The 66,488-nt window shown below is 44.6% G+C and overlaps 4 protein-coding genes across 5 annotated transcripts in view; 2 read left to right on the top strand and 2 right to left on the bottom strand.

Annotated features, from left to right (window-relative positions):
* LOC308159696 (uncharacterized protein) overlaps positions 1-3,914 on the top strand; it is a 17,330-nt gene extending 13,416 nt beyond the window's left edge. The window contains exons 10-12 of the mRNA XM_080533511.1: positions 301-350; positions 702-2,226; positions 2,914-3,914. Of these exons, the coding sequence (XP_080389637.1) occupies positions 301-350; positions 702-2,226; positions 2,914-3,090 (1,752 nt within the window). The 3' untranslated portion in view covers positions 3,091-3,914. The remainder of the gene's footprint in view (positions 1-300; positions 351-701; positions 2,227-2,913) is intronic.
* Positions 3,915-5,764: 1,850 nt separating this feature from the next.
* LOC308161291 (uncharacterized protein) lies at positions 5,765-6,998 on the top strand. The gene is made up of 2 exons (XM_080535284.1): positions 5,765-5,922; positions 6,419-6,998. The coding sequence occupies exons 1-2, from the start codon at positions 5,792-5,794 to the stop codon at positions 6,963-6,965; spliced, it is 678 nt and encodes a 225-aa protein (XP_080391410.1). The 5' UTR covers positions 5,765-5,791; the 3' UTR covers positions 6,966-6,998.
* A 774-nt stretch (positions 6,999-7,772) lies between these two features.
* LOC308159695 (WD repeat-containing protein on Y chromosome-like) lies at positions 7,773-31,566 on the bottom strand (the record flags this gene model as incomplete). The annotated part of the gene is made up of 24 exons (XM_080533510.1): positions 31,518-31,566; positions 28,881-28,999; positions 28,592-28,695; positions 27,875-28,085; positions 25,257-25,362; positions 23,558-23,642; positions 22,205-22,323; positions 21,827-21,897; positions 21,338-21,468; positions 20,928-20,995; positions 19,579-19,727; positions 19,055-19,192; positions 18,628-18,756; positions 17,622-17,849; positions 16,904-16,974; positions 16,382-16,586; positions 16,154-16,282; positions 15,095-15,310; positions 14,581-14,733; positions 13,564-13,732; positions 11,287-11,419; positions 10,389-10,545; positions 8,476-8,574; positions 7,773-7,991 (listed from the first exon to the last, which is right to left on the bottom strand). The coding sequence occupies exons 1-24, from the start codon at positions 31,549-31,551 to the stop codon at positions 7,773-7,775; spliced, it is 3,243 nt and encodes a 1,080-aa protein (XP_080389636.1). The 5' UTR covers positions 31,552-31,566.
* A 2,835-nt stretch (positions 31,567-34,401) lies between these two features.
* Positions 34,402-40,296, bottom strand: LOC308159992 (microtubule-associated protein RP/EB family member 1-like). Of its 2 annotated transcripts, none has more exons than XM_080533833.1 (7): positions 40,139-40,296; positions 39,702-39,828; positions 38,424-38,569; positions 37,988-38,174; positions 36,228-36,340; positions 35,214-35,369; positions 34,402-35,101 (listed from the first exon to the last, which is right to left on the bottom strand). In XM_080533833.1, the coding sequence occupies exons 2-7, from the start codon at positions 39,820-39,822 to the stop codon at positions 35,021-35,023; spliced, it is 804 nt and encodes a 267-aa protein (XP_080389959.1). In that variant the 5' UTR covers positions 39,823-39,828; positions 40,139-40,296; the 3' UTR covers positions 34,402-35,020. The 2 variants fall into 2 exon arrangements, with proteins under 2 accessions (XP_080389959.1, XP_080389958.1); XM_080533832.1 differs by having other exon boundaries at positions 39,702-39,825.
* Between the last annotated feature and the right edge of the window lie 26,192 nt (positions 40,297-66,488).

Genomic DNA, 66,488 nt, shown 5'->3' with positions numbered 1-66,488 from the left:
GTTAAGTGCCTTGCTCAAGGGCACAACGGCAGTGGGAGGACACCTTAGATATGATGCCAGCAACCCTCCAGTCACCAGCTCACATGCAGCTCCCTCCTGAGGAGGGGAATCGAACCAGAAACCTTCTGATTGCTAGCCGACCTCGCTAACCTCTACTTGGTTACAGTAGTTATCTAGTCCTATATATAGTTTAACTAGTCCTTTATCCTGTGTAGATTACTAATATAATACTACTAATGTATAGTATGAATTTGAATTATGAATGACGGAAATAACTGGAATTGTGTTTTACTCCACCAGTGTCCTGATCACCATGTGTTCGGAGAGGGAGGACACTCGGAAACCCAACGGTCAGTCCCCTTTGAGACTCAGTTACACACACACACACACACACACACACACACACACACACACACACACACACATGTTTGCTGAATGCCGAGATGTGAAATAAAGGAGTTGCCAAAAAAGAAACAGACATAGAGTCTTGATGGACCTATGTGGTCCTCTGTGGTAGAGCATTGTCCTAACAATGCGTAGGTTGTGGGTTCGATTCCCACTGGGACCATACTGACAAATGTACGCACTCACTGCAATGTAAGTCGCTTTGCATGAAAGCATCAGCTAAATGGCATATAATATATTCTTCTTATTATTATTATTATTATTATTATTATTTTATTGATACTATGTGTTCACAGGACATGTAACCCCAGCGGGACGACGAGGCCCACAGCAGACATGTTTGGGCCCAACCAGAAGAGCTGGTGTTACCTGAGCAGAGAGGCCGCCCAGCTGGACCGAGGGGACCCGTTCAAGACCTGGGACCACCCCGTCATGGCCCCCGGCTTCCCCGACCTGCACCTAGACCGGACCGCCGGGGAGAGGAGGAGCCACACGGCTCCCGAGAAGACCGCCCTCCGCATCTACTACCGCCCCGCCTCGGCACGCCGGGTCCAGGCGGCCCGGCTGCCACACAGCCCCCCCTCCCCCACCTCCACCCCGGAGAGACACTCTATCACCGCATTCTCCCCCGGGGTCACAACCTCAACCCCCCCCGCAAGGTCCGTCTCCTCACCTCTCTGCCTGCGCCTCTCTGCTGCCAACCTGAGTGACGACATGAAGGAGATGACAGCGTGGGGGGCGGGGGTGGAGGCGGGGGTCCAGCCCGGTCCGGTGGAGGAGAGGAGGAGGGGGGCGGGGGGGAGGAGGGTCAGCAGCGAGGGCGGGGGCGGTGGGTGGGCGGTGGATATGGTCACCTCCGCCACCCAGACCACCGAGACCCAGCTGCGGCAGCCGCGGACGGTGAGCGTGGGTCTGCAGACGGATGACTGGCGGGTGGGGGTGGGGGGGGTGAAGGGTGGCCTTCCCCGGGGGGTCCTCTCCTCCTCCCTGGTCAAATTCCGCACCAATCACCTCTCCACCTCCCTGGAGAGGGTAGCAACCCGGCCCAAACCCGGCTCGCCGAAACTGTACCGCAGACACTCTGCCTCGGGTTCCTCCTCCACCACCTCCTCCTCTTCCTCCTCCTTCTCCTCCTTCTCCTCCTCCTCCGCAATCCCTTCCCCCTCCTCCTCCTCCCCCTTCTCCTCCTCCGCCATGCTGGCCAGAGAGCAGCATACTTTATGGAGTTCCCCCGGGTCGACATGGGCCCGCCCCATCACCAGAACCCAGCAGAACCCAGGACCGGGACCAGGCCTTAACCACAGAACCCTAAACAACAACAGCAGTGATGTCAGCAGCGCCGCAGCAGCAGCAGCAGCAGGTCGCAGCAGCAGCAACACCGCGACGAAACCCGTAGTCAAACCCGCCGGGACCGCCAACAACGCCAACAACACCAACACCAACCGCTACGGCCTGGTCTCAGAGTTCCTGCGCAGGGTGAGCGGGCGGGCCGACAAGCCGCCCCCTACAGGTGGGAGTCAGAAGACTAAAAGCGGAGGAGGAGGGCTGAAAAACCTGGAGCGAGTGCCCCCCACCTCCTCCTCCTCCTCGAGACCCCCGCCTGCTTCCTCCTCCACCTCCTCCTCCCCCTCCTCCTCCGCTCCTCTGCACAGGAACGACAACGTGACCAAGATCGTCAACCAGAGGTTCATGAAGCACAGAGGAGGAGGGGAGGAGGCGGGGCCTCGCGCCCAGAGGGAGGAGAAAGGGGCGGGGCAGAACCAGGCGGTCACCACCAGAGCGCTCGGCCGGGACCAGAGCCTGGGTGCCATGTCAACGGAGGTGAGTGACACACACATGCAGTCAGGCGACACTGTTTCTCAACCCTCTCCTCGGGGCGCCCCAGCCGTTCCACATATTTGATCTGTTCCACCACCAGCACACCTGATTCAACTAATCAAGTACAAAGCAATTATGGTTTGTACTTGATTAGTAGAATCAGGTGAGCTGGTGGTGGAACAGATCAAATACTGTATGTGGAACGGCTGGGGCGCCCCGAGGAGAGGGTTGAGAAACATAGTACTCATACGCTCATATTAATGAGTTGACTCAGTGACAAAAACAATAAATTAAATATTTAAATATTTAAAAGTCAGTTAAATGTATTTTAAAAGTCAGTTAAATTTATTTTTAGTCCACAAAATGTAGAAAGAGTCCAGAGGGAGGGTGAATACTGGCAAACTTACTACTGATGGCACTATATCTAAAACCTCTCTCTCTCTCCCTCCCTCTCTCTCTCCCTCTCTTTCCCTTCCCCCCTTCCTCCCTCCCTCCCTCCCTCCCCCTCTCTCTCTCTCTCTCTCCCTCTCTTCCTTCCTCCCTCCCTCCCTCTCTCTCTCTCTTCCTTCCTCCCTCCCTCCCTCTCTCTCTCTCTCTCCCTCTCTTCCTTCCTCCCTCCCTCTCCCTCCCTCCCTCCCTCCCTCCCTCCCTCTCCCCCCTCCCTCCCTCCCTCATCCCCTGCCTCCTCAGGATGGTAACTATGACTGCAGCTCCTCCAAGTCCCTGACCTCCTGTTTCTCCCGCTCCTTGCGCTCCTCGCCCCGCCACGCCCCCAGCCAGAGCAAGCTGCTCCGTAATGGACACCCCTCCTCAGGGGTCAAGGGTCAGGACACCCCAGCACTGAACAAAGGAGCAGAGGAGCTGTGACACATCGACACCACTGACTGGACAGCTGAGGGGATTCCAAGGGACATGGAGAGCTCATGACATGGGAGAATTCTGACATGGGGCTGCTGGGCTCGTTAAATTCGCTCTGGAAATCTGATCAGCACTCATGGAATGGCCTCTTGTCCAATCAAATTACTTGGTCCCACCTTTTATGACGTTGAACCCAGTGTGCGCTCCGGCGCTCTCAGAGCGAATTTTACTAACGCAGCCATGGAGAATTCTGACATGGGTTGCTGGGTTCGTTAAATTCGCTCGGGAAATCTGATCAGCACTCATGGAATGGCCTCTTGTCCAATTAAATTACTTGGGCCCCCAGTGTGCGCGCACTCCGGTGCTCTCAGAGCGAATTTACGAACGCAGCCATGGAGAATTCTGACATGGAGAATTCGAACACTGACGGATGGGTAGATAGAATGGGCGTGCTTTAGTAACCATGGTGATGATTGTGACAGTACAGGAATTTGGGATGAGTTCATGCCCGTTGTATTAATAGCATGTCCTTGTGAAATGTGGTGGAATATTGTGCAGTGCTGTGTTAGAATTTAGTTTTTCTTTCTTACGTTTTCTTTCAATTCAACCCACAGCACTGGATAACACTTCTGTTTACAAATGTCTGCCTGCCTGATCCTCATTATAACTGATAAAAGAAGTAAAAGAAGATTTAAAAGAAGAAGTTGTACTGTATTTTGGAATGTTTTTACAATAATGTTACTAACAACCTTTTTTTGATATGGCACTTATAGTCAATACCAATAACTTTTATATAATCTTGAATAACTATGATATTGTGTTGACCTGTTTGAGTAACCTCATAATTGGATAAATAAAATTGGTGAAATATGAAAAGGGTCGCCAGCCCCTGCAATGTCGTTGATTGTTAAGAACAGGATCTTCAAATACACACTTCCGAATACACACTTCCAAATACACACTAAAGGCGTTTGTCTTTCTCACAGTTCATCTAAACAGTATCGCTGAGAGGTTACCTGGCTACTGAGGTCAAAGGTCAAAGGGTCATGAGGTGAAAGTTGACAGATTTCACCTTTACATTTACATTTTTGCCATTTAGCAAACACCTTTTCCAAAGCGACTTACAACAAGTACATTAGACTAAGTAAGTGAATCATCTATACATCGGTCATCATAAGAAAATAAATCTATGCTAGGACCAGGGGTCATTGGCAGTGACATGTGTTGACGCTAGACATGTGTTTATTTAGTTACAGTAGAGAGACACTGTACAGGGGGGTAGTGGGGATGAAGAGGCCTTTAGGAGGGACAGATTAACCTTGAAAGCTAACTGGACCAGGAGACACGTGGGTGTTCAGAGACTCCAGAGAGGGGCAGCTGGTCTTAAGTCACATGCTAACAAACCCAGGGGAAAACACTAAGTAGGTAATGAGATAACATTCCCCCTCCCCTGTTCAGCATGACTTTAGACCTCCCTTTCTCTTCATCCCTTTCTCTTCATCCCTTTCTCTTCATCCCTCTCTCTCTCTCTCGCTCTCTCTGTGACTTTCACTTCTCTATGTCAGAGGGGTATTACCTTGGAATTGTTTTATAGACTGAATGCTTGTTAGGCTATGTTGGGTTCTAGTACTGTAGTGTGTATTTGATTTGATTAGATGTATTGACAAAAATACAAATACATAGGCCAAGCAATGATCCTGCTTGTGATTGTCAGGGATAGAGCGATAAAGTCTGTGACTTGTTTCCGTCGCTGTCCCTGGTGTTAAAAAGGTCCACGAGGGGGAAAGGGCCGTACCAGAAGCCACTCCCATACAGTACAACAGAACAGACAGACAAACAGGTCCTTGATGTGCGAAGACGAAGCACATAAAAAACAACAAACAATTGTTTGTACACACCTAAAAACAGGCAAACAAAAATCTGTTTACTTCTACAAAAACAGGAATATGTTTACATTGTAGGTGCATCCGACTCCAACTCCAACTTAGCAACACATTGCATGCAAACCCATGGGGGTGGTGGTAGGCATTTATAGGCTGAGTGGTGACCAAGGGGAAAGGGAGGCCAAAGCGCTGATACCTTCACTATCCTAACAGGATGTTGGCTATGGCGGAGTAGACTATGGCTCAAGCACAGCGCCATTTGAAGGTGTGGCAGACAGCTGGCCTTGGTCAAATGTAGGGCAGAGTGTAGGGTTTACATTCCCGCCGGGACCATATACTATAACTCGCTGCAATGTAAGCCGCTTTGGATAAAAGTGTCAGCTAAATGGCATATATATTATTATTATTATTATTATTATTATTATTATTATTATTATTACATTTCTGCTTACCAGGAACTTCCCCTTCTAAAGTGAACTTCTCTGTATTGCTCGATGACTTCACATCTCACAAACGCTCCATAATAATTCTCGAATATTCAACCTGACCTTGCCCTCTCATTGACACAAGCCCAGAGAAATGTTTACTAACGTTTATACCTCGACTGTCCACACGGGGCGCCACCTTTCAATCTTTCAACCTACTGGAACTACTCCTCGCATTTTTGTTGACTACTGTTTACTTTAAGCAAAGATGGCCGTCACGTTTTCTGCACTTGGGCGATTTTGACAGCCAAGATGCATACAACTGGAATGCTTTATTATTATTATTATTATTCTAGATAGATGAGACATATCAATAAATGTCTCCCAGCTACATAGAGGGGGATGGAGTCTGTCTACTGCAGATTTGATTCATATGACTTCGACAATGATCAGACATTCCAGAAAGGTTTGAAAAGTCTCCCTGCGTCCAACGACGGCGCTGTTTTGGGGATGAAATTATTCTTTTACAATCGGTACGTACGGTCAGTGATATGACATGATATTTGTGCACTGACTTGAAAAACCACGTGTGATTTTTCTATCCACATACAAGTATTGCAGTGTATGGGACGTAGGCATTTGTATTCTACTGTATATCTTACTGTACTGACCTCGACCCTGCCTGTACATACATACATGGCTTACATTCAGTGACTTACAATGGCGGGAGTTGGCAAATTTCTGATTTCTGATTTACCACAGCAAGTAATAATCATGTTTTTAAAAGATGACAAATATTTCGTCTAGAAGCTTTTCACCATCAGATATTAGCGAGTTGTTTGTCCGAGTTTTCTGCCTGTCTTGACTTTTGCTGTGATATGATTGGACAATTTCTATTTCGGGGCGTGACTTGGCGATAGGTCCATTGCCCTATGGCTGGATGCCAAATGCATTTCGTTGTCACTGTACTTGCTATGCCAATGACAATTAAATTCTGAATTTGTATTCTTATTCTTTCCATGTTGACAGGTTTGTGGAGCCCATTGACTTGGATGGGTATAAACAACGTGGAGGAGGCGCCTCCAATGCTCAGTCCTCGATAGCGTCCACGGGTGACAGCGTTGGACAGTTGGACAACTTAGGCCGCTTGACTATTAGAGACTCAGAAGCGTGTGGTGGTGAGAGAAGCGCAGTGGGCGGCGCGTCAGAGAACACAGACGCTCCGTCAGAGAACACAGACGCTCCGTCAGAGAGCACGGACGCTCCGTCAGAGAGCACGGACGCTCCGTCAGAGAACACAGACGCTCCGTCAGAGAGCACAGACGCTCCGTCAGAGAACACGGACGCTCCGTCAGAGAACACAGACGCTCCGTCAGAGAGCACAGACGCTCCGTCAGAGAACACAGACGCTCCGTCAGAGAACACAGACACGCCCCTCTCGTTCGGGGAGGTGATGCGACTGGTGCAGGCAGGCGAGGAGGTCCCTGGACTATCAACGCTTGACATAAAACCTAGTAACCAATCTCCTACTCCCTCTCAGATGAAAAGGAGGCTGAAACCCTGGGAGGAGTCATAAACTACTATGTGATTTTTCTTTTTGCTGTGCAAATTCCCTTTTTAATAAAACATGCTCATCTCACACCCGTGTTTGATCACATGACTACGTTTAGCCAATCAATGTAATACTGTACATCCCAGTATCCCAGTACTGATAACAGACATAAGACAGTGCACATACATGTACAGTACAGTTGTCTTGAGTATAAAGATGGCACTAGTAGCCTAGAGGTTAGAGAGGCCGGCTAGCAATCGGAAGGTCGCTGGTTCGATCCCCGCCTCAGGAGGGAGCTGCGTGTGCCCTTGAGCAAGGCACTTAACCCCTAATTGCTCCAGGGGTGCAGACTATGGCTGACCCTGTACCTAGAGCAAACAATACCAAATTCAACAACAATTGACTGACAAGTTGATTGCATGGCAAATCAAACATTCTTCTTCTTCTAAAGTGCATGAGGGCCAAAGTGCTTTTATTTCACTGGATGGTGTCTTTAGTGAGGTTAAGATCACCACCAGGGGGAGGGGGGGTTACTGTTCAGTCTGTGGTGAGCTGAATACATCACAACATTACGTAGCCCCTCCCAGTAAGATCCTGTGATGGTATTTGCTGAATTGATTAGTTTGGTCTGATTCTTTGACCTTTACTAGAAGTTTATTAACATGGATGTCATGTGACATCTGAACATTTAAGATGAAAGTATTCGTTTTGTTAGAACTAGGAAATAAACACACTGGAGTCTAGGTGTCCCACATTATCTGGATTCAGCCTATATTGATTAGTTCAGTCTGAGTTCTCTCTGGGGTGTGTGATGATCTGTGATCGTCCCTCTCAGGTCCCTCTGCTGGTGGGAGAGAGTTTTTCTCCTGATCGCGGAGACGCAGCCAGGAAGCGTGTGTGAGGCCAGCAGCGCTTGGGGGATCTCTTCTGCTTGGCGGAGGTCTCCGTGCCCAAGAGAGTCCTCTGCTGGTTGCCCTTCAGGAGCTCTGGGACGGGGGGCTGGAGGATGGGCAGCAGACTGGTGTAGGGCATGGCCTTGTACACCCTCAACTACAGAGAGACAACAGGAGAAGCTTAACCTTATACACCCTCAACTACAGAGAGACAACAGGAGAAGCTTAACCTTATACACCCTCAACTACAGAGAGACAACAGGAGAAGCTTAACCTTATACACCCTCAACTACAGAGAGACAACAGGAGACGCTTAACCTTATACACCCTCAACTACAGAGAGACAACAGCAGAAGCTTAACCTTATACACCCTCAACTACAGAGAGACAACAGCAGAAGCTTAACCTTATACACCCTCAACTACAGAGAGACAACAGGAGACGCTTAACCTTATACACCCTCAACTACAGAGAGACAACAGGAGACGCTTAACCTTATACACCCTCAACTACAGAGAGACAACAGGAGAAGCTTAACCTTATACACCCTCAACTACAGAGAGACAACAGGAGAAGCTTAACCCACCATGACGCAGGGCACACCTACATCAATAGGTGTGTCAGGTGTAGTCAGAGCTTACCTGCTCTTGACTGCTGAAGGTCATCTGCAGGGCAGGGGCGCAGGAGGGGAGGTGATGTCTCACCCTCTGTTTGTACGCCCGTCCTAAGATGTGGCTGGTCTGAGGGAACAAAAGTCAAAGCAAACCGATTTACAACTAGAGATTACAGGGACATTCTCCCTGGAGTAACTGAGGGCTAAGTGCCTTACTTAAGGGCTCACGAGTGGTGGTGTTCCAGGCGGGATTCAAACTCATGACCTTCCGATCATCACCAGTCCAAGTGATTTACAATGAGAGTTTACAGGGACATTCTCCGTGGAGTAATTTAGAGCTAAGCGATTACTCAAAGGCACACTAACGGTGGTGTTCCAGGCGGGATTCAAACTCATGACCTTCCGATCACCAGTCCAAGTCACTATCCCCTAAACCACCACTACCTCCAGTCTTATTACAGCCTTATTACAGCCTTATTGCAGTCTTAGGGCCAATCCCAATTCACCCCTAGCCCTTCGTTTTCACCCCTATGGCTCGATTTGCGCGTTCACGTTTAGGGGGAGGGCTGTCCCAATTCATATTTCATCGAGGGCTAGGGGTAAGGGGGAGGGCTAACTATTACTTCGTTTCGAGGGATTTCAGGACCAGACTAGCTTCGAAGGGCTAGAGGTACGCTACCCCTTGATACCAGGATGCATTGCGAATCATCTACAAATATAAAATCCTCAATTTTGGCCGCCATTGGCTACAATCTGTAATTTGGCTCTACAAGTGTTAATATGTCATTTTATGAAGTTTTTATATGTTTTCAGGCGAGAAAGTAACCATATATATTCACAAAATGTGTCCAGTTTATCAAAATAACCCGTTTATCCTAGATACTACGGAGGATGTTATCATAGTGTTGTTAGCATAGTGTTCGCGAATGCTATGCTATGTTGTGCTATCATGTACTAGTTTTCACTGAATAAATCGCGATTTCTTTCAAAGAAGGTAGCAGGTGTTTATGTCCATGTCAAGGAGAAGGTACGACTTGTATGACAGTAGTGTGTTTAGGACATAAGTTAAGGATATCAGTGTTGTACTTTAGCCTGTGGAGACGCGATAGCATTAGCTCCACACGGATTTAACATTAACAGTAGTCATAGACACTTGTAGTAGTAGTTGTTGTATAACAAGGTGAATAGTGAGTTAACATGTTTATTAGTTGTATCCCTTCCTTGTTGTAAAACGAGTTGTTGTTGAACATGTCTGTGACTGAAATAGACTAGATACTACGGAGGATGTTATCATAGTGTTTGATGCTAACGGCCGCCATCTTTGCTATCTCCTCCGGTCACAGGAGAGAGAATTCGCGGCAACACAACGCGTCACCCGTACCGCGTCTAAACCACTGTTGATGACGTAGGCGCCGTGAAGGGCTGTCCCAATTCATAGGGCTTAGATTTCAAGGGGTAGGGCTTGTGACGTATTCGAAGACCTTGCCTTCGAATCGAGTGACACTCGAAAACGAGCCATAGGGGTAGAAAAGGGAATTGGGATTGGCCCTTAGTGTCATTAGTGTTATTACAGTCTTATTAGTGTTATTACAGTCTTATTAGTGTTATTACAGTGTTATTACAGTCTTATTAGTGTTATTACAGTCTTATTACAGTCTTATTAGTGTTATTACAGTGTTATTACAGTCTTATTAGTGTTATTACAGTCTTATTACAGTCTTATTAGTGTTATTACAGTGTTATTACAGTCTTATTAGTGTTATTACAGTGTTATTACAGTCTTATTAGTGTTATTACAGTCTTATTAGTGTTATTACAGTGTTATTACAGTCTTATTAGTGTTATTACAGTCTTATTAGTGTTATTACAGTCTTATTAGTGTTATTACAGTCTTATTAGTGTTATTACAGTCTTATTACAGTCTTACTACAGTCTTATTACCTGCTTGCCCTTCTCCTGCCACAGCCTCCAGGTGTGCTCCACCTGCTCGTCGCTGTACTGGGCGATGCGCGGGTCGGTGGGGACCAGCTGGCTCAGCGGCGGGGCGGCCTCCCCAGACACGGTGGAGGCGCAGGACTGCTGCCTCTTCTGGGGACAGCTGGGGACAGAACAGCAGCTGGGTTTAGCTTAGTAGTTTAGAGTTTCGTGGACAGTCACCATTAATTAACAGCAGCAACCTTTTTATCTGCCATCAGGAGAGAGAGAGAGGGAGAGAGAGAGGGAGAAAGAGGGAGGGAGATGGAGAGAGAGGGAGGGAGATGGAGAGAGAGAGAGATAGAGAGAGATGGAGAGAGAGAGAGAGATGGAGAGAGAGATAGAGAGAGAGAAAGAGAGAGAGATGGAGAGAGAGAGAGATGGAGAGAGAGAGAGAGGGAGAGATGGAGAGAGAGAGAGGGAGAGATGGAGAGAGAGAGAGAGACAGAGAAATAGAGATAGAGAGAGAGAGAGACAGAGAGAGAGAGAGACTGAAAGAGAGAGAGAGAGATGGAGAGAGGGAGAGATAGAGAGAGAGATGGAGAGAGAGATAGAGAGATGGAGAGAGAAAGAGAGATAGAGAGAGAGATAGAGAGAGAGAGACAGAGATAGAGAGAGGTAGAGAGAGAGAGAGAGGTAGAGAGAGAGAGAGGTAGAGAGAGAGAGGTAGAGAGGTAGGTAGAGAGAGAGAGAGAGATATATATATATATATATATATATATATAGAGAGAGAGATAGAGATAGAGAGAGAGATAGAGAGAGAGAGAGATAGAGAGAGAGATAGAGAGAGAGGGAGATAGATAGAGAGAGAGAGAGAGAGAGAGAGAGAGAGAGGGGTTTCTTGCCCTTCCTCGTTCCCCCTCACCTCCAGAGAGGGTACTCCCCCTGGTTGAGGACCTTCAGGGTCTGTCGGGAGCCCACCACCTTCACGTCCCCCGGGAGCTGCCTGGGCCCGGCGCCGGGGTCCCCCACGCTCCACAGACCCTGCCCAAACGTGCCTGGGACACGGGCGAGAAAACACGACAAGTTTCAAGTTTCAGGTTTATTGTTACGTCACGTTACACTTAACATTATTAAGGCCAATGCATGCGGCGTGCGATGCGATATTGTCGCACGACAACATTCGATTCTCAATTCACACCACCGAAGTCAACAACACGGCCCATCTCATATGGGATTACAAGACACCTATATTACATAATAATAACGATCGAGCATGTAGGCACAATATGCCCAGTTGTATCTTGTAGAAATTGTGGAAGCAAGGCAAGCAATATTGGTAGAGCCTATATAGTAATCAGCCTGCCTGGTCCGACATCGGTGGTGTGAATTGAGAATCGTATGTTGTCGTGCGACAAAATCGCACGCCATGTGCATTGGCCTTTAGGCTTCGGTTCCTGACATTGCAGCACAAGACATAAATAGGCAATAGGCATAATTCAGAACAACAAAAAATGACAGTAGTACAGGGCATAAGTGACAAAACAAATGATAAGACAGGATATGGTTAGCAGTATCCGGACAATTTGCAGACAACAAGGCAATAGGCATAGTACAAGATAAAGGTGACAATAGTACAGGTTAGACAGGATACACTAATGGTGCAACTAGCAATAATAGATAGTTCAGTAGTAAAGTGGCTGTGAGCTTAAGACCCAGGCTTCAGGCTAGTCCCAGACTAAAAAGCATCAGTGTGTTTTAGTCCAGGGTTAGGGTTTGTCTGTGAAACAAAGAGTACAAATACTGGAACTATATTTAAAGGAAACATATTTTGGCATCTAACCAGTGCAAATAGTGTTAGAGTGCAAAAGACATGATATGCAGACAGTGCATTATCTGACACCGAAGCCAATGATTGTAAGATTGCTCATGATGGATGGTTAGCCGGGAGCAAATGTAATCTGTGGGAGTCAACACTTCTGACTTCTGAGAATAACTAAGCAAATCAACACTGTCCCCTGGTGGTGGATGACAGCATTCCTATGATTAGATCAGATTAGATTAGATTTGATTAGATTCAACTTTATTGTCATTGCACACAGTACAAGCACTGAGACAACGAAATGTAGTTTGGCATCTAACCAGATAAATAGTGTTCATGGTGCAAAAGACATGATAATGTACCGGTAGACAGTGCATGATATTACAGGTATAGGTGTTGGTGGTGTTGGTGATGGTGATGGTGATGGTGTTGGTGATGGTGGTGGTGTTGGTGTTGGTGATGGTGTTGGTGTCGGTGCCGGTGTCAGTGTCAGTGTCAGTGTCAGTGTCGGTGGTGTCAGTGTCAGTGTCGGTGGTGTTGGTGTTGGTGTTGGTGTTGGTGGTGTTGGTGTTGGTGTTGGTGATGGTGTTGGTGATGGTGTTGGTGTCGGTGCCGGTGTCAGTGTCAGTGTCAGTGTCAGTGTCGGTGGTGTTGGTGATGGTGATGGTGTTGGTGTCAGTGTCAGTGTCAGTGTCGGTGGTGTTGGTGATGGTGTTGGTGATGGTGATTGTGTTGGTGTCGGTGCCGGTGTCAGTGTCAGTGTCAGTGTCAGTGTCAGTGTCAGTGTCAGTGTCAGTGTCAGTGTCAGTGTCGGTGGTGTTGATGTTGGTGTTGTTGGAGGTGTAGGTGGTGTAGGTGGTGTAGGTGTTTGTGGTGTTGGTGTCTGTGTCTGTGTTGGTGTTGGTGATGGTGATGGTGATGGTGATGGTGTTGGTGTCGGTGTTGGTGTCTGTGTCTGTGTTGGTGTTGGTGATGGTGATGGTGATGGTGATGGTGTTGGTGTCGGTGCCGGTGTCAGTGTCAGTGTCAGTGTCAGTGTCGGTGGTGTTGCTGTGGGTGTGGGTGTTGGTGTTGTTGGAGGTGTAGGTGGTGTAGGTGTTTGTGGTGTAGGTGTCAGTGTCAGTGTCAGTGTCAGTGTCAGTGTCAGTGTCAGTGTCAGTGTCAGTGTCAGTGTCAGTGTCAGTGTCAGTGTCAGTGTCGGTGGTGTTGGTGGTGGTGTTGGTGTTGGTGTTGGTGTTGGTGTTGGTGTTGCTGTGGGTGTGGGTGTGGGTGTTGGTGTTGGTGTTGCTGTGGGTGTTGGTGTTGATGTTGATGTTGGTGTTGTTGGAGGTGTAGGTGTTGGTGTCTGTGTCTGTGTTGGTGTTGGTGGCGCTCGCCTACCGATGTATCTGCCAGTGATGGTCCACAGACGCACGTTGCAGTCCAGGCTGGCCGTGACGATGAGGTGGAAGCGCTCCACGTACTCCAGGTGGACGACCCTCTTCAGGTGGCAGCGCCAGGAGCTCAGCAGCTTGGGGGGGGTGAGGGACACCGTGGAGCCCTGGAGCATCTGAGAGGAGAGAGGAGCAGGAGGGGGAATATCACTCACTGGGAAGTCAGATCCATTATGTGAACCCTCTTCACTAGGTGTCAAATAATAAGTACTGTAAAGCCTTTTATTAAAGTTATTTTGTTAGGGGCATTCCCACTCATATTATTCGTTTTATTGGACAGATCTAGTGAAGACAGACAGGAAAGTAAGGAGAAGAAGGGAGAGAGGGCATTTGAGCTGCAACGTTTGCAGGAAAAGCGCTATACAAATAAAGTTATTATTATTATTATTATTATTATTATTATTATTATTATTATTATTATTATTATTATTATTATTATGTCACTCAGCAGGGCATGGGCTGGATTCAAACCCATGCCAACATGGGCATAATATAATGTGTGCACTGTAGACTGCGGTGCTAGACCACTGGACCACCCCAGGCCACTAAAAAGCCTTTTCTAAGAGAGTATACAGTATCTACCTGTTTATTTTTAATAAATGCTATGTTCATAATTGTATGCTCTCGAAAAATCCAATAAACAAAGTTTTAAAAAAGTACTGTATGTTTCGGTTGAAACCATGAAGAAGGCAGCTTGCTATGTCAGTTAACGCACCAACTGCCAAATAATTCTGGAACACTCACCACCACCTAGAGTGCCGAGTGTTTTACCTAGCAACAACACTTTGATTGGCTACCCCCCCCCAAAAAAAAAACACGTTATTTCTTCTTCTAGCACGACGACAGCCAATGGCCCCTGGCCTGAGCTGGATTACTCTTCCTACTTTGCTACGACTGGTGGATTGATGATTCACTTGCTTATTATTATTATTTTGTAAATATTTGCATGAATAGGGTCCGGTACCTCTGTCTCCCCGTCCAACACCTGTTTCTGCGGCCCCTCCACTTTACAGTAGCGCGGTATGAGTTTAGGCAGCCGCCGGACGTCCTGATTGGACGCCTCCTCCTCGCTGGCCCCGCCCTTCATACGGTAGCAGTACCTCTCGATGTCCCACAGCTTCCAGAGGGACACAGGATGAAGAGAGAGATATACACTCATCAGACACTTTATTAGGAACACCTGGTCACCTTCTCATTCACTTCTGAGGTGGTGTAATGGGGAATGTTTTCTTGGCACACTTTGGGCCACCCCCCTCCTATACCATGATGTACCCCCCCTGTCACACACACACACACACACACACACACACACACACACACACACACACACACACACACCCCTCCTGTACCATGATGTAGCCCACCTGCCACACACACACACACACACACACACACACACAAACACACCCCTCCTATAACATGATGTACCCCCTCCCCCACACACACACATACCCCCCCCCGGCCCCCCCCTCCTGTACCATGACGTATCCGTTGCTGTCTCCCGTCAGCAGGATCTGGTCCTGGCTGTCTGTGGACATGGCGCAGATGACCGGACCCTCCTGGCGCACGGCGCAGAATTTACCCAGAAGCCCCCCGTCGTGGCTGATGGACCAGGCGTACACAAAGCCGTCCGCCGAGCTGCTGAGCAGGACCGCCGTGTCGGGGCTGCGCTCCCGGGTGTCCAGGAACAACACCTGACCACCACACACGCACGCACGCACACACGCACACACACACACACACACACACACACACACACACACACACACAGATAGACTGTCAGGGCTGCACAGTTGGGTGCCCTGGAACAAGACCTGATCAGGCGTAGCACACTAATGCACATACCATATCACCGCATGGTTCCTTGTTCGATTCTGACCTTCGACATCATAACATATCCTGCATGTCACCTCTCTCTCACCCATCCTTCCTGTCAGTCTCTACTGTCTCTATCCTCCGCTCTCTCTCTCACTCATCCTTCCTGTCAATCTCTACTGTCTCTATCCTCCTCTCTCTCTCACCCATCCTTCCTGTCAATCTCTACTGTCTCTATCCTCCTCTTTCTCTCACCCATCCTTCCTGTCAATCTCTACTGTCTCTATCCTCCTCTTTCTCTCACCCATCCTTCCTGTCAATCTCTACTGTCTCTATCCTCCTCTTTCTCTCACCCATCCTTCCTGTCAATCTCTACTGTCTCTATCCTCCTCTCTCTCTCACCCATCCTTCCTGTCAATCTCTACTGTCTCTATCCTCCTCTCTCTCTCTCTCTCATCCATCCTTCCTGTCAATCTCTACTGTCTCTATCCTCCTCTCTCTCTCTCACCCATCTTTCCTGTCAATCTCTACTGTCTCTATCCCAGTACATAAAAATAAAAAAAATCAGAAATGCCCTAAAAATATATATAATAAAATAAAAAGAAGAGATAGATAAACTGTCATGGTTATTACCAGGTATCATTACTTGCGTGTGGTCGCGTTTGGTTGTGTGTGTGTTTGTGTGCATGTGTGTGTGTGTGTGTGTGTGTCAGTAAGCCAACCTTCTCCACAGCAAAGCGAGGTTTCTCCAGCTCCTGCAGGTTGAGGCCGTGGTCCCTCTGGTCCCTCTGACTGTTTGTCTGACTGTTTTTTGTTTTTTCTTGTATTCCTGTAAAGCGACCCTGGGTCCCCTGAAAGGCGGTATATAAATAAAGTTATTATTATTATTATTATTATTATTAATAATAATAAACGTGGACATTGTCGACAGGTCAGTCAGTTGTTCTCACCCTCACAGGCATCAGGGGCAGGGGGCTCTCGCTGGCGTTGAGGCGGCAGAAGGCGTGGCCGGAGTGCGTGTTCCACACGATGATGTCCCCGCTGTAGGAGGCGGTGGCCAGCATTTTGTTGCCGTGCGCGGTCATGGAGTAGACGTCCTCCGAGTGGTACTGGTTCCACACACGGTGCTCCACCCCCTCCTGACGCTTATTGTCCCTGGGAGGACAGTTACTCAGGGTTACTTATTTTACTTTATTGTATTACTGTTGATTTTCAGGGTTCCCACACCTTCTGAAACATCAAATTCAAGCACCTTTCAAGCACCTTTCAAGGACTTTCAAGACTCAATTTCCTCAAATTCAAGGACCCAACACAGCATAGTTTGAGACAGAACTAGTTGACGAGCTAAGTAAAACATTTTTGATTATTTTTATTTTTTTCTCACCCATCCTTCCTGTCAATCTCTGCTGTCTCCCTCCCAATAAAGCAGAAATGGGCTAAAAATATATTTTAAATAATAATAAAGCACTCACAGATACCACATGACCCGCTTGCTCCAGCCTGACGCGTAGATCCTCTCGTTGATGTACAGGATCCCTGTCACCTGTCAACAAACACACCTGTCACCTGTCACCAAGAAACATATAAATAATCTATACTAGGGCCAGGGGCTATTAAGATTATTATTTGTTGTTGTTGTAGTATTACAGTTGTCAAGAATTCCTGACAGAAGAAGCTTTAGTGCACAGGGCTTTGTTTTCACTTTGTTGTTTATCTGAGTCAAGGCACCAGAGTGTTCCCTCATCAGGTCAAGTAGTTCAGGAAAAACTCCAGGCCCTGGCCTGATGTACAGTCAGGGTTCGACAGTAACGCTTGCCCGGAGCAAGTAAAAAAGTCGCCGGGTTTGTTTGCACGAGCCCGACGACGCTGCTAGATCCTGGATATTTTTACCTGTGTGCAGGAAGAACAACAGACGGCGCAGGCGCGTGACCTGACTAGATGGTTGTGGAGTGAAGATATTATTAAAGAGTACGCGATGCAACGGGTGATCGACAGGCGTGTACGCTTTGATAATATCTTCACTCCACGATCATCTAGTCTGGTCTGGCGCCTGCGCCGTCTGTTGTTCTTCCTGCACACAGGTAAACAGATCCAGGATCTAGCAGCGTCGTCGGGCACACGCAAACAAACCCGCCGAATGTTTTACTTGGCAAGTAAAAAAGCGTTACTGTCGAACCCTGACAGTGTTACCTCATTTTTGTCCACCATAGGCAGCTTCAAGAGAAGAGCTCCGTTGTTGAAGTTCCAGAGACGCAGGGCGCCATCTTTGGACCCTGTGATGAGGCGCCGCTTGGGCCCGTCGAAGGCCATGGCGGTGACCTCCACTGGGCGCTCAGGGTTGGTCTGGAACTGCATGACCTTTAACCCCGTCAGGATGTCCCACACGCTCACCACGCCTGCATGACACCCACTCACCACCTAGGGAGAGGAGAGAGAGAGAGAGGAGAGAGAGAGGTAGAGGAGAGAGAGAGAGAGAGGTAGAGGAGAGAGAGAGGGAGAGGAGAGAGGGAGAGGAGAGAGAGGAGAGAGAGAGGTAGAAGAGAGAGATAGAGAGAGAGAGAGGTAGAGGAGAGAGAGAGAGAGAGAGAGGTAGAGGAGGGGTTAGGTAGATGCTGTGGACGACCCTACCCTAACCCTTACCTTAACACTTACCTAACCCTACCTCTCAATCCTTAACCCTGACCATAACCATAACCTAACCCTAACACTCAACCCTAACCATAACCATAACCATAACCTAACCATCTTCAATCTCAACTTCATTGGGTGGGTGACTTCATCCCACTTAGCATTCCTGGAGGGAAATGGAGTTTACCTTAAATGCCTCCATAATATTATTTAATATATATTAATAGGGATGATCTTGATTAGGTTATGGTTCATTATAACTGTCACTACAGTTAAATGGACTGACTTATATAGCGCCTTATTCCAAAGCACTTTACAACGGCCTCTCATTCACCCATTCACATACACATTCACACACCAGTGGCAGCAGGCTACCATGCACGGCGCCGGCCCGCTCATTGGGAGCAGTGTGGGGTTCAGTGTCTTGCCCAAGGACACTTCGACATGTGGCCAGCCGGGGCTCGAACCGCCGATCTGCCAACCTTGCGATCAATAGACAGCAGCTCTACCTCCTGCGCCACAGCCGCCCCTTAAGGATCATGCCTTGTCTTGTCCCTGACCGACCGACCTGTTTGAAGTTGGGGTTGTACAGGGCCGTGCAGAGCGGCTGCTCGTGGGAGGTCTGTGTGGAGCGGGAGAGGGGCTGGTCAGGCTGAGCCACGTCCAGGTACTCCATCGCCCCGCGAAACACCCCGATCTGACACACACAGGAACACAGAAACATGCACAACGTTGGTTTTACATACACAGTAATAGCACATAACTTAATAATCCATGTGTGTGCGTGTGTGTGTGCGTGTGCGTGTGCGTGTGTGTGTGTGTGTGTGCGTGTGTCAGTGTGTGAGTGTGTGTGTGTGCGTGCGTGCGCGTGTGTGTGTATGTGTGTATGTGTGCGTGTGTGTGCGTGCGTGCATGCATGTGTATGCATGTGTGTGTGTGTGTGTGTGTGTGTGTGTGTGTGTGTGTGTGTGTGTGTGTGCGTGTGTAACACATACTATGTAGGTGGCCAGCACCATGGAGTTACTGGTGCGGTGGTAGTAGGTGCAGGACACGGGGCAGCGCCCCAGGTTGACGTTCTTGGCCTGGATGTTCTGCAGGCAGGCGTAGTGCTGCAGGTCCCAGACCCGCATGTTCTGGAGAGGAGAGAGACACTGGTCACAGGATCTCAAACACACCCACAACCTCCATCAGAGAGAGGAGAGACACTGGTCACACCTCACACACACCCTCTCCCTCAGGTCACATCTCACACACACCCTCTCCATCAGAGAGAGGTACAGAGGTAGTGTCACTACTAGATCAAATGACCAAATGTTCTCTCAATCTCTCATACAGTGTAGAGTGCATGAAAAGCATATTGTGTGTGTGAGCGAGTGAGTGAATGAGTGTGTGTGTGTGTGTGTGTGTGAGTGTGTGAGTGTGTGAGTGTGTTGTGTCCCTTGTCACCTGAAGGGACTAGTGGTGGCTCAGATGTTGTCATGGTGATGTTGTCATGGTGACGTCAGGGTGAGTTGCGTACCTTGTCCTTGGACACGCTGATGATCTTGTTGTCTCTGCCGTTGACGGCGATGTGCGTGACCACGGCGGAGTGACCCTTCAGCTGACAGGTCGGCTGGTTGGTCACGTAGGGGTTCCACACCTGGACCATCATATCAATACCCCCCGTCACTGTGGGGTGGAGAGATATCCCCATGACAACCCTGTCATACATGTGTTTAACCATGTGTTTAACCCTGTCATACATATCCCTGTGTTTAACCCTGTCATACATGACCCTGTGTTTAACCCTGTCATACATATCCCTGTGTTTAACCCTGTCATACATGTCCCTGTGTTTAACCCTGTCATACATATCCCTGTGTTTAACCCTGTCATACATATCCCTGTGTTTAACCCTGTCATACATGTCCCTGTGTTTAACCCTGTCATACATATCCCTGTGTTTAACCCTGTCATACATATCCCTGTGTTTAACCCTGTCATACATGTCCCTGTGTTTAACCCTGTCATACATGTCCCTGTGTTTAACCCTGTCATACATATCCCTGTGTTTAACCCTGTCATACATGTCCCTGTGTTTAACCCTGTCATACATATCCCTGTGTTTAACCCTGTCATACATGTCCCTGTGTTTACCCTGTCATACATGTCCCTGTGTTTAACCCTGTCATACATGTCCCTGTGTTTAACCCTGTCATACATGTCCCTGTGTTTAAGCCTGTCATATATTTTCTGAATACTGGGTCTGTAGTCACTTTGAAAGAATGTGTTTTAGGTTGATAGCTAAGCCTATATATGTACTATATCCCATATTATACAACAGTTAGTTCCGACCAAGTAATTTGATTGGACAAGAGGCATTCCATGAGTTACGATATACAGTATAACAGCACTGGGACTTTTAACTATATGCATCACTCCGCCGCACAGATGTTCTACTAAATGACCGTTAATTAGACTACATGTTTGTGTTCAGGTTACTAGGCAACAGTCCATTTGAAGTTCAGTTGCGGAACTATTTTTTGTTTATTTTTATGATTAAATAAACAAACAAATCATAATCTGTTGTCGCTTATTACTGTTAACTAATAAATCGCGCTGTAGAACTGTTGTATAAAAGCAATATCACACTCCCTCTCGTGTGATATTGCTTAATTGGTCCTAGGCAAGGCAAGGCAAGGCAAGTTTATTTGTATAGCACATTTCATACAACAGGGGCAAATTCAACAGTCCTAAGATTAGGTCCTAAACAGTACAACATACATGTATATAGTGTTTTACTCGCTCACACACACATAAGCAAGCATACATGCACGCACGCACGCACGCACGCACGCACACACACACGCACACACACAAAGGCCATACCCAGAATGTGCAGCTCAGGTGAGTAGTCAAAGCACAGGATGCCCGTCTGCAGGTGGAAGTGTGTGGTCCTGAGGAAGGAAGAGAAAAGCAAAACATTTACCCACGGAGAGACAACAGAGAAGATAGTTTCTGTGTGTGTGTGTGTGCGTGTGTGTGCGTGTGTGTGTGTGTGTGTGTATGCGTGTGTGTGTGTGTCTGTGTGTGAGTGTGAGTGTGCGTGCGTGTGTGTATGCGTGTGTGTGTGCGTCTGTGTGTGTGACTGTGCGTGTGTGTGCGTCAGTGCGTGCGTGTGTCTGTGTGCGTGTGTGTGTGTGTGCGTGCATGTGTGTGTGTCTGTGTGTGTTTGTTTGTGTGCGTCAGTGTGCGTACGTGTGTGTGTGCGTCTGTGTGACAATAAAAAATGTGCGTACTGGGTTTTCGACTTGTGAGAGTGGGGCATGGTGGTCAGCACCATGGCAGTCTGTTCTGCCGCACAGCAGGAGGCGATGGCGTTCAACGCTGGGATGAAGCGGATCTGACGAATCCAGTCGTTATGGATGGACTGGACCAGGAATGAAGAAGAAGATTACAGAAGATTATTTTTCTTGTGTGTGTGTGTTTTGTAGTGATCTTTACATCAGTCATCATAAGCTAAAATCTATGCTACAACCAGGTAGCACTGGCAGTCACAATGCTAGAAGGAAGGAAAGATTACTTTCTTTCTTTTTTAACAGTAGAGGAACTGCACAGAGGGGGGATAGTGGGGGTGAAGAGGTCTTTAGGAGGGACTGCACAGAGGGGGGGTAGTGGGGGTGAAGAGGTCTTTAGGAGGAACTGTACAGAGGGGTAGAGGGGGTGACAACTAAAGAAAGGGAGAAGGGAAGAACACTCAAAGGAAACAAACAAAAAAATCTACTTACAACTCTAAAACAGAGGAAAGAGGTTGACGTGTTCTTGAGCAAGGCTGTGACTGGGAGGCGGTAGTTTCCCCCTGAAAACAGGAAATAGGGACACAGTGATTATGGTCGTAGGTTGCAAGAACACGTGTGTCATCTTCATGTGTGTGTGTGTGTGTGTTGTTTTCAGTACCTTCAGTGTGTATTGTTTTCAGTACCAGTACCTTCAGAACTATTTTCTTTTTTGATATGTTTTAATTTCTGCTTTATTGGGATAGAGACAGTAGAGATTGAAAAAAAAAAAAACAGCGACAGCAACAGATACATTTTGAGGGCTGATGTGAAGGTGTCCAGGGCAGATAGACAGTACCTGTCTTGAACAGTACCTGTCTTGAACAGTACCTGTCTTGAAGGCGGAGCTGCTATTGAACAGCCCGTTCAGGACCACGTCTAACGACACAAAGACGAACATGGTGCCGCTGGTGTCACCGATGGAGTAAACCCCCTTCCTGCCGTTAGTCCTGACAGCACACCACGGAACACAGAACACAGAACACAGAACACAGAACACGGAACACAGAACACAGAACACAGAACACAGAACACGGAACACAGAACACAGAACACAGAACACAGGATCAGCCATCTCTATACTACAACCCTTTACATTCATATCACATGATGGTGGTGGTGGTCCACTGGGGCTCAGTGGGTAGAGCATGGCACTAACAACACTTAGGTTGTGGGTTCAATTCCCACAGGGATCATATATCTACCGACAAATGTATGCACTCACTGCAATGTAAGTTGCTTTGGATGAAAGCGTCAGCCAAATGGCGTATATATATATATATATATCAGCTAAATGGCGATTATATAACAGCTAAATCGTGACGTTAGAATTATACGGTTCTATTTTTGTCAAAAATGTGTTTTTTATATAATCTGATCCATTAGGTGTTTATTAATGCCTGTGAGGTGTTATTTTTTAAATGTTGACATTTTTGAGTTAGTAATTCGTAAAATACAAAGGTTCCATCTCACAAAACATAATGGAATGTAAAAAAACTTTGACGCTCAATATCTCTGAACTACCCTAAACGGAGATAGAACCTTATAATTCTAAGCTCACGAAATGGCGTATATATATCAGCTAAATGGCATATATACATGATTCATTTGTCATTATCTCATTATAGCACTGCCAGGTTAATGAGGCGTTGTCATGACGACCTCATTAACGACCCATAATATTATACGCCATTTAGCTGACGCTATTATCCAAAGCGACTGACATTGCAGTGAGTGCATACACTTTTCAGGATACACGGTCCCAGCGGGAATCGAACCCATAACCTAAGCCTTGTTAAGCTATCCTTGCTAACCTTGTTAGCGCAATGCTCTACCAACTGAGCCACAGAGGACCACATAATAGTCCACATAAGGCAAATATATTTGTATAGCACTAGCACATATCCATACAACTTAACGTACTCATAGTGCTCAGCTTTAGATAAAACATGAGATAAAATAACAATTAATAAGTAAAAAATAAAAAGGAGTCATCATAAATCAAATCAAAATCAAATCAAATGTTATTTGTATAGCGCATTTCTAACAAGATGCACCTCAATGCGCTTCATATAAAATTCTGTCAAATTAAAAGCCGAACAAACGAAGTAAGACACAGTAACAATTTAAAATGTTCAGGTTTAAAAAACAATAAAAACAAACTGCCAACTGCCACGGCCCTACCAGTAGTCCATCACCGTCACGTTGGCCTCCAGCTCAGACAGGGAGAACACCACGTCACACTTACTGGCACTGATGTCATAGAACTCTGCTCACAGACAGAAACACACACGTACAGACAGACAGACAGATGTCCTATGGTCAACAATGCACAGTGATGTTAACCGATCTGAAACCTAGAAGTAGTGTCACCCTCACCCAACCAGTGCCTACACTGAATAAAGTCAGCTCTCAAAACAAGGAAAAAAAATAATAAAAATATATTATTATAAATTATTATAAAATTATACAATTTATAAATTATAAAATTTTATTAAAAGATTTTCTTAAAACAAGTAAAAGATATCTTAAAACTAGTGCAGCCAGACAAAAAAAAAACAAGCATATATTGCCTTGATTTAAGATATTACTTAGATTTACTTTTTGCAGTGTAGGTTTTGGCAGGTTAATGGTCATGACACTGTTTCATGAGCATGTTGTGATCATATGACTTGGTAGGGAGTCCAGTCTTGGGCAGACAGATGCCAGTTACACACAAAACACACACCAAACACACACCAGACACACACCAAACACACACCAAACACACACCAGACACACACCAAACACACACCAAACACACACCAGACACACACCAAACACACACCAAACACACACCAAACACACACCAGACACACACCAGACACACACCAGACACACACCAAACACACACCAAACACACACCAAACACACACCAGACACACACCAGACACACACCAGACACACACCAAACACACACCAGACACACACCAAACACACACCAGACACACACCAGACACACACCAGACACACACCAGACACACACCAAACACACACCAGACACACACCAGACACACACCAAACACACACCAGACACACACCAGACACACACCAGACACACACCAGACACACACCAAACAGACACCAAACACACACCAGACACACACCAAACACACACCAGACACACACCAAACACACACCAGACACACACCAAACACACACCAAACACACACCAAACACACACCAGACACACACCAGACACACACCAAACACACACCAAACACACACCAGACACACACCAAACACACACCAGACACACACCAGACACACACCAGACACACACCAGACACACACCAGACACACACCAAACACACACCAAACACACACCAAACACACACCAAACACACACCAGACACACACCAAACACACACCAAACACACACCAGACACACACCAAACACACACCAAACACACACCAGACACACACCAAACACACACCAAACACACACCAAACACACACCAGACACACACCAGACACACACCAGACACACACCAAACACACACCAGACACACACCAAACACACACCAGACACACACCAGACACACACCAGACACACACCAGACACACACCAAACACACACCAAACACACACCAGACACACACCAAACACACACCAGACACACACCAGACACACACCAAACACACACCAAACACACACCAGACACACACCAAACACACACCAGACACACACCAGACACACACCAGACACACACCAGACACACACCAGACACACACCAGACACACACCAAACACACACCAAACACACACCAGACACACACCAAACAGACACCAAACACACACCAAACACACACCAGACACACACCAGACACACACCAGACACACACCTACGTCTCGACCGGTAGAGGAGATGGCGAGCAGGTTGAGGTGGCTCAGACAGACCATGGCTGTCACCCAGACGGGCTGGCCAATCGTGTGCGGCATCTGGCTGATCTGCAACAGACACAACAACAACACGCAGCACAGACAGTATGTACAGTATGTACAGTATGTACAGTACGTCTTCAACACTGAGACAATAACACAACATCAACTGACACATACAGTATGTCTTCAACACTGAGACAATAACACAACATCAACTGACACATACAGTACGTCTTCAACACTGAGACAATAATACAACATCAACTGACACATACAGTACGTCTTCAACACTGAGACAATAACACAACATCAACTGACACATACAGTACGTCTTCAACACTGAGACAATAATACAACATCAACTGACACATACAGTACGTCTTCAACACTGAGACAATAATACAACATCAACTGACACATACAGTACGTCTTCAACACTGAGACAATAACACAACATCAACTGACACATACAGTACGTCTTCAACACTGAGACAATAACACAACATCAACTGACACATACAGTATATGACCTGAAGCATTGTTGTGAGGTGTGAGGTTAGTTGTCCTCTGTCTCTGCCCACAAGCTCACAAACATGTTTTCTTTTCACATAATTTTCGTCATAAGGACTTCATTGAGTGAGTCGAAAACGTTGGTGAGCTGAAGAAATGTCACACCAACGTAGTATGAATGTTTTATGAAATATTTTTTTATAAAACGGGTAGAGAGGGGGGAGAGTTGGGAGGATCAGGGAGGGAGGGGAGGGTTGGGGGTAATAATGTTAACTCATTCATAGTCATAACTCATAGTGGTATAGATAAAGGGTGTAGTTAGTGGTATAGATAAAGGGTGTAGTTAGTGGTATAGATAAAGGGTGTAGTTAGTGGTATAGATAAAGGGTGTAGTTAGTGGTATAGATAAAGGGTGTTGTTAGTGGTATAGATAAAGGGTGTAGTTAGTGGTATAAATAAAGGGTGTAGTTAGTGGTGTAAATAAAGGGTGTAGTTAGTGGTATAGATAAAGGGTGTAGTTAGTGGTATAGATAAAGGGTGTTGTTAGTGGTATAGATAAAGGGTGTAGTTAGTGGTATAAATAAAGGGTGTAGTTAGTGGTGTAAATAAAGGGTGTAGTTAGTGGTATAGATAAAGGGTGTATTTAGTGGTGTAAATAAAGGATGTAGTTAGTGGTATAAATAAAGGGTGTAGTTAGTGGTGTAAATAAAGGGTGTAGTTAGTGGTATAGATAAAGGGTGTAGTTAGCAGTATAAAGGGTGTAGTTAGTGGTATAGATAAAGGGTGTAGTTAGCAGTATAAAGGGTGTAGTAAGTGGTATAGATAAAGGGTGTAGTTAGTGGTATAAAGGGTGTAGTAAGTGGTATAGATAAAGGGTGTAGTTAGTGGTATAGATAAAGGGTGTAGTTAGTGGTATAAATAAAGGGTGTAGTTAGTGGTATAGATAAAGGGTGTAGTTAGTGGTATAGATAAAGGGTGTAGTTAGTGGTATAGATAAAGGGTGTAGTTAGTGGTATAGATAAAGGGTGTAGTTAGTGGTATAGATAAAGGGTGTAGTTAGTGGTATAGATAAAGGGTGTAGTTAGTGGTATAGATAAAGGGTGTAGTTAGTGGTATAGATAAAGGGTGTAGTTAGTGGTATAGATAAAGGGTGTAGTTAGTGGTATAGATAAAGGGTGTAGTTAGCAGTATAAAGGGTGTAGTTAGTGGTATAGATAAAGGGTGTAGTTAGTGGTGTAAATAAAGGGTGTAGTTAGTGGTGTAGATAAAGGGTGTAGTTAGTGGTATAGATAAAGGGTGTAGTTAGTGGTATAGATAAAGGGTGTAGTTAGTGGTATAGATAAAGGGTGTAGTTAGTGGTATAGATAAAGGGTGTAGTTAGCAGTATAAAGGGTGTAGTTAGTGGTATAGATAAAGGGTGTAGTTAGTGGTATAAATAAAGGGTGTAGTTAGTGGTATAGATAAAGGGTGTAGTTAGTGGTATAGATAAAGGGTGTAGTTAGTGGTATAGATAAAGGGTGTAGTTAGTGGTATGAATAAAGGGTGTAGTTAGTGGTATAGATAAAGGGTGTAGTTAGTGGTATAAATAAAGGGTGTAGTTAGTGGTATAGATAAAGGGTGTAGTTAGTGTTGTAGATAAAGGGTGTAGTTAGTGGTATAGATAAAGGGTGTAGTTAGTGGTATAGATAAAGGGTGTAGTTAGTGGTATAGATAAAGGGTGTAGTTAGTGGTATAGATAAAGGGTGTAGTTAGTGGTATAGATAAAGGGTGTAGTTAGCAGTATAAAGGGTGTAGTTAGTGGTATAGATAAAGGGTGTAGTTAGTGGTGTAAATAAAGGGTGTAGTTAGTGGTGTAAATAAAGGGTGTAGTAAGTGGTATAGATAAAGGGTGCAGTTAGTGGTATAGATAAAGGGTGTAGTTAGTGGTGTAAATAAAGGGTGTAGTTAGTGGTGTAAATAAAGGGTGTAGTTAGTGGTGTAAATAAAGGGTGTAGTTAGTGGTATAGATAAAGGGTGTAGTTAGCAGTATAAAGGGTGTAGTTAGCAGTATAAAGGGTGTAGCACGGACATTCACGGTACGTAGCAGCATGAACCTCTCGCTCCAGTAGTTCAGGACGCCGTCCCGGGAGATTGACAGGTAGCGTCCGGCGTGGAGGCGGGCCTTCCACCCCCCCGAGGCCCCGCCCTGCTCCTCAGACTCCGCCGTCTTCTCCCCAGCAGGAGGTTGTAACGTGTAGAACTGCAGGCTGACTATGAGCCGCCTGTGTGCAATGCAAACCCTACACACACACACACACACACACACACACACACACACACACACACACACACACCTTTTTTAGACCACTTTGGATATAATTTTAGACCTATTCGCGGCACCGTGTGATGGCTTTTTGTCATCCTCGAGGTGATGAAATTAGGGATTTCACTGCCATACAGACTAAAAAAGAAGCGAATTGGCATTTTTTCGGTTCCAGCTTGATTAGTTACTGTGTAAATAGATGTGGTTGGCCCCCTAGGCCTAGCACCTACAGTACTTTTTTGACCAAATAGCTGAAATTTGGGAGCTTCTTAGGCCTTATAAATTGGATTGCTGGATTTGAGACTTTAAGGCTTTTTAAGACCAGCGCGGGAACCCTGTATTTAGTTATTGGGTAAGTGGTCCTTGGTCTGAAAAAGTTTGAGAAACACTGTTCTAGACCATGGCAACTTAGCAACTAGAGAATGCACCAAATGTATCCTATTGTATTTATCATACGACGAAACCGTATCGACTGTCACTTACACAGGAACAAGCTTGAGTGGTTTGGGAAAGTAGAGCGGCCTGTTCTGCTGCTCTAAGCAGTCCTTCTGTCTGTACTCTAGAAGCATGTAGTGCAGATACTCCGTCTAGAGAAACACGGACAAGAGTTTCAGTATGAAAGTAAGTTATGTGATAGCAGGGGGGTATACCATCAACGTTGCTAAAGGAAAATCCAGAGAGACTTGGAACAAGCCTGGATTTTTCTTGAACGATGTTGATGGAATACCCCCCTGGACATATTCCGATCGGCTAGTTCCGCCTCTCCTCTCACCCAGGACACACTGCCGTCACAGTTGGTGTCGACCTTCATGAAGATAATGTCCACGTCCTCGTCATCAATATCCTCCATGACCTTCTTCATGGCGTCTCGAAACTGAGCCATGTCCAAGCCTGAGAGAGAGATACATACACAAAATAAGAGTATAGTAGTAGCTTAACACTTAATCAGCCATGTGAGTAAAAAAACATGTTATATCTTTGCACTCGATCAAATTTCAGGACCCTCCTTTCATGACTTTTCCTAGATATGTGCGTTCTACCACCCCAGTATCCTTACATTTTCAAAATCACATCAGGGTAAGCTAGTATAAAGCTATTTTGCTGTTTTTCTGTGTAGGAAGCAGGCTAATTTACAAGCGGCCAACTAGTGGAAGCAGATTTACATTCTAAAGAGGCGGCTCTTTTAGTAGGTAAAAAGGCACGGCTGTTCTAGTGTTAATGGCGCCCAAATTATATGTTTCTATTTGGTCACAGAAGGTGGTCGCACCAGGAGAAAAGCCCACCCTGTGCACACCAGGGACACAGCACTGTAAACACAGACAACCAGAGTCTACGGTAAATGGACTGCACTTATATAGCGCCTTATTCCAAAGCGCTTTTACAACGGCCTCTCATTCACCCATTCGCACACACATTCACACACCAATGGCGGCAAGGGTTCAGGGTTCTAACCGCAGACCTTGCAGGATCATTAGACGCCGCCTCTACCTCCTGAGCCACAGCTGCACCATAGTAAAAGTGTAAATGTGTAAAGAGTGTCATAGTAAAACGTTTATGAATCAAATGAAATGAAATCAACGTTTTATTTGTATAGCGCATTTCTCAAGATGTGAATCAACACACTTCACATGATGACAGAGCCGCAAGCAGGCAAAGGTATAAGACCTGTACACTGTGCATCCAGGAAAATTCCCTTGCAGCCCTCTACTCATAGAGCGACTACTACCAGTTTGCCTACCAGCACACAGCAGCGACCCTCAAACCCCCCCCCCCGGGGGACCCCAACCGCACCACACACTCGACCCGCCCCACCACCAGCACACCCGGCCCAACCAAGCAAGCACAGACCATAATAGCCCCACACCAGGCTAGCCAAGCAGGTGCCCCAGCGGCGGAACAGACCAAGCACGCGGGGCCCGAGGACCACCGGCGCACAGCAAGCAAGCAAGGGCGAAAAACCTGTACACCTGTACACCGTGTATCCAGGAAAAATTCCCTGCATCTTATCAGCATACACACTGTCCATAAATCATTTAACGTTATTTCTGCATCGTTTGCTTTATCGTACAGGGGTACAGATCCGTCTTACGTCTTAACACTAGAACAGCCGTGCCTTTTTACCTACAAAACAACAACTCTTTACAATGCTCATGCTGCTATAATTTACACACAACAATCACTAGATGGCCGCTTGTAAAGTAGCCTGCTTCCTACACAGAAAAACTGCAAAATAGCTTCATGCTAGCTTATCCTGATGTGATATTGAAAATGTAAGGATACTGGGGTGGTAGAACGCACGTATCTAGGAAAAGTCATGAAAGGAGGGTCCTGAAATTTGTTTGATTCTTGGTCACTCACTCCCCGCCCGCCCCCCTTCTCCCCCCTCCCCCCCTCTCACTCACCCCCTCCCTCGTCAGTGTCCGCCTCCCTTCTCCCCCCTCCCCCCCTCTCACTCACCCCCTCCCCCGTCAGTGTCCGCCTCCCTTCTCCCCCCTCCCCCGTCAGTGTCCGCCTCCCTTCTCCCCCCTCCCCCCCTCTCACTCACCCCCTCCCCCGTCAGTGTCCGCCTCCCTTCCCCCCCCCTCCCCCTTCTCACTCACCCCCTCCCCCGTCAGTGTCCCCCTCCCCCCCTCTCACTCACCCCCTCCCCCGTCAGTGTCCGCCCCCCTTCTCCCCCTCCCCCCCTCTCTCACCCACCCCCTCCCCCTGCTGCCTCAGGAAGGCCTCCAAGATCTCCAGAGACCCAACCCACCCTGGGTACGAACACTTTGCTCGGCTGCCCTCGAACAGGCGGTTCAGGACCATGTTCGCAAGGACAAACAGACTGAAGCTCAGCTTCTACCCCAGGGCCATTCAGGCCCTGAACACAGCAAAGACCTAGGTTCTAGGCCCTGGACAATCTAGACAAATTGATGGCAGCTACTAGATTGAAATCAAGTGTAATACTGAAACACAACTGTGTACATCTCAAACCTGCAAACTGCGACACTTTAAATGAATGTGCAATAACACTATGTGCAATATGACAACCCTAGGGTACATAAGGTTCAGAGAATAGGAAATGTTAGAATAGGTATAGCATAGCATAGAGTACAGCACAGTGTTTTATTTGTATAGTATAGTATAGTGGATAGTGTATATAGCCTTTATTTATGTAAACCAGCTCTTTTCCCTTGTTTTTAGTTTTTTTTACCTAGCACCAGGGGAGCCCCCCCTCCCAAATGTCGTTGTTTGGTACCTGTACTATATCAATGACAATAAAGACCATTCATTCATTCATTCATTCATCAGTGTCCGCCCCCTCCCCCCCTCTCACTCACCCCCTCCCCCGTCAGTGTCCGCCCCACTTCTCACCCCCTCCCCCGTCAGTGTCCGCCCCCCTTCACCCCCCTCCCCCCCTCTCACTCACCCCCTCCCCCCTCAGTGTCCGCCTCCCTGAACATGCGTTCGATGCGGCGGAGGTGCTGGTCGTTAATCTGGTCCTCCACGCGGCCCTGTGCTGCTGGTACGACCGTCCCGCCTGCTGCCATCCCGAGCTAAGGGCAGGGGGGGGGGGGGGGGAGTACAGAGCCTGAGTTATCATACATCACGCATAAGATTAACTTTACAACCAACATTCATCATTTCTAATTGACCCTAATGGCCGCACAAAGACCCAAAGGACACAACTGTGCTGTGATTTTGAAGTGAACGTCATCAAGTCAGGGGCGTGTCCAGGGGGGGGCCAGGGGTGGCTCGTGCCACCCCTGAAATCTGATTGGCCACCCTAGGTGCCACCCTGATTGATTGGCTATCTGCCTAGTCACTCAGAGCAGAGGCCACTTCGCGCCACGAGACGAACTTTTCGAACAGAACACATTTTTGATCAGCGGTGAGGTGTGGTCTTGGCGCTCCTGAAGAAATGTGAGTACCATTAATAACGTTAGACTTTTGCATAGCTACATATAGGCTACGGTGTTGTGCTAGTGGTTAAAACGTTTTGCTTAACTTGGAATCAGAGTTTAGGATAACATTCGCTTTGCTCTGCGTTGTTTGGAGCTGTGAGAACGCACATTCGAAGTCACTCCCGGAGCAAACAACCAACACATGCTCCGCTTAAAAAGGGTGGTTTCGCTCCGGTTAGAAACGACGCATCGAGGCTGTCCATAGTAAAACAACAGCGCATGCGTGTTGATCTGGATAAGAGGGGGACGAACGGGCAGTTTTCTATTTTCCTGACCAATCAACTACCACGTCTGTTGCTTCAATTGCCTATGTTACTTTGTTTAAATGTTGCAAACTCATCCGCTTGCTCTGGGTCATGATTCAGATGTTCATGTAAGAACATGACCTTAGTAGCCCAATTAAAGTATACAATGGGGAGTGGAGACAGAAATGGTAATAAAAAGCACAAAATGGTGTGTACAAATTCACCAGAATGCAGGGAATTAAGTGTTAAATTCTCAAAATGGTGCCACCCATGCATAACAAGGTGCCCCACCTGGGCCACCCCAGTGAAAAAGGTCTGGACACGCCACTGCATCAAGTGAACCAAGGGTTAAACTCTTATCCATAAACACCCTCTATGCTAATCAGCCCAGATATCCGTTAAAGATAAATTGCGGTCGAGCTGCTGCTTTGCACAGAATTAACGGTCCTGAGAGTTAATGAGGAGAGAAGTCAACTTACTGGTTTCACCTGAGCCGCGTTGTGTCTCTGCTTGTCCCCCTCTGACATGGAGCTGTTCAACGTTAGGGGAACATATGTGAGTAAATGGTAAATGGACTGACTTATATAACACCTTATTCCAAAGCGCTTTACAACGGCCTCTCATTCACCCGTTCACACACACACATTCACACACCAATGGCGACAAGCTGCCATGCAAGGCGCCGGCCCGCTCATTGGGAGCAATTTGGGGTTCAGTGTCTTGCCCAAGTGACATGTGGCCATGTCGCCGATCTGCCAACCTTGTAATCATAAGACGCCGGCCCTACCTCCTGCGCCACAGCCACCTGTAGCTATGAGAAATACTACTGTAGCTATGAGAACTATAACAAAGATTAAATTAAATTTAAATTAAATTATTAAAATTAACAAAGACTCAGGCTTTAAAAAACCATTGCCATCATAAAGCCACACAATGTCCGTGTTAATCAGTCCTTATCCTCGAAAATACAGTTATAGTGAAAGTCAAAGTGCTTCGGGACAGATCACACTTTATCTGTGCAGGATAGACTACAGGTTCACTGGTAACTCTCATGACTTTCAAGTCCATCTCATAGGGTGACCATCCACATGCCTGTAGACTGCGTCTAAACTGGCTTCACGTATGTATTACGTGGACAACTTTCTACCTCAGCACCAATGAGAGCATCCTAACCAACCGCATCACAGCGTGGTCATCGGCATCAAACTCACTCATTACTACTATCATGTTTTATATCACTACTACTAGCACTTCTGGTTAGATGCTAAACTGCGTTACATTGTCATACTCTGCAATGACAATAAGGTTTAATCTAATCTAAACTAATGTAATCTGTTACAACCCCACCTGGTGGTGCTGGTCATCCTCACAGCACCCCTGTCTGTGTCAGCTCCACAAGCTCACACTGGTCTCAGGTCTGACTGAGGAGTTTGAACACAGGTGAGAGACATCCAGGTACACTGGAACAGAATGCTGCTTTAGTGATGGCATAATATGGAACACGGAATTCATGACATAACAAGGAGGAACCCAATGGAATGTCAACAGAACTTGACTGACATTCCATAATCAGACTGTTAAATCATTGAACTGGAATTTATCTACTCAGATCATCTTGTAGAATTGCATTTCGCATGAGGACATTGCTTGATATTTTTGCATCAAAGACCAGAGGTATTGCGGTGAACACATTTGTAATAATCTAGTTTTTGTTGACAACAACTCACAGGCTACAACAGTGATCAGTTCCTATGTATGTCAACAGTACTTCCTTTATTACAGTGAGTTATTTATTCACAGTGTGGGAGGTCATCTGCATGGGTAGTCATCCGGTCTGCTTGATTTGAGGAAGAGACAAAGAGGAACTATCAACTGAGATGTTTCTCTCTACAGCCAAAACCTTCAAAGTAACATGATTAAGATAGTCTCACAAACAAACAATAACAAATCATATAGGTTTGAATCATAACTCTAGATCCCCACGTGTGAACACCTCCGCAGATAGTACGACACAGGAAGACAAAGGTGTAAAGAAAGGTGTTTAAAAACAAAAAAGGAGAAAACTTCTTTTTTATATAAATTTATCTTTAATAATTAATCACATAGGCAATATCATCAGCAAAACAATCTAGCGAAAAATGTTTTGTTTTTAAGTAAATAAGAACTAGATTTTTGTGTTTTTTAGGAATAGAAAAACAGGAACAACATTTGAAAAAAAAGTCATAGGCCAGTGTCTCAAGGCACAGAACAGAGTGGAGGAACAGGTGGAGGGGGACTGGATCAGGGGGGTATTCCATCAATGTCGCTAAAGGAAAATCCAGGCTTATTCTGATAAATCTTGCCAGATGTATCTAAAAATCCAGGTATATTTGTATAAATCTCGTGAGAGTTACCAAAAATAAGCCTGGATTTTCCTTTAGCGACATTGATGGAATACCCCCCTGATCCAGTCCCCCGTACCTGAGCAGTGGATGTCATCCAGAGAACGTGTGGGATCCAGCTGCAACTTAACACGAGGAGGTGGCAGTGTGTGTGTGTGTAAGATCATGTATGTGTTTGTACATGGAATACGCAAGTGTGTGTTTAACTTGTGTATGAGTGTAACCGTGTGTGTGTGTGTGTGTGTAACTTGTGTATGAGTGTAAATGTGTTTGTGTGTGTGTGTGTGTATATGTGTGTGTATGTGGAAGAGTGTATTTCATTAAAGGAACAGAGAAGTGTCATCAGAACTCTTCTGGTTCTCCCTCTCCTCCCTCTCCTCCCTCTCCTCCCTCCCCGTCAGCATCAGGAAGTACAAACCCATCCTGACAGGAAACAAACAAACACGTGGCGTCAATAACAATCTGCTAAACATACTCATTAATTAGTCATTAAAAAGTAAAAATTGGGGTCAATCGGGGTCATGTGGACACTCACGTCTGTGGCGTATAAGATGTCCATAATCTTCTGCAGAGTTGGGTCTGCACTCTCTCCCTCCTGCTCCTGGCAGATGAGCTCGATGTTCCTCAGCTTTCCAAAATAAAAGTCTCTCTCCTTCTCCATGTCCACGACTGTGGCCTTCAGAGTGTCTACCTGGAGGGGGGGGAAGAATGGGGGAAGTTCTATAACAAGCGACATGACAGGAGGTCATGTGACTACAATAACAGACTATCCAATTACATCACAATGGCACTGAGGGCCAACGTCATTGGTCGAGGGTCCAGTCGTCTCTTGTTCTCTGGTAAGTTTAAGTGCAGAGTTAAAGGGGAACACACTAGCGTAACAAACATGGCGGAAACCTCCCTCTAGCCATACATACTTCACACTACTCAACTGCTTTTAAACCCGTGACTGAGGAGAGAGTGAAAAGTGTCCATGTTTGGAATCAAGGAAGGATCGCTGGAATGGAACCAGCTCTGGGACACACAACACTGATGTTGTCAGCGTTGACCCCCCCCCCCCCCCCCGGTTAAAGCTCTTAAGTAGCCTTCACAACCGATGGTTCTCGAGCCTAACGGCCCTTAGGGGGCAGGAGCATATCTCCTGTTTCCGTAGCGTGAGGCGGCTTGATGTACAAGATTTGTTCTTGCAATTGAGTTGACCCTCCCTTTTGCCCATTGCTAACCCCTCCCTGTCCCTAGCTGTTTAGCTGTCTAGTTTTAGGTTTTGTAGTTTTAGACTATCTTAGACTGTTTTAGACTAGTTTTAGTTTAGTTTTAGACTATGTAGTTTTAGTTTAGTTTTAGACTCTGTAGGCCAGGTTTTGTATTGTATTTGTTTGTGGTGGATGTTGTTGTTGTATGCCTGTACACTTGAAAATGAGCCCTTGGGGCTCAATGTGTTTTTACCTGTATAAATAAAGGTTAAACATTTCTTTTTTTTAAACAAGTACACCCCCTGGACATGACGCTGGTATGCCTCAGGGTCTTACCTTGTGAATAAAGGTCTTACCTCGTGGGAGAGCTCCGCCCGCTCCTCATCTCCTGCCCCCACCATCCTCCTCGGGGCGCTCCCGGCCGTCTTGGGGGGTCCTTTGGCTGCTGTCGGGGCTGGCCTCTGGGGAGCTGGGGGTCGATCACAAACCACACATCCACAGTAAGACAAGGGAACAATGACGTGACTGTGGAAGCCCTCGGCCCACCGTGACTCACTGCTGACTACCAGGGGACCCTCGCGGGTGTGTGGATGGATGGATGAATGAATGAATGAATGGTCAGTGGGACAATTGGTCCGTGTGGCGTGTCGAAGCAGGACTGTGACATAAACAAGGGATAGTGTGGCGGACTAGCGGCTAGTGAGTTGGTCTGGTGATCAGAAGGTCATGAGTTTGAATTCCACGTTGGGAACGTCACCACTACTGTGCCCTTGAGTAAAAGGCACTTAGCCCAAAGTTTCTCTATACAGGGAGACCCTGTCCCTGTCCCTGTCCCAGTGATCTCTAATTGTAAGTCACTTTGGATAAAAGTGTCTGCTGAATGGTTAGAAATGTAAATGTAAACACCCAGTGACTCCAGTGTCACGTGCCTTCAAAACAGCAACGTCCCTCAGTGTGTGACCAGGGGGGTATTCCATCAACATTGCTAAAGGAAAATCCAGGCTTATTCTGATTCTGAGTTATCAAAATAAGGCTGATTTTTTGGGGTAAATCTCACGAGATTTATCAAAATAAGCCTGGATTGTCCTTTGGTGACGTTGATGGAATAGCCCCCAGGCCCAGCATACGTGACCCTTCCATCCCTGTTTGACCGTTAAAACACCTTACCGACTTTAGCAGAGGGTTTGACCGTAGGGGCTGCGATCTTCTCCACTGGGATGGAAATACATACACACTTTTTTTGCATACTTCATTTTTATTAAACGTATTATTCCCATTGCTTCTTCTCCAACACCTTTTAAGATTGGACTGATTACTTTGTATCCTTTTAAGTTGTCTTCTTGTGTATTTATTGTTTTTACTAATATTCCTGTGCATTGTGGGCAGCAGGTAGCCTACAGTTTAGAGAGGCTATATATAGCTAGGTAAACGATATATAGGACTAGATAACTACTGTAACAAAGTGGGTAGTAGAGGTTAGAGAGGTCGGCTAGCAATCGGAAGGTCGCTGGTTCGATCCCCGCCTCAGGAGGGAGCTGCATGTGAGCTGGTGACTGGAGGGTTGCTGGCATCATATCTAAGGTGTCCTACCACTGCCGTTGTGCCCTTGAGCAAGGCACTTAACCCCTAATTGCTCCAGTGGAGCTATGACTATGGCTGACCCTGTGCCCAGAGCAACAATACCAAGCCTACATTTCATTGTCTCAGTACAGAAATGTGCTTATAAATAAAGTTCATTTGAAATGTGGACTATAAACAAAAAATAAGTTTCATTTAGATGTAGTAGATGTTATACAAGTACAAACACACCACCACAGACTCAGACACATAAAGTACAACTGCTACCAGTTATACAAGTTATTATTAGTGTAAGCTTGATGTAGTTATACAAGTTATTATTAGTGTTATTGACATGTATGCTTGTTTAGAAGCAAAGATGTAACCCCTACCTCCCCTCCCTTCCTGTTGTCTCGTGTCCCCCCCATCTCTGTAATCTTGTTTTCAATCATTGTTCTATTCTGTATTTGCATCTGCATTGTAAAGCACTTTGAGTTGCATCCGTGTACGAAAGGCGCTATATAAATAAAGTTTCACTTCACATTTGTTCCGTCCTCACCTGAGGTGACTTTCCTGGGTTTGTTAGCGGCCAGGTTTGCCATGGGCGCCGTCTCCTGCCCCTGGCGGGCCGCCACCGGGTCGTACTCCTTCCCGTCGTAGTTGGCATCGAAGAACTTCTTGAACCACTGGACGAACTCAAAGTTGTCCTGGAACTTGCCTTTTATCAACTTGTCAACAGGGATGATCTAGAAGACAGTAAAAAAAAAAGTGAGTTCATGATGATACTTCCATAGTTCCTCAGTTTATATAACATCACACAGGGTGTTTACTGTCTCGGCCCAGAGTGGGAGAAAATACATTTTTTTGTACTTTCACTTCCTAGTGTTATAAAAAAAAGCCTAATAGTAGCTTTGTGCTAATTAGTTTGGGATGGTATCTTTCCTTTTACTCCCTATATCACATGCAGAGAAGACACTCTCAGCACCACCATTCACCTTGTCAACGCCAATCTTCTTGAAGCTGGTCTGTAGGAGTTTGAAGTTGTGGATGTACTCGTGTTCTAGTTTGCCCTGAAACTTCACTTTCTTCAAAGGTACGCAACCGGGGAACAGCATGTCCATGAACTGGCAGAACGAGGCACCTGCGTGTAAATCACAAGTATTATGATTAACAACTCAATTCAATTCAATTCAACTTTATTCGCCATGTTTTTAAAATGTTTTATTTTATTTAACCTTTATTTATACAGGTAAAAACACATTGAGCCCCAAGGGCTCATTTTCAAGTGTGACCTGTTCACAGGCATACAACATCCACCACAAACAAATACAATACAAAACCTGGCCTACATAGTCTAAAACTAAACTAAAACTACATAGTCTAAAACTAAAACTAGTCTAAAACAGTGTAAGATAATCTAAAACTAAACTAAAACTACAAAACAGCTAAAGAGCTAGGGACAGGAAGGGGTCAGCAATGGGCAAAAGGGAGGGTCAACTCAATTGCAAGAACAAATCATGGACAAATGAGAACGCCCTCTTGCCTTTCGCCATGTCCCAGTGCACTAGGAACATGACTTGGTATTCTACCATACTAAACAAGCTACAGTACATACAACAGCAAGACGACAACACGACAACACTCAAGACAAAATATACAGTACCGATATGAGTGGATATTATTAATAAACACTGTACAACTAAGTGCAAGAACATGTCAAGTGCCAGGTGCAATGATCAGGAGTTATTGAGAATGGCGGGCTATGGCTTTGGGGAAGAAACTGAAGAAACAAGTGGCGTTCAACTACCTGCATCACTACAATGTAAGTGTCTTTTGGGGACATAAGCAGATGGCAATAAGGCCACACTTTCAGCCAGTCAATAGAACTAACTCAATGTAGTCGATCAGCCCAAAGAAAGTAGTGAATGAAGACTGACAGTCTTGTGTTTTATTTGTATAGTGTACATAGCCTTTATTTATGTAAACCAGCTCTTTTCCCTTCTTGTTTTTAGTTTTTTTCCTAGCACCAGGGGAGCCCCCCCTCCCAAATTTCGTTGTATGGTACCTGTACTATATCAATGACAATAAAGACCATTCATTCATTCATTCATTCATTCATTCATTCATAGAGGGTCTGCTCTCTCTCTCTCTCCCTCCAGGGTATATACAGGAATCTTGAGGTTAATTTCAATACCTTTCTAAGACTTTTTAAAGACCTTGTCAACATTGAATGAAGACTGACAGTCTGGTGAGTGACAGCTCGTCTACTGTACCTGAGCACAGCTGTTCGATCTTGGCGTGGTTGACCTGCAGCGCCTCGTTGATCCAGACGAGCATGTCCTGGCGGCTGAGGTTGTCGGTGGTCACGGAGGTGGAGTACACGTTCACAGCCATCTTCTGCTTCAACACGTTTAGGGAAGACAGTTACACTTTGGCATTCATAGCATAACGAAATGGACCCACATATCGATACCAAAAGGCTAGTTTAAACTTCAACTGAACGAGTTAAATGTGTTGGGACACAATTCTCTAGAAGGAATAACGTAGTTAGTAGAATGTTATTAACACACAACATTAAAGCTTGATCAAGCTCCTTCAGCTAAAGTAGGAGGTTAGCCGGCTAGCCTGGCAGTGCTAGTGTAACCACCCGTCTAGTTTAGCTAGCTCGCTCGCTAGCTGTCAACTTTTCCGAAATGTTTTCCAAACTTACATCGACTTAAAAATGACTTCCACCGGATTGTTTTGTTGACGTGTGTGTACGTTGAGTCGAGTGCCAAGTTTTCTTCTCTAGGTTGAAAATGAAACGCCAGCTGAAGCTACATCTAGAGAAAGATCCTCCGAACTTTCTCACTTGTTCACCGGTAGGTAGTTCTGGCTGACAGACTGCCCTGTGATGATGTAATTACGGTAATGCGCTGTGATGATGTAATTACGGTAAGGTGACGTGATCCTTAAAAATACACCGCAAGCGTCAACCTCAGGTGCGGCTCTCAACGTTGCGGCTTCCACACTAATAATAATAATAACCTTTATTTATATAGCACGCTTCCTGCAAACGTTGCAGCTCAAAGTGCTTTAACATATCCACACAGCATAAACATTATAATAGAACAATAGTAATCAATACAACACACAATAGCAATCATATAAACTACATCATAAAACAAGAATAAACCATACAATCCAAGGGGCATAGAACAAAGATAAACAAAATATCTAAATAATATAAGAATTACTACACTATAATAACAAGTAAATACATATACAAATATATACAATATATACTAATTATATAGATTAATCAACTAACATTAAAAATACATTCAGAAAATAATACAGTAATTTGCTGTATGTCAGAGGCGCGTAACCCGTTAACATGGGCGCCGAAATTAAACGCACACGCGCTGCTGAGGTTGACGCTTGCGGTGTATTTTTTAGGGGTGCGGATGGTGTGTGCTGCTATCAACTGGTGAGTGTTTTTTTTCTTATTTTTCTTCTATGAGGTTTTAGGGCGGTTGGAAACCTAACCTGAATGGTGCACTACCGCCCCCTACTGTGCCATGTTCGGAAGCCCTCATTATTATTATTATTTATTTATTATTACGGCAATAATTACATGGCGCAAGAAGACATTCATGCTATACAGCTAAAGGAAAATTAAAGTGTACATGTTGTCCACCAAAACTTATGTAGCGCCCTTCCTTGTGTGGATTGGTGACAGAGAGTAACGGAACATGGTGGTGTTTATTTGATTCACGATCAGTCTAGCTTTTTACAGCTTTGCGTTTATTTGAATACAGTCCACGGAACATGAACTACATGTCAGTGATGCAATAACGTCGGCCTATGGGGAAACAAACAAAGATAAACCACAATTGACTTGAATTACCAAATATGGGGACTTTATTATGTGTTAATTATCTATCATCTCTAACATGATCAAAGTCTCGGAATAAGAGGTGGGACAGTTCACTGGATTTTCAACAGTCTTTGATTGATTGATTGAAAACTTTATTAGAAGATTTGCAGAAGTAGGTACATGAAAGTACATATTACATACAAGGTCAACTAACAGGATAAACACCCAAGAAAGCCACTGGCTTATTTCAATTGGGGTCCTTGATTCTCAATTCATCGTTTTTGGGGTCCTTGATTCTCAATTCATCGTTAATCGTCTGACCAATAATCAACAAACAGGCACACATGACACAACAATTAAAATACAAAATCTAACATAGTAATATAGCACCAACAGAGTCCTCTGACGGCAATAATAAAATATTTGACAGCAAAGTATTAAAAAGTATTACCAGAACATACACAAAAAGTGTATTTCAGAGTCTAAGAAATTGCCACCTGTACTGCTGTTGTTTCTCTGTCTGTGCTTGTTGGAGTTTGACCTGATACACCATTTAGAAAGCAGAAATAAAAACAAGAAACAATCTTTTCAGGTGGAAAACAATCTAAACGTATGCATTGAATCACATTTGGTACACCAGGTGTTAGTGGAGATGAGGTCATGTCACATTGACCCCTCTAACAGGACAGATGTAGACATGGGAGGGCTGTGGGGGGGAACCAGACTATACTGACAAGGATCTCATTTGACTAGCCCTTGCGGCGCACAAAGTACTCAGACAAATAATATAAAAAGCAATTCAAGTTTTGATGAAAGCTGGCTCAACCAACCTAATGGAAGAGAGACAATCATGTCCGGTTTGAAATATGACAATACATGATAGAATACACTTAGTAAAGTTCACAGCAACTTATGACACACATACACATGAAAACTAGGGGGAGTTGTAATGACATGAGTCTTACAGTACAGTCCAGTAAACATGTTGTCCCCCACGAACATGAAGCACCAATGACAATTATTCAAAGGTATGACTGAAGTTAATACAACGTTACGTAAACCTGCTTGAATAATTGTCACCAATTCAGACAAGGAGAGACGCTATGTCATAAGTCGCTTTGGATAAAGGCGTCTGCTACATGCCAAAAATGTAAATGTACATGTATGGTACCTGGGTTTGTAACTGTGGGTTAGTTTTGCTGGCACTCTCTTTCAACAACATTTTCTTCTAAGAGTACATAATATATACTCAATTATAGCATGCACATACTATGTTACTGACATTAAAGCCTACATTTGTAAAACTGGTGATACAAGCCATGTTAGTCCAAATGTATATCCACAGTCCTGAGACCACCTCTTTGAAAATAATCAGATTAAAAAACGGTAGCACCACTAAGAGAGTAAATGAAGTATTATATAAAATCAAGGCACATTTTCTGCCATAGCTTGAATGAGTTTCTGGATCTTGACATCTCTTGAAAGATTTGTCTCAGTAAAAAAGTTTTTAAAAAAAACATTAAAAGGCTTGCAGCATAATTAGAAATGAACATTACTCAATGATTCAGATTCAAGCCCTGATGACAATATCAATATAGAAAATAATACAAAAACATGATTTCATAGCTCTATAGAATTAGTAATGAGCATTCCTTAAATAAAATAAAAATAAAACTGTGTTTCGGTAGATTTCTTGATCAATCACAGATCACTATTGAGGTAGATAGTGGGCAGGGTTTGAAGGCTGATCATCATCATCATCATTGACCACTAAACAAACATCAAATAAGTGATAAACAAACGTAAACTGTTCCAGACAAACATTATGGGGTGAGTTTCTCGAAAGCCTCAGAGTACTAAGACTATCTTTAATATGTACTATACTAAGACTATCTTTACTATACTACGACTATCTTTACTATACTAAGACTATCTTTACTATACTAAAGCGGGGTACACACATAAGGATTTTCAAAATCTTAACCGAAATCTTATCTGAGACAGACCCCACACATGAAGAAACAAAATCTTGGATTGAACAGCCTTGAGCGGGGTACACACATACGGATTTTCTGCGATTTCAGCGATTTTCGGATGTCTGAAAACGACACAAAACGCCCGGTTATCAGATGGATCTTAACATTTTCCTATAACAAAATCCTGGGGTGTGAGGTGTGTTAAGAGTCAATTCTCTTCAATTGTCAATCAACTCTCAACCTGCTCGGAAAATGGGCGTGGGGAACGACAGATTCCAGACTCTCTAGTCTAGAGTCTCGTTCCCCAAGCCAGAAATCTCGCGTGAACCCATCCTTTTAATATTGCCTTTAAATGACCAAATAATTAAATTAAGATTATATAATGATTAAAGCACTTTGAGCCGCAACGTTTGCAGGAAAAGCGCTATACAAATAAAGTTATTATTATTAAGACGAAGTCAGCTCGCTTCTTGATTGGCGAGCAGGGTTGCCAGATGGGAATGACATTTTCCACCCTAACCACAGTCTAAAACCGCTAATTCCACCAAACAATCTGGCAACCCTATGATTTCTGGTCGGAAGTATTGAACACATTTCACATTTGCGATTGCCGGCCACGCCCATTTTCCGAGCAGGTTGCCGGGAGAGATTGACTCTTAACACACCTCACACCCCAGGATTCTGTTATAGGAAAATGTTAAGATCCATCTGATAACCGGGCGTTTTCTGTTGTTTTCAGACATCCGAAAATCGCTGAAATCGCAGAAAATCCGTATGTGTGTACCCCGCTTAAGATCCATCTGATAACCGGGCGTTTTCTGTCGTTTTCAGACATCCGAAAATCGTGCCAAAACCGGCCAAAAACTCCTTGTGTGTACCCCGCATAAGACTATCTTTACTATACTACGGCTATATTTACCATACTACTATACTAAGACTATCTTTACTATACTACGACTATCTTTAATATACTACTATACTAAGACTATCTTTACTATACTACTATACTAAGACTATATTTACTATACTACTATACTACGGCTATATTTACCATACTACTATACTAAGGCTATCTTTTGCCATCTTTAGCTTTCGGGAAACTCACCCGAGAACCAAAAAGTGTCAGTGCATTGGGGAAAATTTATAAATCCATGCAAAACAGTGATACAAACATACTCTATGAGGTCGGTCTGATAAACACTGTATACAGCGCCCTCCATAAGGGTTGGAAAGAGGAAGCACGTTGTCTTCTTGTAGCTCGATAGAGTTTGCATTTGAAATGAAACAATTACTACAGGGTCAAAGCAGAGATTCTCAGCTTCAATTTTCAATCGTTTGTTTTTTCAGTACTGCAGCCACCTTCAGTTATTGTTTGTCTTGAGGTCTTTTTGCCTAAAATCTTATCGTCAGGAAAAATGCATTCAATTGGATGTAATCTGAAGATTGACTTGGCCAATCAAGAACCTTCTGCTTACTTACCCATAGTAATTGGTTTTATTTCAATTCCAAACTGTTCTCTACTGAGTTAGAGAGCTAAAAGAAGACAAAATGTCTCCCTCTTTCCCCCTCTCGTGGAGTCCACTGTAGCTCCATTCACTGAACAGGAAGGAGGGACTATGTGACTGCTTTAACCCTTTCCTCTCTCCATCATGATCTGCTTTTGTTTGGCTGCTGTTACACAGAAACACAGGGAGCCCGTGTCACTATTCACACCCCTGAATCAGTATTCACACCCCTGAATCATAATTCATACGTTTGAATCAGTATTCACAGTAGGGCTGTTACGATTATTCGACGTCGTCGACGTCACCGACTACGTCAATACATCGGTTAGCGTAATATGCGTCGGTTAGTCGCACATAAAAAAAATGACTTTTTTTTTTTTTACCTTTATTTTACCAGGCGAGACAATTAAGTGTATGAGTGAAAATGGATAGCTACTAGCTAATGTTACACAAGCAATGTAGCTCACCACAGTTCGTATGTCTTGTCTTCTGGTGTTAGTAACGTTAGCTATGTAGCTGGCTAGCTACGGTAGCCTATTGTCATTGTGGTGCGAGCACCTACTGTACGTTATCTAGCTCGTAGCTCGCATGCTACGTTAGCATCAATTTAGCTAATCATAACATAGCAGCGAGAGTAACGTTAGCTAGCTGTGTTGTGGTGATGGACAGACTTCTAAATGGCCATGTTGGCATTCAAGTTGGCTAAACATAGCAGTGAGGTGGAGACAAAAAAGTTATTATTTTTTTGTTTGTTTTTTTTACAGTACAAAAATTATCGTTAGACTTACCGATAAATTAGTCGTTAGACTAATCGAATAATCGATAAAATAATCGCTAGATTAATCGTTAGAAAAATAGTCGTTTGGGACAGCACTAATTCACAGGCATTCGTAGTAGTCCTTGAGCGGAGCGAAGAGGTGGCGGATGACGGCGACGCTCCAGGACCGGCCCAGCACCTTCTGCCTCTGGGACCGGCCCATGTTGTTGACATCTGTGTAATGTTCTGGAAACCCGAAAATCCTGCGGAAAAAAAAACAGTCAGTCACATTATGATACTGACAGACTGGGACCAAACAGTCAGTCACATTATGATCTTCTTCTTCACACTTGCTTTGGCGATGTAAACGTATGTTTCCCATGCCAATAAAACCCTTTCAAAATAAAAAAAGCTGAAGTGAAGCCGTAGTGCTCACCTCTCCATCTCGGTGCACCAGAGATAGTCCTCCTTGCCGTTCATTGTGACGGGCAGCGGCCCCATCTTCCCCTGTCTGATGGAGTTGGACTTGGTGGTTATTGTACGCACTTTGTCGAACTTGGCCGTCCGTCCAACATCCAGGCAGTCCTGCAGGTTGACTTTGTCCTCCAGTGAGGTCGCTAGAGGCCTGAGGGGAGAGAGGACAGGTTGGTACAGTGAGGTCGCTAGAGGTCTGAGGAGAGAGAGGACAGGTTCATACAGTGAGCAGACTGAGATCGTCTTATATCAATGGTACTGCACTTTTGTGAGAAAAGATCGATGACAAGTTGTATAAAAACATTTAAATGGGTGTGTAGTCATACTTGGTTGTATAAGAACATGTCTGTGTGTCAGTGTATTTGTGTTTTTGTGTCAGTGTATTTGTGTCTGTGTCTTAGTGTATTTGTGTCTGTGTCTTAGTGTATTTGTGTTTGTGTGTTAGTGTATTTGTGTGTTAGTGTACAGTACAGACCAAATGTTTGGACACAGCTTCTCATTCAATGCGTTTCCTTTATTTTCATGACTATTTACAACATTGTAGATCCTCACTGAAGGCATCAAAACTATGAATGAACACATGTTGAATGATGTACTTAACAAAAAAGTGTGAAATGTCTTATATTTTAAATGTCTTATGTTTTAGATTCCTCAAAGTAGCCACCCTTTGCTTTTTTGTTGTTAATAAAATATATTTTTGTTGTTAATAAAATATATAATAATAATATATTATATAATATATATATAATATAATAACATTATTATTAACACATATTATATTTAATATTATTATTATATATTTTATTAACAACAAAAAAGCAAAGGGTGGCTACTTTGAGGAATCTAAAATATAAGACATATTTAGAGTTATTTCACACTTTATTGTTAAATACATAATTCCTATGTGTTCATTCATAGTTTTGATGCCTTCAGTGAGAATCTACAATGTACCAAATAGTCATGAAAATAAAGGAAACGCATTGAATGAGAAGGTGTGTCCAAACTTTTGGCCTGTACTGTATATGCGTCTGTGTGTTAGTGTTTGTGTGTTAGTGTATTTGTGTTTGTGCGTCAGTTTATCTGTGTCTGTGTGTTTGTGTGTTAGTGTATTTGTGTTAGTGTGTTAGTGTATGTGTGTATGTGTGTACCTGTTCATTCCGGGCAGGTTGCCCCAGTAGTAGCGAGCTCTGTGAGCAGGACTCACTTTCACTGCGTCGATTAGGATGGGGTTGCACTGCAGGAGAGACACCCAGTCAGCAACCATAACACAACTAAACAACAACCCTCAAAAACCAAATGTACTGACATCCTGAGAGAGAGGTGAGAGAGAGGAGAGACAGAGAGGTAGAGAGACAGAGAGAGGTGAGAGAGAGAGAGACAGAGAGGTAGAGAGAGAGAGAGACAGAGAGATGTAGAGATAGACAGAGGTAAAGAGAGACAGAGAGAGAGAGAGGGGTAGAGAGAGAGGTAGAGAGAGAGACAGAGAGGTAGAGAGACACAGGGAGGTAGAGAGAGAGAGAGAGAGAGGTAGAGAGAGGTAGAGAGACTGAGAGTTAGAGAGAGATAGAGAGAGACAGAGAGGAAGAGTGAGAGAGAGAGAGGTAGAGAGAGAGAGGTAGAGAGAGAGGTAAAGAGAGAGAGAGAGAGGTAAAGAGAAAGAGAGACAAAGAAAGGTAGAGAGAGAGAGACAGAGTGGTAGAGAGAGAGACAGAGAAGTCTGATTATAGAGACAGGGACAGAGAGGTAGAGAGAGAGAGAGAGAGAGAGAGAGAGAGAGAGAGAGACAGAGACAGAGACAGAGACAGAGAGTTAGAGAGAGAGAGACAGAGAGAGAGAGAGACAGAGAGTTAGAGAGAGAGAGAGGTAAAGAGAAAGAGAGACAAAGAAAGGTAGAGAGAGAGAGAGACAGAGTGGTAGAGAGAGAGACAGAGAAGTCTGATTATAGAGACAGGGACAGAGAGGTAGAGAGAGAGAGAGAGAGAGAGAGACAGAGAGTTAGAGAGAGAGACAGAGACAGAGACAGAGAGTTAGAGAGACAGACAGAGAGTTAGAGAGAGAGAGAGAGACAGAGACAGAGAGTTAGAGAGACAGAGAGAGAGAGACAGAGAGAGAGAGCGGGCTACATAGAAGTGGTTCATTATAACGCCTCCATCTTCACCTCCAAAAAGCGGCAGATGTCGGCCTTGTCGGTGGCGTTCATGGAGACCACGTTCTCAAACAGCCAGAAGAACGGCCGGCTGTCGTCGTCCCGCGGCCTCATCATGGTCAGCATCCTGTAGTACTCGAAGAACAGCCGGCCTGTGCCCTCTGGAGACAACAGACAGACAGACGGACGGACGGACGGACCGACAGACCCAGGTGGAGAGACAAGACAGACAGACAGACAGGTCCAGAGACAAGACAGACAGACGGACGGACAGACAGACAAACAGGTCCAGGTGGAGAGACAAGACAGACAGACAAACGTACAGGCATGGGAGTGAGAGGTTAGCATGTAGAGGACGTGTGGATGAATTAATAATAATTGATTAAATAAAATAAATGTTTAAATGTTTGAAGCTAGATATTTTAGTTGACAAAAGCCCTAAAAGGCATTTGTCCCACAGCAGGGTAGCTTGATTAAACACACATACACAGTAGGTCTAAAGTGAGGAGTCATCTGTAGTCTAACTTACAAACTAGCGAACAAAAAACAAACAAACAAAATAAAACAGCATACGGAATTTTGGCGATATAAGGCAATAAGGACGACATTTAGACGACATTCTGAGGTAACCCGCCCCATCTGGCAACCCTGTGTACAGTACTGATTCCAGGGATTCCATGGTTGCCATGGCACTGTAATGGCTGCCTGGCTGGGTGGTGTTGGTTAGGGTCAGTAATTACACTTCTGTCTAAATATGTAGAAATGTCAGAGAAACTGTCAGCTGCACTCTAAAGTATGTTCATGTAGTATCAGGAACACCATTAGTGCGCCCTTGAGTAAGGCACTTAGCCCTAAATGACTATTAAGTGTCGGCTAAATTGTGTAAATGTGCATGTAGCACACTAGTGGTGTTGCAGTGGGGGGGAGGGTCCTTACCAAAGAGGCCCTTACGAGCAGGGTTGACCATGGCCAGGTCGTTGCAGGGGCTTCCACCAATCAGGAGGTCGAAGGGACCCCATTCAGCAAGCTGAACACACACAGACAACAGCACTGGTCAATTACTGGTCAATTACTGGGAAATGTGTGTGTAAATGGGGCAACAGTTTAGATTTACATCCAAAGTGACTTACAACAAAATAAGTGAATAATCTATCCCTCAGTCATCGTAAGAAAATGAAATCTATTGACCATTGGCACAATGCTACAAGAAAGAAGAATTATTATTCATATTATTATTATTTTAATTTTAAAAATGACAGTAGAGAAACTGTACAGGATGGTACTGGGGAGGTCTTTAGGAGGGACAGTTAAGATGTAGCCTGAAGAGATGATGGGTCTTCAATCTAAACTATAGGTGAATGATTGGTAGACTTACCAATACATAAGTGAGAAAAATAGCTATGGACGTGTGTTGCAATGTGTTTGAATATGAATATGAACATGAGTCTGTGTATGCTGTCCTCACGTGTTTCCTGGTGATGGTGCGTACGTCGTTGACATGTTCGATGTGACCCTCGTGCTTGATCATGCCCACGCGGATGGAGTCGTCGCAGATCTCTGAGGCGATGTACTGTTGGATCTTGAAGCCCAGGTCTTTCAGGACCAGGTATCCTGTCAGGACAACACAGTAAATGGTAAATGGACTGCACTTATATAGCGCCTTTATCCAAAGCGCTTTACAACGGCCTCTCATTCACCCATTCACACCCATTCACACCAATGGCGGCCAAGCTACCATGCAAGTCGCCGGCCCGCTCAATGGGAGCAATTTGGGGTTCAGTGTCTTGCCCAAGGACACCTCGACATGTGGCCAGCCGGGGCTCGAACTGCCGATCTGCCAACCTTGAGATCGTTAGACGGCGGCTCTACCTCCTGCGCCACAGCCGCCCCCCACTCTCATCAACAACCAACAACCATCATTTTATGTTACTATTTGTACTGCCATTGTATCCTGTCTTATTTGTCACTTATGTCCTGTACTTTTGTCACTTTTTTATCTTGACTTATCTTTGCCTATTGCCTTATTGTCTTGTGCTGCAATGTCAGGAACCGAAGCCTAAAGGGCTCTGCACACAGCGTGCGATTTCTGTTGCGCGTCAACATTCCATTTTGAAGTTTGAATGGAAGTCTATGAGAACATCGCATTTCAACACACACGGCCCCGATTTTAATCGCACGGCGAACATTCGATTCCATTCATTTTGAATGGGACAAAGCACACGGCGTGCGAGTTTTGTCGCACTGTCAAATTTGTGCTTTTTCCCATTCAAAATGAATGGAATCGAATTTTCGCCGTGCGATTAAAATCGGGGCCGTGTGTGTTGAGATGCGATGTTCTCATAGACTTCCATTCAAACTTCAAAATGGAATGTTGACGCGCAACAGAAATCGCACGCTGTGTGCAGAGCCCTTAAGAGTTTTACTCTCTTACACTTGTGTAATGTAAACAATAATACAACTTGAAACTAAGGCCTGGTACACACATAAAGATAATCTGGCTGATTTTGGCACGATTTCCCCCCTTCCGACCAAGGACAGCAAACGCCCGATTATCGGATGGCTCTAAAGATTATCCTACAAGATTATCCTGTGGTGTGCGGTGTGTTAACAGTCAATTTCTCCTGACAATCTGCTCGGAAAATGATTTAGAAAATCTTTATGTGTGTACCAGGCTTAAGAAACAACCTCCTGCACTGAGAGTGAGACCCACCTGTAGCGATCCCGTCAAACAGAGACAGCACTTTGATTGGTCTGCGTAGATGGGCGGCGATGGAGGGGTAGACCCTGTGGGGTTCCTGTGTTGGAAAAACAACCAATGAAGTTACTGATCAGGTCAATCAATGTGGGTCAACCTACTACCCAAAGCTAAATGCTTTACTAACCAAACAAGCAGCAGACAAATAAAAGTGACAGTCTGATCATTTGGTCCTCATGTCGGCAACCAATCAAAATGTTCAGACTTTTCTTTTGAAACACAGAACTACGTTTCAACGTTGTTGAGAATCACAACACAAACTAGTTAACTACAACACTACTTTACATTGTTAGCAGACTCACAAAACAAGCTGTGTTAGTTGACTAGCGATGTGTCGTTGATTTTCAACAACACGGAAATGGATTCACATTTTTCGAAAGAAAAGTCAGATCATTACATCGGATCCCGACATGAGGACCAAAGCATTAGAACATTGTGTCACAAATCAGAAATCAACCACGATTACGTTCTTAAGAACACCATATCAATAATGTATATCAACAGGCTCATTACCAATAATGTATATCAACAAGTCTCATAATGTTTGACTGATAGTGATCCGCAACGCCCCCACCCTGGACTCCTTCAAATTAGCCCTGAAAACCCATCTGTTCACCAAGGCCTTTGGCCCCTAGTCAATGTTTCAGTTTTGCTTTGTTTGTTTTCTGTTTGGTCTGTCTGACCATCTTAGAATTGTAAAGCGTCCTTGGGTTGTTTGAAAGGCGCTATAGAAATTAAAGTTATTATTATTATTATTATTATTATTGAAAGGAGCCAGTCGCTGGTCTGGGTTGGTCCAGTGGTCTCGTACCACAGCCTACAGGCCCTTTGGTGTCTTAGCTGTTTTTGTTTTTAGTTTTTTTGCTGTACTGTACAGCACTTTGAGCTGCATTCTTATGTATGAAAGGTGCTATATGAATAAAGCTTATTATTATTATTATTATTATTAGTAGTAGTAGTAGTAGTATTATTACAGTGCACACACTTACCCATGTCGGCATGGGTTCGAATCCGACCCATGCCCGGCTGGACATACCCTCCCTCCTCCTTATGTTCCTGTCTCTCTCCACTGTCTCTACCCAATACAAACCACAAGTAGACTACACCACCCCCAAGAAGCCAGTAGTGTGTGTGTGTGTGTGTGTGTGTGTGTGTGTGTGTGACGTACAAATGCGAGGGCGCTGTTGTTGACGAACAGCTCCTGCACGCGCACGCTCCAGTCCAGCCTGAGCTTCAGAGTCCCGCTGCTCTGTGAGGGGAGGCATATGAAGCAGCTCCAGGGTTCCACCACCTTCAGACGGTCGAAGGTCCCGGGGCTCACCAGGATGTTCAGACAGTCTTCACAGAAACACCTAGAGGAAGGAGAGAGGAGGAGAGAAGGACAGAGACAGTCTTTACAGAAACACCTGACAGGGAGGAGGAGGAGGAGAGAGAGAGAGACAGTCTTTACAGAAACACCTAGAGGAAGGAGAGAGGAGGAGAGAAGGACAGAGACAGTCTTTACAGAAACACCTGACAGGGAGGAGGAGGAGGAGAGAGAGACAGTCTTTACAGAAACACCTGACAGGGAGGAGGAGGAGGAGGAGAGAGAGAGACAGTCTTTACAGAAACACCTAGAGGAAGGAGAGAGGAGGAGAGAAGGACAGAGACAGTCTTTACAGAAACACCTGACAGGGAGGAGGAGGAGGAGAGAGAGACAGTCTTTACAGAAACACCTGACAGGGAGGAGGAGGAGGAGGAGAGAGAGAGACAGTCTTTACAGAAACACCTGATGGAGGAGGAGGAGAGATAAGGGGTAGTGGTGGCCTAGTGGATAGTGAGTTGCACTGATGATCAGAAGGTCATGAGTTAAAATCCCCCCTGGGAACACCACCAATAGTGTGCCCTTGAGTAAGAAGTTATATTTTTTTGGTTCCAGCTTGATTAATTTCCACGTAAATAGATGTGGTCGGACTGATTTCCTTGCAGGATCTCATTTTTAAGACCTAGCACCTAATTTTTAGACAGAATAACTGAAATGTAAGACCTTTTTAGGCCTTGTAAATCGGATTGCTGGATTTTAGACTTGAAGGTAGGGCTGGGTTCAAAAAATCGATTTCCCGATTCTGAATCGATCTTCATTGAATGAGCGATTATCGATTCATAAATCCCGATATCGATCTTTCATTTTTATTTTATTTTATTGCTTGCAGCTTCAACCCGCAACGAGATCTCGTGGCCAGATCTCGCGCTACAAGAATTTATCATATCTCATGCAACGACAGTGGTGTGCCGTCAGGGCCAGCAAGGCCTTCTCTGCTGGCCTAAACATCATCAGAATATACATTTTATTTTAATATATTTTTTCCACAAATATGTATTAATGATTCCCCATAATCTATTCTCTTCATTTCATAGCTTTCCTCTTGGTTGCGCTGCTTCCAGTCTCCGATTGAGATTTGGAGGGCTGGCCTTTATGTTAGAGCTTTTATCCAATCAAAATGTGTTGCTAGGGGGCTCCAAAATCTGCCCGCCTGCACGTTAAACGGTGCCGCGAATCCGACCTGTAACTTAACGTTGGAACGAGAAAACCTGTGGCGTACCTAGTAAACCTACGTAGATGCGAGCAAAAGCAACAACGGCGCCTGCTGTAAGGCTCAATGATGTCAGCACCCAGCACGTCTTTTGATTGGATACGCACTATTGATACGCACTATTGATATTCACTATTGAGATGCGTAACTATGCCGGTAGATGTGAAACTTTTGAAAGTGCGCAGGGAAACGGAGCTCCGTTGACTGATCGATAATACTGATCGATTGTGTCCTGTTTTTGGGTAAACAATAAACTTTCATTTAGGGGACACGATAAAAGCGCAGAGTCCACAAACAGGAAACTACGTTGAGCTTCTTTCTTTTCTGGCTGAAAAGAACCCAGATTTACATTACCACCTGTCCACAAACAAAGTGTTTACTGGGACGTCAGGCAAAATACAAAACGACCTGATTTTTGCTATTGCTGAAGTGATGGGAGAAGAGATCAAAATGGAGATTAAAAAGGCACCCTTTGTCGCTATTATGGTGGACGAGACGACAGACGTGGGTAATGTAGCGATCTTAAAGATGTTAGTTTAACACTCTTCATTGTAAATGCGGATTTATTGATTAAAAATGCTTCGGAAATATTAATATAACTCTGTTGTACTTGTCTGACTATGTTAAGGTGATGCAACGCCCGGTTATACTGTGTTTCTGTCTAGTTTCTAGAGCCATGGCGTCATAACGATGGTATTAAGAGGTAGAATAATTCAGGTAGGAATGTGTCGGACATCACTGAAGGCCTAGGTGTGAAATGCACCGCCCGCCACTGCGCAACGACCAGGCTTAAAGGCAGATGTGACAAAAGCAAAGCCATATGCAAGCTGCAGGGGTGCAAACTGGCGATGGTCCAAAAAGGTGACACTTTTTTTTTGCCCGTAGATGGTTAGCTCGATCATTAACAGTCTAACAATGATGCGCATGTAAGTAGCGATGGCCCTGACCTTAACACCCGCATAATTAATGTAAGCAACCTGTTCTCAAAATAATTATGCAGGTTCCTGCAGGTTTCAACAAGTTACATTTAAGACCTTTATAAGACCACTTTTAATAGATTTTAAGACCTATTGAGCAAGTATTGGTATTAGACTCACATTCGTTGATTCTTTTCATTAGCAATGCTGGGTGATCTGTTCTGTTGCATATAGAACAATGATAATGTAAGTTAGCCTACTCTATAAATTTCTTGATTCATTTCCACTGCTTCTCAACACATTACTAGATATAATAGCATAAATAACAGAATAAACTCACACACTTACTTACACTCACTTACACTGCCTAGCCTACATACTGAGATATGGCACACACACACCTCTCACAGGAGGTCCACACACACACACACACACACACACACTATATTTACTAAACCACACACACCGTTGCTACCACTGCAAGTTTGAAGAAATTCTAACTTCACATGCCTACAGTCGAATCGCCTCCTACGGCGATTATCGTATTGTGGCCTCTTGTCTTATCATTTCACTTGGCAAAATATCGGGGTTTTGGGCGCAGCTTAACCAATGTCACACGAGCAATAAGTGTGCGATAAGTTTTGTTTTATATGTTGTCTCTCATCCGCACGCGTCATATTCCCACGCAGTGGGTCTGGTGACAATAATACATTTTCCGGTCTGATTTTTAAAATTAAAATAAAATCGATTCTACGCAAGTCTAAAGCACACAGAAGCCATTAAAAAGGTTTATTTTGAAAGTCTCGCCCTGTGTCTGATCCTGATGTTATAGAAGCAGCGTAGCAGCAGGGTAAAAGCGAGGTAAAGGGGGACGCGAGACAGTCTCGGGCAGCGTTCGTAAATTCGCTCTGCGCACTGGGCTCAACGTCATAAAGGGACCAAGTAATTTGATTGGACAAGAGGCATTCCATGACTGCTGATCAGATTTCCAGAGCGAATTTACGAACGCAGCCTAGGGCAAACCACTCGCCGACATTTTTTTCATGACACGAAACTTGAAGTTATAAAATACCCACTCGATATAATAAACAACAGTTTAACGATCACTAAATACTTATAATGATCATCTAATTATGTGTAGTTATGTGTTTCTAGCATGTCGATGTTCTATCAGGTAAATTCACTAGAAATAACCTCCATACCCTGGTTCAGAAGAAGAAATCAGTAGTTCGTCACTTACTGTACATCGTCGTCATCGATGAAACTTTTAGGTGGATTGGTTACCATAGCCTAGATGGTCTTTGTGACATTTCACAATCACAAACATATATGTACAGAAACTCACTAAAGTATAAAACACCGCTAAAATACCGCTTCTCTTCAAATCACTCCATGACACTTTGAGGTCAGTGCATTTGTTTTTTTGGCGAACTACTGTAATAACCCTAAATGGCTAGAGAGTGCAACTTCTGTGCTTTCAGAAACTGTTGGATTTTTTTCGATTGCACATATAGTTCAAGAATTACGATAGTTTGAACGAACCCTGTAAAATCCTGTTGAGAAGTTATCGCAACATAGAAATAACTTCTATGTTATTTTATTTTATTACTTATGTTTCTACTTCGATCTTAAGACCTTTTTAAGACGTTTTATTTCAACTGCAGCAGAGTTTAGCAGACAGGAAGATGTTAGCTTGGGCATCATGTGACTTGGATGAGATGAGATGTAGACCCCCCCCCTCCCCACCAATATTTTTTTTGCAGATCTGCATGATTCATGTAGGTCACCTATTTTGAGGTAAAAACAGCTTTTGCTGTTTGCACCACTGAAGCTGTGCGCAGTGGAGGTTAAATTTAGTGGAAACACCACAAATCTACGGAACCACTTATTGAGGCATCACCCTGACGTGAAACATGGAAAAGCGGATCCGAAACAAGCCTTGCTGATAAAGACGTTTGGTTGCAAATTACAATCAAATTCTCCGCGTGCCCAACAAATTACTACAGCGTCGTCAGTGTACTAGAACCAAGCTACGTGTTACCGACACGCAAACAGTTGAGTGAAGTGATAGTCCCAGACATGTCCGCGCAGGTGAAACGTGACATCGCAACTTCACTCCAGCCAGCAGAGAGAGTTGCCATAACGTGTGACAGCTGGACATCCAGGGCAATGGACTCGTACCTGACAATCACTTGCCACTTTATCAGCGAGGCTTGTTTCGGATCCTCTTTTCCATGTTTCACGTCAGGGTGATGCCTCAATAAGTGGTTCCGTAGATTTGTGGTGTTTCCACTAACTTATTGTTACTGTATACTACAATATTTTAATAATCATTGATTTTCCAATTATGTTTATTCCTGAATAAAATCTTCCAATCTCCAAAAAGTGAAAAAGCAGTAATGAAGGGCTTTAGTTTCATGGACATTATGGTTTACAATGTGTTTTTTTGTTCCCCAAAATACCCTCATCTATTGCACTATTTTCGTTTGAGTTTTGCACATTTTTATTTTGTATATATATATATATATTATGCAAATAAGCTATTTGAGACAGTCCTGAGGGATATGTGATGTCTTGTTTACCGATAGGCTATGTTTGTAGCCCCTTTATTTACACTGGCTGCAGTAAAGCACGTTAAAAAGCACTTTTTGTAGTGTCTGATTTAGCAAAATGTTGGTCAATGATGTTCATTTATGTTCCAATAAGAAGTACATTCACGTAACTGCTTTGGAGTCAATTCTTAATGTAAACATTGATATGTTTAACAATGCTACATGTTATAGGGTTCCTTGAACCATTTATAGCATTAGTTCTGAGAATCTCTTCATATTCAAGGAAAATTGATATTGTAACTAAATCGAATCGGAATCGAATCGAATCGGGAGCTGTGAATCGGAATCGAATCGTTTTGGGAAATCAGTGGCGATACCCAGCCCTACTTGAAGGCTTTTTAAGATCAGCGCGGGAACCCTGGAAAGAGGTTATACTGTGGTCAGAGATGTTCTATATATTGAAGAAATGCATAATAGGAGGTAGGAGGAGGAGGAGGAGGAGGAAGAAAGAGACAGTCTTTACAGAAACACCTGAGAGGAAAGTGATAAAAGCTTTGTCTTCAGAGGAGCTTACCTATTACAACTGTCGTTGCCACACAGGACGATCTCCTCGCCATGGCAGCACACCGTGCAGTAGGACTGGTAGCCATCCTTGTCGTAGCGGTACAGAGTCTCAATAAAGTTCGCCTGCAAGTTAAACAGTGTTAGCTTTGAAACAGCAGGTGAGAACGGTCATTTAATAATAATAATAATAATAACAATAACAATAACAATAACAATAACAATAATATATCCGATTTATATAACGCTTTTCTAGTAACTCAAAGACGCTTTACAAAGTGAAAAGAAAAGAAAAATGTTAAGAAAGTATAATTAAGGTAGTGCTGGGGACACATGGGAGGGGGAGAAGGGGGAGAGGGATATCTAGTGAAGGCAAGCTTGAAGAGGTGAGTTTTGAGGGCCTGTTTGAATGATGTGGTTGGGGAGGGCGTTCCAGAGGGACGGGGCTGCGGCTGAAAAGGCCCTATCACCCCAGGTCCATTTAGATGATAGACTCTAAGAAATAAAGGCACTACCCACTGTCTTACGACAGATAGCGCAACTCCATCTACACTGAGTTGTCTGATAACTCGCAAGCAATTATGGGAAGGATAAGGAGTAACAAAGCGAAGATTATATATAGTAATACTACTACTACTAATGATAATAATAATAACAAAATTAGCTTACCTTGCACTTCAGGCAAAGACTTCCTTCAAACAGTGGATGACAGGTCTCGATTTCCGAGGTGCCACAGGCTAAACAGAAATCTAAGATAATATAAGAATACATATCAGTCAAATTAGTTACCGTAGTTAGTTTAGTTCCCATTGGTTTTGATAGCAGCCTAAATGTTTGGTATTATTTGGCACAATAAGTCTATTTAAAAATAACAACATACCTGTAATCTTCTTCTTTTTCGCATGAATCTCTTGAACCATCCCCTCTGTGGACACCAATAAGAAATGCAATTAAAAAAACACCCAAAGCTTTAAGATGAATGTCCGTGATTGCAGTTATTTTGTTTATATGAAAGGTGTGTAGAACTTAATAACCCAGTCGGCAGAGAAATGAATCCATTGCATTGTAATATTTTGGCTTGACTAGCGAGTGTGTCGTTGACTTTCAACAACGGTGACATTTATTAAAAATGTTCTGAATAAAAGTCCGAAGATTTTGATTGGTTGACGACTTGTTCCCGCGTTCACCAGCTGCTGTCACGTATACGGTCCCAACCGAGGCCCCCAGGACGTACCTCTGCTGTAGGACGGGATGGTAAGGACGTACCTCTGCTGTAGGACGGGATGGTAAGGACGTACCTCTGCTGTAGGACGGGATGGTAAGGACGTACCTCTGCTGTAGGACGGGATGGTAAGGACGTACCTCTGCTGTAGGACGGGATGGTAAGGACGTACCTCTGCTGTAGGACGGGATGGTAAGGACGTACCTCTGCTGTAGGACGGGATGGTAAGGACGTACCTCTGCTGTAGGACGGGATGGTAAGGACGTACCTCTGCTGTAGGACGGGATGGTAAGGACGTACCTCTGCTGTAGGACGGGATGGTAAGGACGTACCTCTGCTGTAGGACGGGATGGTAAGGACGTACCTCTGCTGTAGGACGGGATGGTAAGGACGTACCTCTGCTGTAGGACGGGATGGTAAGGACGTACCTCTGCTGTAGGACGGGACGGTAAGGACGTACCTCTGCTGTAGGACGGGATGGTAAGGACGTACCTCTGCTGTAGGACGGGACGGTCAGGACGTACCTCTGCTGTAGGACGGGATGGTAAGGACGTACCTCTGCTGTAGGACGGGATGGTAAGGACGTACCTCTGCTGTAGGACGGGATGGTAAGGACGTACCTCTGCTGTAGGACGGGATGGTAAGGACGTACCTCTGCTGTAGGACGGGATGGTAAGGACGTACCTCTGCTGTAGGACGGGATGGTAAGGACGTACCTCTGCTGTAGGACGGGATGGTAAGGACGTACCTCTGCTGTAGGACGGGATGGTAAGGACGTACCTCTGCTGTAGGACGGGATGGTAAGGACGTACCTCTGCTGTAGGACGGGATGGTAAGCGACGCTCTACTCTTCGGTGTGTATCTCTTCTTGGGCGGCGGCTGGTAGTCTGACAGAGCGGAGTCTGACGTGTCTCCTTTTATACTGGCGGAGCCTGAGACACAAAACCAAGCAGAACGGTGAGATCATAGTAACATCACGGACTATAAAAACATCAGTGGAGAGATGGGTATTGGGTATACAGTAGTAGTACATTTGCAGATCTTCACAATAATCACAATGCTACAGTAACCATTATTATTCATATCATTCTCTCATTTATTTATCATAACGTGGATTTGGTGGCTATGACTTTGGATTCGGATCTTTGTATCTTTGGATTATGTGGCTATTTTACTGTTGGATAGATGACTGGTGTAAGTCGCTTTGGATAAAGGCGTCTGCTAAACGGCAAAAATGTAAATGCCAATATAAATGTGGTCTGTTGTGGTGTTTGTTAGCGTTAACTGTCAATGTTAGGGGCTTTACACACTAAAGGGCCAACTATTTCTCCGTTTTCACCGTTGTCCCTGTCCAGCACAGTTTCAGTAACTATGGTGGATGCGTAACCAAGACAGCCCAGTACAGCTCAGCTTGGTTCAGCTTGGTAGTGTGGTTAAGGGTGTGTGTTCGTTCCTGTTGGTTTATGTTAGTTTGTTAACTGTGTTTGTGTTCTGAGTGTGTTCTGAGTGTGTTGGGGGTGTGTTGGGACTGTGTTCTGAGTGTGTTGGGGTTGTGTTGGGACTGTGTTCTGAGTGTGTTGGGACTGTGTTCTGAGTGTGTTGGGGGTGGAGCCGTACGTACTGTCGGGGGGTGTGAAGCCGTCAGGCCCGGTGGGCAGGAAGCCCCCGTGGGCCCAGTCCAACATCAGCTTCAGCTCCTCCTCCTTGTTGCCCGACGCCGCCGCGAACGACTTCTCACACCGCTGACCTGCCAACTACACACACACACACAGACACACACACGTGACTACTATACACACACACACACACATGACTACTACACACACCACTCACCTGCCAACTACACACACACACACACACACACACACATGACTACTACACACATCACTCACCTGCCAACTACACACACAAACACACGTGACTACTATACACACACACACACACACGACTACTACACACACCACTCACCTGCCAACTACACACACACACACACACACACACGACTACCAAACACACACCTGTCAACTACACACACACACACACACATGACTACCAAACACACACCTGCCAACCACACACACACACACACACACACACACACACACGACTACTACACACACCGCTCACCTGCCAACTACACACACACACACACACATGACTACTATACACACACACACACACACACACGACTACTACACACACACACCAAATGTGACACCGTCTGGTCATTTGGGCCGCAAGTCGGCAACCAATCAAAATGTTCAGACTTTTATTTTGAAACATGGAAATCCATTTCAACGTTGTTGAAAATCACAAAAACACTCACTAGTCAAGCCAACAAACTGCAACGCAATGGATTGGGTGAGTAATCCCCACTGTTACCTAGTTAACTATAACACGACTTTACATTGTTTAGGGCTGCCACAAACGATTATTTTCATAGTCGACTAGTCACCGATTATTTTAACGATTAGTCGACTAATCGGATCATAAATTACAGCTTATCGCACAATTACTCAATCGCTCTTATTTAGCTATCATCTTCTAAATCAGCTTCTAAATTTAGCTTGAAGTTGTTAGTTGTTGTTGTAGGCATGTGCTAACTAAAAATAAAGACAATTAAAATGATTGTTCACTCAAAAACAGATATTTATTTCTGGCATCACTTGCATGTAATGTAATGTAAAGAGTAGTAGAGGGTGCAAACTGCTGAGTAAAATGAGGTAGGCTAGGCACTAGGCAACCAAAAGAATACAAAAACAAAAATAAATACTTGTACAGAGTACAAAAGTTTTGCTTTCCATAGTAGAACGCGCCTTCTAAGCACTGTAACGTTAAGACAACATTTTTAGCTATTTGATAAGTATCACTTTGATGACAATGTTACAGCACATAACGTAAAATAATGTAAGAAGGCTTTTAACGTAACGATATCGTTAGCCAATAACAAGCTAACTAGCTTACCGAGACGAGCCATCGTCTTCCTCGTCATCTGCCACAACGTGCTTCCTTTTTAGATGCTCGCGCATCATAGACGTGCTGCCATGATAAGCGAGTTCAGCTTTGCAAATTGTATATTTTACATTCTTTTTTTCAACGTTGTGGTTGAAATGCTCCCACACTTTAGACGTACGAGGACGGGAAGACATTTCTCTCTGTTTGTTTTTCCGGAGATGTCACGTGTGCCCCGGATGACCGACACTGCGCATGTACATCAAAGACACTGGGAGACGCTAGCCAGTGGCAGCTTCAGGGAAGAAAAACTAATGCTTATCTTATTTCAGCTCCAAAAAAACATGCGACGACGTCGATTACCAAATATGTCTGCGACGATTTTGGTAATCGACGTCGTCGCGACTAGTCGACTAATCGTGGCAGCCCTAATTGTTAGCAGGCTCACAAAACAAGCTGTGTTAGTTGACTAGCAATGTGTCAAATGTTTCGATATGAAAGCCTTAGATCCAGGGCCTTTGTGGAGAATGAAGGGTGTAATAGGGTGTAATGTGAAAGCAGCTTTGAATAGAACAGTATGATATGGACTGCACTTATAGCACCTTATTCCAAAGCACTTTACAACGGCCTCTCATTTACCCATTCACACACACATTCACGCACCAATGGCGTGCAGTATAAGTGCAGTCTGTATAACATCCTGACCGGAGGATATTTCCTGGTCCAGCCTTACCTCAAGGCACTGGTAGATGGCGTCTTGGTAGGTGGGCAAGCTTTGATATGAGTTGTTGCAAAAGCATTTGGAGAAAGATGCAAAGGGCATCAGTCTCTCTGTGTAGATCTGCAACACAAAACACAAAACAAAGGAACAATTAAGACTTCAGCTCAATTGTTGGGGTGACATGCAGGACATGTCGACGGCGGGAATCGAACCAGGGACCTTGCAATTATGCAGTATGCATATTAGTGTGCTATGCCACTACACCACCCTGTAGAGTGTACTTCTAACCCCCCCCCAAAAAAAGAAAACCCAAAATCCAAATGGAGAATAAAAAAGAAAGAAAGAAAGAAAGAAAGAAAGAATTCCCGTGGCCTGGGGTGGTCCAGTGGTCTAGCACCGCGGTCTACAGTGCACACATACACCCATGTCGGCATGGGTTGAAATCCGGCCCATGCCCTGCTGACATGCCCTCTCTCCCTTCTTCTCCTTACTTTCCTGTCTGTCTTCACTATCTCTCTATCCAATAAAATGGAAACATATGACTGGGACTGGCCCACTCAAAAAGAAAAAAATAACCCAAAAAAAAGACAGAAGGAGGTCCTCACCTCTGAGAACATGCCGTCTCCGAACCACTCCACCTTCCTCATCCCCGGGGTGGGGGTCTTGGCCTTCCAGGTCAGTACCAGCCCGGGCCACCAGGAGAAGCCCTTGATCTTGCCCAGCACCAGCTCCCCCACCAGGAAGCCCTTCCTGTCCTGCAGGGAGACGGTTGTCATGGTCACAGGGGAATAGACGGTTGTCATGGTCACAGGGGAGGTGGTTGTCATGGTCATAGGGATCATTGTCATGGAGATAAAGTTGATCACATGGATCATGTACGCACGCGCACGCACACACACACACACACACACACACACACACACACACACCATGACACACAAATGCATACTGAAATCTTAGGGCAAGCTAGAGATACAGCATGTTATCTTTTAACAGGTAAGCGTGCCGACTTCACAACTACAACTGGAAATTGAATGCAGCCAAAATGTAATACGAACAAGACCGACTGCTGGTTACAGAGACTGAATATATAAATATAAATATGATGAAATATTAAATACTAATGGGATGTTACCTGGTAGGGACAGCCCTTCTTCCCTGACCTGGGGCTTAGTTCAGACACGCTGGGCGATGTCTGGGGCTCAGTCTTCACCTGGAAGTCAAACACACCCATATCTGAATACACATTTCAATATATTTGAATGTTTTTTTTTTTCTGACAAGCCTGACAGTGAATAGAGAGTTGTCTCATGAGTGACTACAACTGTATGGCTTTAAAATGTCATGTTTACTTTCTGTTAGAACTGCATGGTTAGTAGGGGTGGGCATCGACGATCGATAATTGATCGATAAGGATCTTGGTCCATCACAAAATAAAACATTTGGTCGATCACAAATTTTTTTTTTTGTTTTTTTTTGTGATCGACCAAATGTTTTATTTTGTGATGGACCAAGATCCTTATCGATCAATTATCGATCGTCGATGCCCACCCCTAATGGTTAGTCACCAGCATTCGTTGAGTTTTAAAAGTGTGCTTCTCAACCCAGCTGATTACAGGGCCCAGTGTCAGTGCAGTGAGGATACCAGAGGTAAGTAAGATGGGAGGTTAGAAAGAATGAATCATCAAGAATCATATAGAAAAGAATATGTTAAATTCCCAAAGCCAATCAAAAGAGTCATGCATTGAAAAAGAAGTGTGTTTGTCATACTCAATATAGGGATAATGACAGATACATTCAGTGTTTCCAACAGGGTTTTGTGAGACTGTGGTGGGTGGGTTTTAGTTTTATTTTCCATTTCATTTATTGCCTTATTGATATGTTTTTTCTATAAGCTACTACTACTACTACTACTACTACTACTATTACGTATTAAACATTTTAGTATGTTATTATTACGAGAAGAAATGTACAAATAGTTTCGGTTCATTATGAACAATGGCCGCCGCAGTCTACGGTAACTAACAGGAAACACTGGATATACAGTTACACGCAGATGGCTTAATCATGTTGTTATGGTTACGCATCTCAACGTTCTATTAGCCCCATGCTATGGCTGCGTTCGGGAAATTCGCTCTGTAAAATCTGATCAGCACTCATGGAATGGCCTCTTTCTTGTCCAATCGAATTACTTTGGGTTGTGCTCTATGACGTTGGACCCAGTGAGTGTGCGGTGCGCTCCGGCGCTCTCAGAGCTAATTTTTTCCGAACGAACGCACCCATAGTGGGTTGGACGGGCCATACCTACCGGCTCAGCTTGGGACTCCTGGCCCGTTTTGCTGCTGTCTGTTTTGCCGTCCTTATCAGGACCCGCGGGCTTGACCCATGTAGCAGTACCAGCCTGAAACACAGACCGGGCCTGGGGCTTCTGCCGCAAGCTGCTGTCCCAACCATGAACGCCCCTAACAGCGCCCTGAGGGACCACACACACACACACACACACACACACAGACAGACATACAGACACAGACACAGACACACACACAGACACACACACACATTACACACACATACACACACACAGACACACACACACACACCTTCACATATGTGACACGGTCTGGTGAATGGTGGTCCGCATGTCAGCAATTCTCAAGTCGCGCAAATAACCAAAAAAACGTATTTTAAAAGGTTATTTTCCTTTTTTTGGCATGTAGCCCATTCGATATAACAAACAACAGTTGTAGGGTCACTAAATACTCTTAATTTGTGAATTGGATTCCCTGTATCGTCTGCCATAAGCTACTGGGTTAGTGACACATGGCTTGTAAACAAACGTTTTAGGACGTGTTCAAAAGCGAGGACAGTGTGATCATCTAATTATGTATAGTTATGTGTTTTTAGCATGTTGATGTTCTATCAGCATGTTGTGATGTGCTAAACATGCAGTTAGATGTTCATAGCGATGTTCTATTTTAGCGCTAGCCTACTTGAGGACTTTTTCCACCAGACCCTGTCACATACTGAAGAATCAGCATGTTTAACTGCCAACCATGAATCAGGCCCCATGTGAGAAAAGGAAAGAAAGAAAGAAAGAAAGAAAGAAAGACAGACAAAGGAGAGAATATAAAAGCCTAGGTTAGAGTTAAAGGTTAGAAAATCAAAGATGAGTTTAAGAATTAAAGTGCTTGTTAGTGAAAGTGGGTTTAACAGAACAGCCGTGCCTTTTTTACCTTCTATAAGAGCCGCCTCGGGGGTCAAATGACCATAGTCTTTACAATGGGAAGCTGCTATTTACAAACAACTAGTTTAGACCACTAGTTGGCCACCTTGTAAATTAGCCTGCCTCCTACACAGAAAAACATCAAAATAGCTTCATACTAGCTTATCCTGATGCGATTTTGTAATGCAAGGATACTGGGTGGTAGAACGCACATATCTAGGAAAAGTCATGAAAGGAGGATCCTGAAATTTGATCGAGCGCAAAGATATAAAAAAAAAAATACTCACAGGGTCAAATGACCCCACCCATGGCTGTTCTAGTGTTAAGATGGTATCTACGGTAAGGACCTGAAACTGTAGAGGCTGCTTTTCAAACACCTCTTCCACACAGAAACATCTCAAACTGGACACTGACTTTGGAAACTCAACGGTATCTGTACCTATGTTCACTGGCGGACTCAGCAGACCTGACATTCAGTCGCTCTATATGTAGTAATATATATATATATATTATATATTATATATATATATATAACAAAGTTAATTACTCAAGTAGTTGTTATTTACCTTCTGGTCAGAATTTTTCCAAACGACATCATCCTCAACAAAGACAGTATCATTCTTCTTATTTGAACCTGGTAAAAAAAAAGAGAAAAGCATAACTAAAATAAAATACGGTTCTTAAAATGTTCTAAAAAATGTTGATGAGTTGTGCCTGAAACTGTCAAAGGTTGAAATCACATGTTTCTTATATGATGTACTCTTAGGAAAAAGGGTTCAAATTTGCCCCTGTAGGAGAACTCTTCCAAGTTAGTTACCCTTTTAGGTAACTAACTAGAGGTGCATTCGTAAATTCGCTCTGAGATCC

This window comes from Nansenia antarctica (assembly GCF_963989245.1).
Source record: "Nansenia antarctica genome assembly, chromosome: 6".
Classification (NCBI taxonomy): domain Eukaryota; kingdom Metazoa; phylum Chordata; class Actinopteri; order Argentiniformes; family Microstomatidae; genus Nansenia; species Nansenia antarctica.
Note: the sequence above shows the minus strand (reverse complement) of the source record. Positions and strands in the feature narration are given on the sequence as shown.

Excerpts from the sequence above, each read along its gene's own strand:
- LOC308161291 (XM_080535284.1), top strand. The coding sequence starts at position 5,792 with ATGGAGTCTGTCTACTGCAGATTTGATTCATATGACTTCGACAATGAT. Across the intron at positions 5,923-6,418 it reads AAATTATTCTTTTACAATCG|GTTTGTGGAGCCCATTGACT; the intron begins GTACGTACGGTC and ends CCATGTTGACAG.
- LOC308159992 (XM_080533833.1), bottom strand. The coding sequence starts at position 39,822 with ATGGCTGTGAACGTGTACTCCACCTCCGTGACCACCGACAACCTCAGC. Across the intron at positions 38,175-38,423 it reads AGAAGATTGGCGTTGACAAG|ATCATCCCTGTTGACAAGTT; the intron begins GTGAATGGTGGT and ends ACTGTCTTCTAG. Across the intron at positions 36,341-37,987 it reads ACCCAGGAAAGTCACCTCAG|CTCCCCAGAGGCCAGCCCCG; the intron begins GTGAGGACGGAA and ends ATCGACCCCCAG.